The sequence below is a fragment of the Tamandua tetradactyla genome, chromosome 1 (assembly GCF_023851605.1).
Source record: "Tamandua tetradactyla isolate mTamTet1 chromosome 1, mTamTet1.pri, whole genome shotgun sequence".
Taxonomy (NCBI): Eukaryota; Metazoa; Chordata; class Mammalia; order Pilosa; family Myrmecophagidae; genus Tamandua; species Tamandua tetradactyla.
Window position 1 is genome coordinate 21,794,448 of NC_135327.1, and position 72,089 is coordinate 21,866,536.

Here is a 72,089-nt window from a genome sequence, read left to right on the forward strand (position 1 = left end):
GATGCCAGTGGTTTCCTTTCTAAGTATCCATGGGCCTTCACTTAGCTCCTCCAGGACACAGCTCTGAGTTCTGGCTTTCTTAGCATCTCATGGCAATGTCTGCTGCGCTCTGCCCCTGTCTAGGCATCTGCTCTCTCTGTTGGCACTCCAAGCATCCCCAAACATCTGTGGCTCTGTCAGCTCCGAAGCAACTGTTCTCCACATGTCTGCATGTGAGGTTTCTCCAAAATGTTTCCCCCTTTAAAGGATTCTAGTAAACTAATCAAGATCCACTTTGAATGGGTGGAGTCGTATCTCCATCTAATTGAAAGGGCACACCTACAATTGGGCATGCCACACCCCCGTGGAGACTTTCATTAAATGAGATGAAAATATATTAACATTGTAAGATAATAATTGTTAATTAAATAGGCAGATTACAAAACAGTGTGCATAGTAGAATCTCATTCATAAAATCTATGTATAGAAAAAGATCCAGAACAATATACAAGAAGATGGTAACTGTGGCAATCTCTGGGTGCTACTAATATGGTGTTTTTATTGTATCGTTCCTTTGTACTTGTATTTTAATTATGCAATGTAATAAACTGTTTTTCCAGTAATAATATTAGTTTAAAAATGATTAAGCAATAAAATTTTAGATGTTAGAAAACGAGAGCAGGGGAAACCCAGAGAAATAAGGAACAAAGACGTAAGTTTAGGGGCCCAAATAAATAGAACAGAAATAATCTACATTAACAACAAATACCCTAGATAAAATTAACAAAACTGGAAGCCTAATTCTTGCTAAAGATAAATAGATAAACATATTTCTGGTAATTTTATAAAGAAAAAATGAAGATGGAAATAATTAACAACAGAGTGAAAAGGCTGGAAATTATATATACATAACAGAGATTAAGGAAAAAAACTCTATGAGGAGCAAATCTGCAAAACAAATTTGAAAAATACTCCAAAGAAAGCTAATCCATGAAGAGTAGCACTGGAAGAAATAGAGACCTGAATAGATCAACCAAGCCTGAAATCATTGAAGTGGTGCTAGGAGACGTCTCCTCCCATGAACTCCCAGGACCAGAAAATATTGGCATTGAGTTCTAGGTTGATTTGCTTAAATAGTTCTTGTTCATGCTCTCCTGTCTTGGCATAATAGTTGTGCCACTCTTATTTTCAAGTGTGTCCCGATCACATAAATTATAGATAAATTATTTGGTCACTTTAGATCTAGCACACTTTGAAGGAGCAGTTAATTCCTGTCTAACGCAAGTAGTTCCAGAAAATAGAGGGAGCATAAAAGCAGCCCCAGGTGATTATAGGAGGTTAGTGTTTTCTTGATTTCAAAAACAGAAAAGAACAATCAAGAACAGGAAAAAAACAGATCTCTTCTTTATTAAATGCAAAAATCCCCAATAAAAGGATGGGTAACTGAATCAAACAATGTAAAAAGAATATGCTACAATCTAGTGAGGTGTATTTGAAAAATGTGAGGATGGTATGACATCGGAAACTCTTAACAATGTGATTCTCCACATTGATAGACAACAGAAGAATCTAATTGTCTCAAATTACACAGAAAAAAATTTTATACAATTCAAAAACCGCATATAGTAGAATATCTTAGCAAATTAGGAAGAGAACAGAATTTACTGAACGTGCTAAAGATTATATGCCAAAATCTTGGGGCAAATGTTATATTTATTCAAGGAACTTTAGATACATTCTCTTTGAAATTGGAAAGAAAACAAGGATTTCCAGTAATACTGCAAATGTTTATTATGAGAATGGAGGGCTTGGCCCAGGCTACTAGAAAAGAAAAACATAAAATAAAATAAGTGCAAGGACTGAAAAGCTGTCTTTACTCACAGACCATATGATCATTTACCTGGAAAACTAATACAAGAATCAGTCGAACTTATCCGTATTACCAATAACCAAGTTGAAAATATAAAGAAAAATAATATATTAATTAGCTGCAAAATCTAGAAAGTCCCTAGGCTTTATTTAATCATATATATGCCTTCTTTGGAGAAAGCTTTAGATACTAAAAAGGGACATAGATGTTGAAATATTCGTGTTTTTGGATAAGATGACTTAAAACCTCAATATCTCTAAAATAATCTATGAATTCAAAACAATCCTAATGAAAGTTCCAGTTAGTTTGTCCTGAAGAACTCAATAAACTTTCCCTAGGAGGTATAGGGAAGACTAAAGATAAGGTATATGGAGTAGTAAGTCAAGTTTGATAGAGAAAGGAAAGACTCCTTGCTTTATGAGTATTGTAGGTATAATCACAAATCAACAATTTAGTGGACAGAATATAGATCTTAGAAACTTAATATTTCATAAACTAAATGTTTAACAAAACAATAAGGAAATAGCAGTTTATTTAGTAGGTGGTATTGGGACATCTGGATTATTCCAGGATAAAAGTTAAACTGTATTTTTAAGTCAAATCATATACCAAAGTTGATTGCAGTAGATTAAAAAACCTAAATGTAAAAGATAAAACACAAAGTAAAAAGGAAAAAATGTCAAAAATGCTCTTTTGTGATCCAAGGGTAGATAGCACTTTTAAGCCACTCTTCCAAAGGAAAAGCATCAAATTTACATTTTTGAATTTCATTTGAATTACATCAAAATGAAGGATTTCTATTCAATGGAGGACATCATGGAAAAAGTTAATAGAGAAATGACAGATTTAGAGATGGCATTTGCAATATTTAAACAGGGAATAATCTCTAGATGATCTAAGAGACTTGTATAAATAACAAATAAAAAGTATAAATTCACAACCTTAATAGAATTATGCATACAGACAAAAACCAAAACCCATATACCTACAATTAATAAATAATATATATGAAATCATACACACCAACAAACCATGTACATGCATGGTTGGTGCAACTATTATTGCATAAAAGTGCAACTATTATAAGCTATAATGGAAGGAAGGTAGATTTTCCATCAGCAGCCAAAATGCCTAGAAATAAATTTAGCAAGAACTGTGTGAATGAAGAAAATTTTAAAAGACTACATAATAGCACAAAAGAACATGTAAAGAAATGGAGAGATAACCCGTGTTCTTGTTTAGAAAGTTTCAAATAATAAAGATATCAATTTTCCTGACGTTAATATTTAAATTTAAGGCACTTCTAATAAAAACAAAAATAAAATTCAGTTTTGGAGGTTGGGAAAGGGAAATTAGACAAACTGATTCTAAAGTTCAAATGAAAAAATAATTTCCAGGAAACCTGTGAAAAATAAGACTGATGAACGGGCATTGGTGTTACCTGGTATTAAAGCATGTCATAAAACTTCAATAATTAAAGCAGACTAGATGGACAGGCTAATATAACATAGCTGAAAGTATAAGTATCCTAAATACATACGGCCATTTAGTAAATGATAAAAATGGCGTCTAAAACTAGTGAGTAATGATAAAACACTTAATAAACATTCTTACACATCATCTGGGAAAAATTAAATTAGGTTTACATTTGACAGCATTTCCCAGGATAAACTGCAAATGGATCAAAGATTTAAATGAAAATGATGAAACTCTAAATCTATTGGAAGAAAACTGGAGAAGTTATTCTATATATTTGGAGTAGAATAGAAAATAGGGGCTCAAGCAGATATTTGTACTCCAATGTTCATAGCAACATTATTCACAGAAGCCAAACGATGGAAACAGCCCAAGTGCCAAGTGTGATGTGGAAGCGAGTCAGAGTCACACAACCGCTGGCTGTGAAGGTGAAGGAAGTGGAGTGTGAGCCAAGGAGTGCAGGCAACCTCTAGAAGTGAGAAGAGTCAAGGAAACGGGTTCTCCCCTAGGACCTCAGAAAAGAAGGCAGCCTTCCCCCTACTTTGATTTGAGTTTAGTGAGACCCATTCTGGACTTCTGAACTACAAAATTATTAGGCAATTTGTGTTGCTTTAAACCGCCAAGTTTGTGACAATTTTTTGCAGCAGTGATAGGGCACTAACAAGGGTCCCGATTCTGGATCAGCTGGGTAATGTTAATCAAATTACTTCACTCTTACACGTTCTCCGTTTCTTCATTTGAAACAATCCTCACATGAATAAGAGGATCAAAATAGCACCTAACAGGTAGTAGATTCTTTTGTTCTTCCAGTCTTTGACTTTTAGTTGGTGAGTTGAATCCATTTGCATTCTAAGTGATTGTTCTATTTGTCTAGCTGCTGGAATACGATATACCAGAAACAGAACGGCCTTTAAAAAGGGGAACTTATTAAGTTGCAAGCTTACAGTTCTAGGCTATGAAATTGTCCAGATTAAAGCAAATCTATAGAAATGTCCATATTAAGGCACCAACAAGAGGTTACCTTCACTCAAGAAAGGCCGATGAAATTCAGGGTTTCTCTCTCAACTGAAAAGTCACATGACAAACATGGTGATGTTTGTAGCTTTTTCTCTCCAGGCTTCTTACTTCATGAAGCTCCCCCAGAGGTGTATTCTTTCATCTCCAAAGGTCTCTGGCTGCCTGGGTTCTTCTGGTTCTTGTGGCTTTCTCGTGGCTGTCCTGCTCTTCAAAATGCTTCTTCTTTTAAAAGACTCCAGTAAACGAATCAAGAATGGGTGGAGTCACATTTCCCTCTAACCCAAGGTTAGTACCCACAATAGGTTGAGTCACATCTCCGTGGAGATCATCTGATCCAAGAATTCCAACTTACACTGTTGAGAAACGGTTACTCCCACAAGATTGAATCAGGATGAAAGCATGGCCTTTCTAGGGAACATGATCCTCTCAAACCAGCACATTCACCAGCAAAGATAATCCAATCTTTTAAGAGAATCCAGTCTTCTAAGGAGGAAGGGAGACTTTTTCACTGCTTCTACAGCCAGAACTGGACTCTACAGATGAACTATCAGGACCGCCAGTTTCACAGCCTGCCCTGTGGATTTTTGAATCTTCCATTCCCGTGGTGACCTGAGAAAACCTTTATAAATCTCATATTTACAGATATTTCCTGTTGGTTCTTTTTTTTCTAGAGAACCCTGACTAATACAGCTTTGGTACTGGGAATGGTTCTTGAGAAACAGAATCTTAAAAATGGGTTTTTATAATTGGTTTTCTACTTTGATTAGACTCAGAGGCACTAATGACTCTTTCCAATAATCAAGATAGCACTGGCAGTCCACGGGGTGAGTTGGTAAGATAAATTCTCAAAATACCAGCGTTAAATTCTATTAATTGTACGCCTATATGAGGCAAGGCTCTGGGTGAGGGTGTTGATTTTTTGTTTTTCCTTTTTACAAATGTTTTTTATTGTGAAATATAGCATATATACAAAGAAAAGAAAGACAAAAAAGCAATAATTTTCAAAGTACACTTCAACAAGTAGTTACAGAATGGATTTCAGAATTTCTTATGGATTACCATTCCACTATTTCAGATTTTTCCTTCTAGTTGCTCCAAAATACTGGAGGCTGGAAGGAATATTAATATAGTGATTTAGCAATCATACTCGCTAAATCTTTTCTCTGTTATACTTTCTCCTTCTCCCAATCTATAGGGATCTTTGGACAATTCCCATCTGACTCTTTCATGTTGAGAAGGGGTGTTGACACTAAAGGATAGGGGAATGTAACTAAGTGATAAACTTGGAGAGGCTGATCCCTCTGGTTTTCAAGATTTATCTGAGCTAGGAGCCCTCTGGAAATTATAGGTTCCAGGAAAGCAAACTTAGTGCATGAAACTTTTATAGAGTCTCAGTTCAAACACTAGGCGTTCTTAAGAGTTAACAGGAGTGATGATTGGAGTTTAGCAAACCATGACAATTAGCACTGTCTAACTGAAGCTTGCATAAGAATAGCTTCCAGAGTAGCCTCTTGACTGTATTTGATCTCTCTTGGCCACAGATGCCTTGTTTTATAACACCTCATGTCCCCCTTTTGTTGATCCCATGATGCCAGGGCCAGACTTGTCCTTGGGAATCATGCCCCACATTGTCAGAAGACTTTCACTTTCAATGTCATGTCCCACATAGGGGGAAGTGTAATGATTCTTCTTACAGTATTGGGCTTAGAGAGAGAAAGAGGCCAAATCTGAGCAACAAAAGAGGTTTCCTAGAAGCAACTTTAGGTCTTCTTATAGGTAGTCTTAGCTTCTCCCCTACAGAAATAAGTTTCATAAGGGCAAGCCTCAAAATCAAGGGCTTGGCCTACTTTTTTAGGAGACCCCAATGGTTGTGAGGGTACCTAGTTTCCAAGATGGGAAAGTTTAATAGTCCCAAATATATATGCATATATTTGTGAGAGTGTTTTTGACACCTTTATGGAGTTTTCTGGAATTAAGAGTATAGTGATGTTGGCTGGTTGTTGTTAGATATGCTGAATATGATGATGAGGGAAAGGGATGAGCTGAAGGCCTGAAATGTGCAACTTAATGCCGTATGAACAATGTAAAACTTTCCATGTGTGCCCTGAAAGAAAATCTTATTTCCTGTGGTCATAGACTTGGGAACTCTTAAAGCCAGATACAGAGCCTCATTGTGCAAGTAGCAGATTTACAATTATAGACTAAATTCTCAACCTTGCAAGGTGTCTGCTGTTAAAGTAAGAGCTTTGATTGGAAAAGAATGGGATCCAGAAACATGGAATGGGGATATACGGCTTTATAATGATGGTGATGGTGAGATGAATCCCTGGAATCTACTGAGCCTTTGCTAGATAGACCTGCAATGGACTGCCCTGAGGAAAGAGCTTCCCAAACTCCAGCCTGCCTTGAGGAAACAGCTTCCAGGCCTCCAGTCTTCCCAGAGGAATCTGCCATCCAACCTCCACCTAACAACATTAACCTTTCAGTGCCTGCTAACCCTGTTACCACCTCCCCAGGGGAAACAGCCCTAAATCATCTGTCTGGAGCAACTAATCCTGTTTCACCAGATGAAGCTGCAATGGAATACCCTGAGGTAATTGGCTTGAAAGACACCTCTGTTTCTTTTCATGACCCACTCCACCACCCTTTTATTCTGCAAGACCTATAACTAGATTAAAACCCCAACAGGCCCCGAAAGGTGAGGTACAAAATGTGGCCCATGAGGAGGTAAGCTACACTCCAAAAGAACTGTGTAATTTTCCAATCTATATAAAGAGAAATCAAGGGAATATGTGTAGGAATGGATATTAAGGGTGTGGGATAATGGTGGAAGGAATATAAAGTTGGACCAAGCTGAATTTATTGATATGGACCCATTAAGCAGAGATTCTGCATTCAATGTTGTAGCACAAGGGGTTAGAAAGGGCATTAACTGTTTGGATGATTGGCTAAAACATGGATCAAAAGGTAGCCAACATTACCTGAGGTTGAAATGTCAGAACTTCCCTACTATAACGTAGATGAGGGGATCAAGAGGCTTAGAGAGACTGGAATTTTAGAGTGGGTTTATCGTGGAAGACTTGCTCACACATCCCAGGAATGTCCAGAGGACACATCTTTTGCCAGGACCTTGAGAAATAAATTCCCAAGACTAGTTCCATTATCCCTGAAGAGCTCTGTAGCTGCCCTTCCCTGTAGGTCAGATATTACTCTGAGAATTGCTGTCACTGACCTGGAATCCTCAAACACAATGGGGATGGTTGGATCCCAAGTTGGCAGAAGCAAAGTGGTGACAGTTAATCACCATAGACAAGGTGGGTATGGCCACTATAATGGACAACAGACTCAAAGCAGCAGTCAAAATAATCTGACTTGCAGAGACTTGTGGCATTGGCTAGTAGGTCATGGGGTATCTAGAAGTAAAATTGATGGGCAGTCTACTAAATTCTTGTTTGAGCTGTATAAGCAGAAGGATTCTAGGTCAAGTGGACAGAAGTCTAATTTGAATTACAAAAACGGAGAGTTATGGTTCCTTAGACAATTCTCAGACTTGAGACAGTTTACAGACCCAGAGCCCCCTGAATGAGGGGAGGGCCAGGTACCCTTGGGGAAGGATCCTGTTACAGTGCCCCAAATTTACACTGTTTATTTTTTTTCCACCTTCCCCCAAGGAGACCTATGGCCTTTTACCAAGGCGACTGTGCTTTGGGAAAAAGAAAATGATCAGATATTTGGGGATTATTAGACATTGGCTCAGAAATGACACTAATTCCAGGAAACCCAAAGCATCACTGTGGTCTACCAGTCAGAGTAGGGGTTTATGGAGGTCAGGTGATTGATGGAGTTTTAGCTCAGGTCCATCTCACAGTGGGTCCAGTGGGTCCCCAGACCCTTTCTTGGGTAATTTTCCCAGTTCCAGAATGCATAATTGGAATCAACATACTCAGCTAACAGAATTCCCACAATGGTTCTCTGACTTGTGGAGTGAGGGCTATTATGGTAGGAAAAGCCAAGTGGAAGCCACTAGAACTGCCCCTACCTAGAAAAATAGTGAATGAGAAGCGGTATTGGAATCCTGGAGGGATTGCCACTCTTAAGTACTTGAAGGATACAAGACTGCCCAACACATCTCCATTTACTACCTGTACAGAAAACAGATGGGTCTTGAAGGATGACAATGGATTATTTAAATTTAACCAGATGGTGACTCCATTTGCAGCTGTTGTTCCAGAGGTGGTATCATTACTTGAGCAAATCAACACATCATCTGTACCTGCATGCAGCTATTGATTTGGCAAGTACTTTTTTCTCAATAGCTGTTAGTAAAAACCACCAGAAACATTTTGCATTCAGCTGGCAAGACCAGCAGTATACCTTCACTGTCCTGTCTCAGGGGTATATCAACTCTCCAGCCCTGTGTCACAATCTTGTCTGCAGGGACCTTGATAGTTTATCCCTCCCACTGATCCATTATATTGATGATATCATGTTGATTGGACCTAGTGAGAAAGAAGTAGCAACTACTCTAGACTTATTGGTAAGGTATTTGTGTGTCAGGGGATGGGATATAAATCCAACAAAAATAGAGAAGACTTCCACTCAGTGAAATTTCTAGGTGTCCAGCGGGGTTGGGCATGTTGAGATATCCCTTCAAAGGTGAAGGATAAACTGTTGCATCTGCCCCCTCTTATGACCAAAAAAGAGGCACAATACCTAGTTGGCTGCTTTGGATTTTGAAGACAATGTTGTCCTCATTTGAGTGTGCTACTTCAGCCCATTTACCGAGTGACCAGAGAAATTGCTAGTTTTGAGTGGGGACAAGAACAAGAGGAGGCCCTGTGACATGTCCAGGTTGCTTTGCAAGCTGCTCTGCCACTTAGACCACATGATCTTAGCAGATCCAATGATAATGGAAGTGTCAGTGGCATATAAGAATGCTGTCTATAAGAGAATCACAATGCAGAACCTTAGGATTTTGGAGCAAAGTCTTACCATATGATGTAGATAACCACTCTCCTTTTGAAAACAGCTTTTAGTCTGCTACTGGGCCTTAATAGGGACTGGATACTTAACCATAGGTGTTCTAGCTTGCTAGCTGCTGGAAAGCAACACATCAGAGATTCATTGGCTTTCAATAAGAGGGGATTTATTTAGTTGACATATAGTTCTTTAGAAAAAAGGCAGCTAACTTTCAAATGAGGTTCTTTCTTGTGTGGGAAGGCACAGGTTGATCTCTGCTGGCCTTCTCTCCAGGCCTCTGGGTTCCAACAACTTCCCCCAGGGTGATTCCTTCCCACATCTCCAAAGGCCTGGGCTGAGCTATGAGTGCTGAGATAAGGTATGCTGAGCTGCTTGAGCTGTGCTACATTGAGCTCTCTCATTTAAGCACCAGCCAATTAATTCAAACATCATTCATTGCAGCAGGCATGCCTCCTAGTCAGCTGCAGATGTAATCAAAGACAGATGAGGTTCACATGACACTGGCTCATGTCCACAGCAAGAACTAAGCAACTTCACCTAACCAAGTTGACACCTGAATCTAACTACCACAATGGATGACCAATTACCCTGAGAGCTGAGTTGCCTGTCATGAGCTGGGTGTTGTCTGACCCATCAAGCCATAAAAGTTGGGTGTGCATGGCAGCAGTCCATCATAAAATGGAAATGGTATATATGAGATAGGGCTTGAGCAGATCTTGAGGAAATGGCCCAAATGCCCATGGCCCCCACTCTTGCCACATTATCTTCTTTTTCCTAGACCAGGGGTATGACCTCTTGGGGAGTTCCTTAAAGTCAGTTGACCAAAGGAAAGAAAATTCAGGAGTATTTGCAGATGGTTCTGCAATGTATGCAGGACCACCAGAAAGTGGACAGCTGCAGCAATACAACCCCTTTCTGTGATGTCCTTAAAGGACAGTGGTGAGGGAAAATCCTCCTGGTGGGTGGAACTTTGAGCAGTGCAGTTGGATGTTCATTTTGTTTGGAAGGAGAACTAGCCAGAGGTGCATTAGCTGACTCACGGGCTGTTGCTAACGGTTTGGCTGGATGGTCAGGGTCTTGGAAAGAACATGATTGGAAAATTGGTGACAAAGTGGCCTGGGGAAGAGGTATGTGGATAGACCTTTCTGAGTTGGCAAAGAACATGAAGATATTTGTGTCTCATCTGAGTGCTCACTATAGGGTGACTTCAGCAGAAGAAGATTTTAATAAACAAGTGGATAAGATGACCTGTCCTGTGGATACAAATCATCCTCTTTCTTCAGTCACTCCTGCCATTTGTTGCCCAATGGGCTCATGAACAAAGTGGACAGGGTGATAGGCATGGAGGTTATGCACAGGCTTAACAACATGCCCATACTCAGTTCCAGATATGGCACCATTCCCTGAGGTGATCAGTCTGCTGCCTGGTGGCAGGTTGATTACATTGGACCACTTCTATCATGGAATAGACACATACTCTGGATTTGGGTTTTTTCCTTGCATGCAATACTTCTGCAAAAACTACCATCCATGTACTTACATCAGAATGCCTTAGCCACCCTCACAGTATTCCACACAGCATTGCTTCTGACCAAGGAACCCACTTCACAGCAAATGAAGTGCAGGAATGGGAACATGCTCATGGAAGAACCATGTTCTTCATCATCCAAAGGCAAGTGGGTTGATAGAATGGTGGAATGGCCTTTCAAAGACCCAGTTACGGTGCCAACTAGGTGGCAATACTTGCAGGGCTGGGGCAATGTTTTCTAGGTGGCTGTGTATGCTCTGAATCAGCACCCACTGTATGGTGCTGTTTCTTTCATAACCAGGATTCCCCCCAGTCCAGGAATCAAGGGGTGGAAATGGGAGTGGTACCATTCACCATCACCCCTAGTGATCCACTAGGAAAATTTTTGCTTTCCATTTCTGAAACCTTAAGCTCTTCAGGTCTATAGTTCTTAGTTCAAAAGGAGGAGTGTTCCTACCAGAAGACACAACAATGATTCCATTGAACTGGAAGTTAAGACAGTTACTTGGCCACTTTGGGCTTCTCATGCCTCTGAATCAACAGGCATGAAAGGAGATTCCTGTTCTCTCTGGGGTGATTGATCCTGACTATCAAGAGGAAATAGAATTGCAGTTACACAATGGAGGTAAAAAGAGTTTTTCTGGAATACAAGAGATTCCCTAGGGCGTCTCTTAGTACGACCATGCCCTATGATTAAAGTCAATGGAAAAGTGCAAAAACCCAATCCAGGCAGGGCTGTGAATAGCCCAGAAACTTCAGGAAGGAAGGCAAAAGAACCATGGCCAGCTGAAGTTCTTGCTGAGGGTAAAGGGAACATGGAATGGGTAGTGGAAGAAGGCAGTGATAAAGATGAACTATGGCCACATGATCAGTTAGAGAAATGAGAACATTGATTTATGACTATTTCTTCTCTGTTTTGTCATGAGTATGTTTCCATATGTACATAAGAAAATATCTTCTTTTCCTCTTATCATATGACATAAGTTGTACTGTTCATGTTATAGCATTTATAAGTTATGAAGTTTGAGAGTGAATGTTACCTAAGGACTTGCACCCTATTCTGGAGAGATGTAGCACATTTCCCATTGTGTGCAGGACAGTTGAATACTGTTAGGTAAAATGTATCTCTTATTGTGTTCTATTTGGAAATTAATCATGTTTCAAGGTGATGTGCATGGCTGTCAAGTTGACAAGGGGTGGGCTGTGATGGTTAGGTTCTGGTATCAACTTGACCAAGTGATTATGCCCAGTTGTCTGGTTAGGCAGACACTGACCTGAACCATTGCTGCAAGGATATCTCATGGCTGGTTAACAAACCAGAAGGCTGGTGTATGAAATCATCAGTCAGCTGATTGCATCTGTGGCTGATTACATCTGTGATCAACTAAGATGTGTTTCCCACCAACAAGATTATCCAATCAGTTCTTCAGCCAGTGAGCTTCTCCTGTGGAGTTCATCCAGACTCTTCAACAGAGCTGCCAGCTTCAGAGACTGCCCTGCATATTTTGGACTCTTCCATCCCCACGGTTGCATGAGACACCTTTATAAATCTCATATTTACAGATCTCTCCTGTTGGCTCTATTTCTCTCTCTAGAGAAAGCGTTCTCTAACTCTGGCTAATATATAACATACATACCAAAAAAAAGCAATAAATTTCAAAACACACCAGGATGATTTGTTGTAGAATAGATTTCAGAGTTTGATATAGGTTACAATTCCACAATTTAAAGTTTTTCCTTATACCTGCTCCAAGACACTGGGGACTAAAAGAAATATCAATGTAATAATTCAGCAGCCATACTTATTAAACCCCATCTTCTCTGTAATAACCCCACCTTCTTCTTTGATTTTTCTCCCAACCTTTAGAGATATCATCTTTGATGACCTCTCCTAACTCATCTGCACTTGTATCAGAATGGCCAGTAAATCAGGTAAGGAAGCTCTCTGGTTCTTCCTGCTGCCTCTACCTGCTGGCTTTATTCTGTGTTTGACTTGAATGTTTCATCAGATCCTTTCCAGATTTGCATTTGATTCCAGCTGACTTTGAGGATGGATCAGCCTCTCATTCAAATGAAATTCTTCGGAGAGAACTTTATTTTTGAAGTAAGGATTTTCATCAAAATAAAACTCTATTCTGTAACTTGATTTAATATCTTCAAATTCTGTCACTTCATCGCTTGTCAAATAATGCAATGCCCCTTCATCCTCCTCCTCAAGCAATGCAGACACCTGTGGATGGTTGACAAATGTTGTTACCCCTAAATTTTGGATTTTGGCAATCAATTTTGACCTCTTCTGAAAGAATACTTGATGGAGTTTATTGTATTTCTGTTCTACTTTCAAAATCTCCTCACTGGCTTGTTCATCAAGTTTGTCTATTTCATTTTGTACTTCATCAATATGTTCAATTGCTTTCTGCTGTTCCTTTTCTCCTTCAGGCAAGTCGAGAGCAGCCAATGTTTCTTCTGGCCTTGGGGCAGGAGGCAGTTTTACTTTCTTCATTTGAGGCAGGAGTGAAAACTGATGTTTGGTGCTGTTCTAATTTGCAAACTGCCAGAATGCAATATAACAGAAACAGAATGGCTTTTAAAGAGGGGGAATTTATTAAGTTGCAAGTTTACAGTTCTAAGGCCATGAAAATGTCCAGATTAAGGCAAGGCTATGGAAATGTTCAAATTAAGGCACAGTGAAGAGGTTACCTTCACTCAAAAAAGGCCAATGAAGTTCAGGGTTTCTCTCTCAGTTGGAAGGGCATATGACAAACATGGTAACATCTGTTAGCTTTCCCTCCAGGCTTCCTGTTTCATGAAGCTCCCCCAGGGGCATTTTCCTTCTCCATTTCCAAAGGTCTCTGGCTGTGTGGGCTCTATGGATTCTAAAGCTTTTTCCAAAATGGCTCCCTCTTAAAGGACTCTAGTTAGCAACCATCCCCCCCCCCTTGAATGGGTGGAGACACATCTCCATGGAAACTATCTAATCAAAAGTTACCACCAATATTGGGTGAGTCATATCTCCATGGATAATAAAAAAGCTCCCACCCAGCAATATTGAATGAAGATTAAAGACATGGCTTTTCTGAGGTACACAACAGATTCAAACCAGCATGGACCATTCTGTTAAGTCCAATAGCCAGAGCCAAAGAAAATAGTTTGCTTGGAAGGGGTTCAGAGAACTCTCTCTTTCACTTTTCTTTGGGGGGGGGTGAGGGGGTGCATAGTCTGAGAATCAAAACCAGGTCTCCTGCATGGAAGCTGCACATTCTACCGTTGAACCACTCATGCACCCTCTCCTTCATTTTTAATTAAAAAAAATTTTTTTTTACATGGGCAGGCACTGGGAATCAAACTCACCAGCATGGTAGGCGAGAACTCTGTTACTGAGCCACCATTGTCCGCCCCCCTCTCCTTCATTTTTGATTGATAGTTTTATCAGATATAGAATTTTTGGTTGACAGTATTTTTCTTTCTGCAGTTTGAATATGCCATACTACCACCTTTTGGCCCCCATGGTTTGTGATGTGAAATCAGTCGTTAATCTGTTTGAACATTCTTCATATGTGTATAGTCACTTTTCTCTTGCTGTTTTGAAGATTTTCTCTTTGTTTTTGCCTTTTGATAGTTTGATTATAATGTGTCTCAGTGTGGATTTCTTTGAATTTATCCAATTTGGAGTTTGTTGAGCTTTTTGGATGTATAGATTCCTGTCTTTCATCATATTTGGAAGGTTTGGGGACATCATTTTTTCAAATTTTCTTTCTGCTCCTTTCTTTCCTGGTGGGACTCCCATAATGTATATTTTGGAGTCACTTGATGGTGCCCCATAGGTCCCTTAAGTTCTGTTCTTTTTTTTTTTTTTTTGGTACTTTTTCCTTTCTGCTCCTCAGATTTGATAACTCTAATCATCCTATCTTTGAGTTTGATGATTCTTTCTTCCACCTGCTGAAATTTGTTGTTGAATCCTTCTAGTGAATTTTTCATTTCTGCTATTGTGCTTTTCAGCTCCAGAGTTTTTACTTCGTCCCTTTTAATATTTTTCTGTTTCTTTACTGATATTATTTATTTTTGAGATGTTATCTTACTGGCAGAGCTAGGGTAAATGAATTATCATCATAATTATTCATCATATCATTGATGAATGATGAAAACATAGGTATTTCCTTCATCTTTTTCATGCTGTTGGAGACCTCCTGGACCTTGCAGTTGTAATATCTGACATGGCACAAAGGGTCCCAGATAATGCTCCTGGAATTTGACTTCTCACTGCACTCCTGGCTCAGACCCCCACCACACCTGCTAATAAGATATGAAATGCTCCAAGATAAAGATTTCTCCCATCCTCTATGTGTTTAAGTATTATTAATGAGTCCTCTGGACCTCTCAATCCCTGGGCTTTGCACATGTGCTTTCAAGTCCCAGTTTCATTCCTCGAATCTGCTCATAGTCAGCTCTTTCCTCCTTTCTCTCATTTCAATATCATTACAAACCACAAGGCTCAAAGCATCCAGTTTTGGGACAAATTCTTCTTGTTCCTGAAATTCTCACTAGAATGGTCCTCCTCTGACTTAATTTCTCTCCTGACTGAGCCAAGAGTTAAGAAAAATAAGCAGAATTTCCTGTCCAGAAATTCTCTTTTGAGATGGGTGGAGTATGGAGAAGTCATCCACTGGGATCTCTATTGAGTGCACTGGTAGAGGGATAAGCTGTGCTCTTACATTCCCCTTCCTAGTTTCCTATCTTCCTCCAAACCCTCTCAAGAAATGCAGTTGCTGTGTGCTCCCAAAGGGTGAAACAAAAGAATACAATGAGTAGTGCCAGGTGCTTCTGCAGGAGTCCATTAGAAGGTAAAGGTAGAGTATTATGTGTTCAACACCCCCACTTGGTCACCCAGACTTGATGGATAATACCTGCCATCTCACCCCAAATGTCTCTTGAAAACAACGTCTCCAGATTGGTTAACACAGAAAATAAGTTTTCAGATTTTAATGGATGTGGGAACTAACGTGCCAGAAGGGCACATTTATTTTGTGCTGTGAACTTAGTTTTCCATAGGAAAAGGGATTGTCCCATAACTATTCCTGATATAACATTTACACCATGACATGTTTTAGCAATCCTATTTATGAATTTGCAGTGAAGAATCAATGCTATATTCATTTTATTGTAATACCCTATGACATATATAAAAATTATATTCCTATTCATATCCTTGGGACTGAGAACACTTTACAAATTGTTCTATCTAGAAATGTTAAGGTTTGGAAGATAAGGAAGGGTTTCTTTGGTCATCTTAGTTCCAAGATGGCTGCCCCACCCCCTGCAGTTACATCTCCATTCCAGTCAACAGTAGGGGAAGAAGGGAGGAAGTGGAGGCCCTATCCTCTCCTTTTAGGAGCTCAGTCTGGAAGTTGTGCACCTTATTTTGTTTGAATTACACTGATCACAATTTAGGAATATAGACAAAGAAAAAGAAACACTGGACAATGTTGTCTTATTTGTATTCTGGTTGGCCACATACAAGGCAAAAAATTTAGGACCCTAGTATTCAAACAAGCAGTAGAGAATAATGATTAAGTAACAACTTTGTCTCTAAAACATCTAAGACATCAGAAATACTAAAACTTATTTCTTAATAGGATTATTTAACAGTTGAAAGTTAAAGACATGAGGAATGGTTTAATAGAGTGCAACTTAAATCCTACAAGCGTGGACAAAAGCATGAGATTCATTTTGATTGTGATTATTCAGCAAAATTTCTGAATGACTTTGGAAGAGAGCTGGACATTGGACAGAACATGAATAAGTGGATGTAGGGGAAGAGGATGGAGGGAAGAAAACTACAGCTTATTGAATGTCCTGCTGTAGACCGGGTAAACATAATGATGAGTGAAAGAGCCAGAAACAAAAGCGTAGTTAAGAAAAATTCTTAATTATAAAGTTCAAACACAGGCAAAACCAATCAGAATATCTATGTGTCAACTTGACTAGGCATGGTACCCAGTTATTCAATGAAGCACTAATTTAGATTTTGCTGTGAAGGTGTTTTGTAGATGTGGTTAACATTTACAGTCAGTTGGATTTTTGTAAAGGGGAGTGTAGGAGCCAAAGGTTTAAAGCAAGACCTACAGAATTTGTTGCAAGCAGCTGGCCTCAGGATGGTGGCAGTAAACTGTGGAGATTGTTATGTAGAGCAGTCTGGGAGGAAGAGAATATTTACCCCAAATGGTTATGTTAAATATGAAGAACACTGTAAGATAAGAACTTTGCTCCCTCAGGAAATGCCTGCATATCTATTGACATCCTGTGGTATATAACTAGGATCTGGTTGAGAATAAAGTTGTCTGATGTCTGATGTAGAGTTAAACTTCAGACCCTCTGAACCCATTTGTGTCTGTCTTTCTTTTCTTCCTTTTTCTCTCTCCTTCTCATCATTCCTTAATATCCTTCGAGCTCTGTTTCAACAGAAAGCAACATTTGGTGCCCAACGGAGGGCTCGAAGAAGACTCCAAATCAATATTAAGGAACCAAGGAAAAGTCTCATTAGAGGCACTATGTCCAGCTGATAGAAGAGGACTCGAGTCGTATTTGTAAGTAAGCATTTTCCTTGGATCATCAGGGTAATGGGTAATCACAATGGGTGGCTGGAGGAGTATGTGTGTGAATTGAAAACACTGTTAGAAGCTAATGGGGTGCTTGTTAAAACATCTGAATTAATAGGCGTATTTGATCTCATTCGAAAACATTGTCAATGGTTTCATCCTGAGAGTCGTAATATTTTAAATTTAAAACAATGGCGTTTAGTTATGAAAGCTCTTCAGAGGGCCTATCGAAAGGGGGAGACTGTCCCATTATCAGCATGGACATTGTGTCATCAAATAGCAGCAGCCTTAGATCCCTTACAGTCAGAAAGTGAAGATGGGGAGACTGAGAATTTTTCCCAAAAAAGCATGACTGCGACAATAGATATAGATGAAAATGGAGTGAAACTTAGAGATAAGGAGGATATAAGTACAGATGAGGAAGATGTTAAATTTATGCGCTCACAGTGTTCTTACACTGTAGCCCATACCATCCCTTTTTCAAAGGCAAGCTTCACTTGCCCTCAAAACTTCCCAGATTCTGATCAAACAAAACCTACTTTATATCAGCAAAATTCCATATTCCCTGCATGAATTTGCAATCCACCTTCTGCCCCTATTCCCAGTCCACAGCCTCCTCAGAATCCATTTTTTTACAGATACTGGCGATTCAGCTAAATATATGAATCGTGTAATAGCACCGAAGCCTACACCCAAAACATCCATAATGAAATGTTTACTACAGGGATCTCAGCAAGGGGACCTGGAGGCAGTACAACTTCTATCAGCTTTTCCTCTAACAGTTAATCACTTGCCTCCCGATCAAAATAATCCTCAGGGCACTGTAGAAATTCGTCATGAGCCCATTCCTTTTAAATTGTTAAAAGAGTTGAAACAGGCTTGTGCCCAGTACGGAGTGAATTCTCCATATACTACAGGTCTAGTCCAGGGCATGGCTCATGTCGATAGATTAATTCCTTGGGATTGGGAGATGTTAGCCAGAACTGTTTTAAGTACAGCTGAATTTTTACAATTTAAAACATGGTGGACTGATGAAGCTAATCAGTTGGCTAGGAGGAATGCTGATGAGCAACCTCCAGTGTTAATAACAGCAGATCAAATCATGGGTACTGGACAATGGGCAGGTATTGAAGGACAGTTACAATATGATGATAGCGTTATCAACCAAGTCAGAATGGCCTGTCTTGCAGCTTGGCAGAGAATTTCTACACCAGGACAGCCTGCTTTAACTTTTGCTAAAGTAATTCAAAGACATAATGAGCCATATGTCGAATTTGTGGCACGTCTAACAGACGTGATTCAAAAAACCGTGCAAGCATCTGAAGCCTGTGATTTAATTTTAATGACATTAGCCTTTGATAATGCTAACAGTGAGTGTAAAAAGGCTATTCGACCCATTAAAACTGCTGGTGGTTCCATACAGGACTATATAAAAGCCTGTCAGGACATTGGGTCTACTTCTCATCAAATGGCAGTATTGGCAGCTACCATGAAATCTAACTTGAATCTAAAGAAAGGAAATTGTTTTAAATGTGGAAAATTTGGGCACTTTCAGATAAACTGTAAATCTTTTCATGATAATAATTCCACCCCAACTAAAAAACAGCCATCCAGATTATGTCCTATTTGCCAGAGGGGCTTTCATTGGGCTAATGAATGTCATTCTAGAACACATAAAAATGGTGCTCTATTGAAAAGGTCGGGAAACTGCCTTGCGGGCTTAGCTCAGGGCCCCAGGACAAACAACATGAGCCAAGCTCCACAGACACAGTATCCTGTCAGCAATGGCAAAAACCATGCATTCCAATCTTAGAGTTAAAAGCTGCAACTCGCGATAGTGCTGCAATAGATCTACCTGCAGCTGAGGATATTTTACTTCAACCTGAAATGGGTATTCAGTTAATTAGCACTGGAGTTTCTGGCCCTCTGCCCAACCATACTGTTGGTTTAATAATTGGAAGAAGTAGTTTGACTAAGCAGGGTCTATTAATACAGGTTTAATTGACAGTGACTATAAAGAGGAATTGAAGATTATGGCTCAATCTTTACAGCCTTTTCAAATTAAAGCTGGGCAACGCATTGTTGAATTACTACTTTTACCTTATCATGTTCCTCCTTCTCTGCCCTTCAACCGTCAAGAAGGTTTTGGTTCAACTGGAAATGAAATTTATTGGCAAACATTTATTGGGGACAACCGCCCAGAAATTACTATTACTATTAAGGATAAAATTTTCTGGGTTTGATTGATACTGGAGCTGATGTAACTATCATAGCTAAAAGATATTGGCCCCAAAATTGGACATTAAAAAGGGTACCTACTGTTTTCATTGGCATAGGTACCATGACTGATATTTATCAAAGTACTGAAATATTTGAAGTAATTGGCCCACAAGGACAAAAATCAACATTACAACCTTTTGTGGCAGATGTCGGTTTGAATCTCTGGGGCAGAGACCTGCTTTCACAGTGGGGAGCATATTTGCATTTCCCTCACTTATCAGATAAGGCAGAACAACTATACTTAAAGATGCAATTTCAAAACACTAGACGAACAAGGGATTATCGAGGTTTAGGATATTCCAAGGAGCAAACAAATTTATAATGGGGGCCATTGAAGTAAAGGGCATCATTACCCCAATAACATGGCTTATTACTACACCAATATGGGTGGATCAATGGCCCCTTCCTCAAGAAAAATTGAATGCCCTTCATAATCTTGTCCAAGAGCAATTGCAATTACAACATATTGAACCTTCCCAAAGCCCATGGAATTCTCCAATTTTTGTTATTAAAAAGAAATCTGGAAAATGATTTAAGAGCAGTAAATAAAGCCATGAGGAAAAAAAAACGAAGCTGGAGGTCTCACGCTGCCGGACTTTAAGGCATATTATGAAGCCACTGTGGTCAAAACAGCATGGTATTGGCATAAAGATAGATATATCGACCAATGGAATCGAATAGAGTGCTCAGATATAGACCCTCTCATCTATGGACATTTGATCTTTGATAAGGCAGTCAAGCCGACTCACCTGGGACAGAACAGTCTCTTCAATAAATGGTGCCTAGAGAACTGGATATCCATATGCAAAAGAATGAAAGAAGACCCGTATCTCACACCCTATACAAAAGTTAACTCAAAATGGATCAAAGATCTAAACATTAGGTCTAAGACCATAAAACAGTTAGAGGAAAATGTTGGGAGATATCTTATGAAACTTATAATTGGAGGTGGTTTTATGGACCTTAAACCTAAAGCAAGAGCACTGAAGAAAGAAAGAAAGAAATGGGAGCCCCTCAAAATTAAACACTTTTGTGTATCAAAGAACTTCATCAAGAAAGTAGAAAGACAGCCTACACAATGGGAGACAATATTTGGAAACGACATATCAGATAAAGGTCTAGTATCCAGAATTTATAAAGAGATTGTTCAACTCAACAACAAAAAGACAGCCAACCCAATTACAAAATGGGAGAAAGACTTGAACAGACGCCTCTCAGAAGAGGAAATACAAATGGCCAAAAGGCACATGAAGAGATGCTCAATGTCCCTGGCCATTAGAGAAATGCAAATCAAAACCACAATGAGATATCATCTCACACCCACCAGAATGGCCATTATCAACAAAACAGAAAATGACAAGTGCTGGAGAGGATGCGGAGAAAGAGGCACACTTATCCACTGTTGGTGGGAATGTCAAATGGTGCAACCACTGTGGAAGACAGTTTGGCGGTTCCTCAAAAAGCTGAATATAGAATTGCCATACGACCTAGCAATACCATTGCTGGGTATCTACTCAAAGGATTTAAGGGCAAAGACACAAACGGACATTTGCACACCAATGTTTATAGCAGCGTTATTTACAATTGCAAAGAGATGGAAACAGCCGAAATCTCCATCAACAGAAGAGTGGCTAAACAAAATGTGGTATATACATACGATGGAATATTATGCAGCTTTAAGACAGAATAAACTTATGAAGCATGTAATAACATGGATGGATCTAGAGAACATTATGCTGAGTGAGTCCAGCCAAAAACTAAAGGACAAATACTGTGTGGTCCCACTGATGTGAACCGACATTCAAGAATAAACTTGGAATATGTCATTGGTAACAGAGTCCAGCAGGAGTTAGAAACAGGGTAAGATAATGGGTAATTGGAGCTGAAGGGATACAGACTGTGCAACAGGACTAGATACAAAAACTCAAAAATGGACAGCACAATAATACCTAATTGTAAAGTAATCATGTTAAAACACTGAATGAAGCTGCATCTGAGCTATAGGTTTTTTTTTGTTTGTTTGTCTGTTTGTTTGTTTGTTTGTGTCTTTTTTTTTACTATTATTATTATTTTTATTTTTTTCTCTATATTAACATTCTATACCTTTTTCTGTTGTTTTGCTAGTTCTTTTCCTAAATCGATGCAAATGTACTAAGAAATGATGATCATGCATCTATGTGATGATGTTAAGAATTACTGATTGCATATGTAGAATGGAATGATTTCTAAATGTTGTGTTAATTTCTTTTTTTCTTTAATTAATAAAAATGAATAAATAAATAAAGCCATGAGCCCTATGGGTGCACTTCAGCTGGGGTTCCTCAACCCTCTATGATTCCTTAGTCTTGGAAATTGGTTATTATTGATTTAAAAGATTGTTTTTTTAATATCCCTCTGCATCCAGCAGATAAAGAAAAGTTTGCATTTTCCGTTCTGGCACTGAATAATCAGGCTCCGATGCAAAGATATCAATGGTGTGTCTTACCCCAAGGGATGATGAACAGTCCCACTATATGTCGACTATTTGTGCATCAACCCTTACAAGAAATAAGAAATAAATTTCCAGAGGCCCTTGTTATTCACTATATGGATGACATTTTAATTGCATGTGACAATGATGACTCTTTGGAAAAAGTTTTCAGTGCTATTATAATAATTTTACCTCAATATGGGCTGCAAATAGCTCCAGAAAAGATTCAAAGGACTGAGCCTTACCTATACTTAGGAATGCAAATAGCTGCAAATAAAATAATTCCTCAAAAAATACAATTAAGACGGGATAATTTACAAACTTTAAATGATTTTCAAAAACTATTAGGAGATATTAATTGGATTAGACCCACTTTAGGGATTCCTAATTATATGTTACAAAACTTGTTTGATATTTTACAAGGAGATTCTGATCTATTAAGCAAAAGGCAGTTAACAGCTGCAGCTGAACAAGAGTTACAATTAATTGAACAACACATCCAAGAAGGACAGCTTGTTCAAATAGATATAGAAAAGCCTGTTGATTTTATTATTTTCTTTACCTTACAATCTCCTACAGGCCTATTTTGGCAAGATGGTGTTTTAAAATGGATTTTTTTACCAAACAATAAACAAAAATGCTGACATACATATCTGCAAAAAATCATTTCTTTAATAGCCAGAGGTCGCCAAAGATATTTTCAATTAAGAGGTTGCGATCCTAATCGCATAGTGTGTGATCTCACAAAGGAAGAAGTTCAAAGTCTATATATTTTCAATACCTCTTGGCAAATAGCATTAAGTGACTTCAAAGGACAAGTTAATAATCATTTGCCTATGTCGAAACGTTTGCAATTTCTAGAAAGAACACAATGGATCTTGCCTAAAATAGTTAGGGCTTCCCCGTTGGAGGGAGCTATTACTGTCTTTACTGATGGTAGTAGCAATGGACAGGCTGCGTATGTCACCCCAGGGGAAAACAAAAGTTGAAAAATGCCTTATACCTCAGCCCAGCGTACTGAATTAGCAGCTGTAATTCAAGTTTTACAAAATTTTCTACAATCTCTTAATATTGTTTCTAATTCTGAATATGTTTGCCAAACAGTTACTCACATTGAGACAGCTTCTTTGTTTGAAAGAGATGACTTGTCCCGAATGTTTTTACATTTACAAACATTAGTCAGAAGTCAAATCAATCCTCTTTTTATCATGCATATAAGAGCTCATACCAATCTTCCGGGTCCTTTGTCATTACAAAATCAGCAAGCAGATATTCTTGTGGGGGTACTGCAAGATCCCACAACACTTCACAAATTAACCCATATCAATAGCAAAGGGCTGCGAAAGAAATTTCCATCTTTATCTAAACAGCAAGCTCAGGACATTGTTAGGACTTGTGCAACCTGTGGACCTTTAAATGCACTCCCATTTGCATCAGGGGTTAATCCTCGAGGTCAAAAAGCAAATGAATTATGGCAAATGGATGTTACTCATATTTCACATTTTGCTAAAATGCAATATGTACATATTATCATAGACACTTGTTCTCATTTCATCTGGGCTACTGCACAATCTGGAGAGCGTTTCTCCCATGTTCGATCACATTTACTTAATGCTTTTGCTGTTATGGGATGCCCTCAATCTATTAAAACGGACAATGGTCCTGCTTATACAGGAAAACAATTTCATAAATTTTGTACTACTTTTAATATTACTCATATTACAGGAATTCCACACAATCCCTCAGGGCAAGGAATTATTAAACGAACAAACCGGACGCTAAAGTCTATGCTTTTAAAACAAAAAGGGGGAGATGATGATCAGGAGGATGATGTTATGAAAATAAGTACACCTAGAGATCAATTAGCAAAGGCATTGTTTACTCTAAATTTTTTAAACATTTATGATAATTCATCACAGACTCCAGCAGAACAACATTTTAGCAATTTGGAAAAGAAAAATGATATATCCCAAACAGAACTGCAGCTGCAGCCAATCTATTGGAAAGATGTTAAAGATGATTTATGGAAATCAGGAATGGTAAAGGTGTGGGGTAAGGGATTTGCTCTTGTCATTGCAGATGACGGAACTTCAGTTTGGATTCCCTCGAAGAGAATAAAACCCAGGCATATCGACCTGGACAAATAATAACTAAATGGGTAATGTATACTATAGGACATACAGTTTTGATTGCTGAAGGACAGGGACATATTTATACTTACTGGGTTTATCTGTGAGCCCAAACTTGGGCCAATCCAACTTTACCAAAATAACCTAAATACAAGTTTAGGATTCCCAGGTCCAGTAAGAAGAAAACTGGTGTCAAATTTAATTCCATTTTTAGAAAGACCTATATGCATAACTCTATGGATACAAAGGATACTTGCCTGTTAGGTGGGAAAGAAAGTTGGAATGGATGGCAGTCATGTCATATTGTAAAGAAGGATTTTATAAAGCTTAACAGTAGCTAATTTTTCCTGCTTAATTTAGCTATTTACATATATTTTAGCTTCTGAATGATAGAAATATCCAGCAAAAGCATTTGTGTCATTTTATATTCGCTGCTATACATTTGGTGTGAGTTAAGAATTGTAAAGAAAAGAGTTATGGGCCCCATCAGGCTAAGAAAAACAACCCGGGACTTCCCAGGGGCGGTTATCTGCTGCCTTTGTTATGCAAGGTTATCTGCTGCCTTGGTTATGCAAGGTTGTAACTGCCGGAGGAAGTTTATCTAAGAATGCAACTGCGAAGTTTGAGTAAGGGAGTTTTGCACAACGAGACAGCTGCTTCTTGCATGAAGCAGCTCCCATGACTCATGTGCGAAAAATGTTTGTTATCTGCTTCTTGCAAAATGTTTGTTATCTACTTCTTGCAAAATGTTCGTTATCTACTTCCTGCATAAAGCAGAACCTGTAACTCATGTTCAACCCTCAAACCCCACCCCCTTATCCTGGCCCTTAAAAGGCTTCCCAAACCCAGGATCGGGGCTCTCTGTTCCTGCATGTTCAGTGAGCCCCACGCATGTGTGGTAAATAAACCCCTTGCGTGTTGCATGAGAGAACGTCTCTTGGAGTCCTCCTTTGCATGGCAAAACTCTCGAATTCTTACAATATGGATTGAGCAGTTATCATAATTAATGATTCCTATGGAATTGTAAGATTCCCCTGTGGGGTTGAAGATAACTGAGACTATATGGATAGGCAAGCTAAACAAGAGTTATTACATAGAGGATGATTTGTGCCATGATTTGGGATGATAAATACATTATTCAGAGAAATTTATGGGGAATTTTCCTAGGACTGGGACCAATTTTTGTAGTGAATTCTAATAACTATAACTTCTCTTTAGCAGCCATAAACACTATATACAAATATGTATTAGAGATCCATATATACTTGTTAAAGTTCATATGCACATAAGAAATCAAACTTCTAATTGTGAAAATTATTCTCTATTCACTTGTCCCCAAGCATTTATGTTGCAGGAAAATGAGACGATTATAGCAGCAAGGAGAAGAGGTATTTGGCTGCTGGTGCAGATGTCAAGATCTTTGCAATCCTCTCCAGAAACATATATACCGATCCATTTGGCAAAAGAATATCTAAAAAGGACTAATAGACTAATTGGACTCATTATTGCATCTGTCATTGGAATCATTGGAAGCATCACAGTGGCTGCAGTCGCTGGAACCGCATTGCAACAAACTATACAGATGCAGCATTGTTAGAAAAACACCAGTGAACTGTGGCATAGACAATCTCATTGATGAGCAAATTAATAATAGACTAAATGATATAGAAATGACATTGGTTCATATTGGAGATCAAATGTATAATTTAAATTTTTTACAAAGTTTAAAGTGTGAAAGGAATGAGAGCAGTTTTTGTATTACCCTCTTTTAACATATGGCCTGTCTGAAATAGAATGGGAAAAGGGAAAAGGCATCTTTTAGGGCTTTCAGATAGTTTAAGTCCTGATATCTTAGAATTACAAAAAAGGGGTATTAGAATTATCTCAGAATAATTTACATGTAGCCTAGGGAGGTGATATTACACAATCACTTACCCAAGAGCTAAATAATCTTAGGTTTGGGGCTGTTTATACTTCTTTGCTTCCTCCTCAGCTGTGTTTAACAATGTGAATCAAAGTCAGAGAGCTTGACTGGCAGCCAATGATGGGTAAGACCCTTCAGAGCCTAAGGGCAACCTAAAACAGGCGCAGTCACCTCTGCTTATAGTCACCCTAAAAAGGTGATTCTTGTTTTCCTCGCTTATAAAATGAAAAGGGGGAAATGTAGGAGCCAAAGGTTTAAAGCAAGACCTACAGAATTTGTTGGGAGCAGCTGGCCTCAGGATGGCGGCAGTGAACTGTGGAGATTGTTATGTAGAGCAGTCTGGGAGGAAGAGAATATTTACCCCAAATGGTTATGTTAAATATGAAGAACACTGTAAGATAAGAACTTTGCTCCCTCAGGAAATGCCTGCATATCTATTGACATCCTGTGGTATATAACTAGGATCTGGTTGAGAACAAAGTTGTCTGATGTCTGATGTAGAGTTAAACTTCAGACCCTCTGAACCCATTTGTGTCTGTCTTTCTTTTCTTCCTTTTTCTCTCTCCTTCTCATCATTCCTTAATATCCTTCGAGCTCTGTTTCAACAGAAAACAACAGGAGAGAATCTTTTATAAACTGCGTGGGCTTCATCCAACCAACTGAAAGGCATTAAGAGGAAAGCTGAGTTTCTTCTGAGAAAAAAAGAAATTCTGCCTCACGATTGTCACGTCACTTTCCTACTGGCTCTGCTTCACTGCAGAACCCTGACTGATGCAGGGAATAAATGCAACAATGAAAATACTCAAGCTAAAATATGGTTTACATTTAGTGAACAGTCACCGATATTTATTTTACATTAGTTGTACTGAGCTTACTCTGAGTCATGTCTTCCATAATCCTTTATTAGGCTTACTCTGATGCTCTGTTCTTCATAATTCTGCATCAGTACTTTCCATGGTGGCCCTGGACAATGTTGGACTCCTGTAGAATGTAATTTCAGAATAAGTGCATTCAACGTGATTGGTTAACAATTCCTTCAGTCAGTGTATTCAGTAATACAATGACTGGTAATATTTAAGATTGCTGTAATTTAGTATTTGGGTAATATTGACTTTGGTCTGTGGGAATTTTGAAAATTATCTATTTCCTCTAAATTTCCTCTAAACCAATTAGTAGGTTTGAAGTATTATAAGCAAAAAGAGGTGAAAAAGGAGCAAACTTTTGTTGTATTAATCTACTAGAACTTGGAGAATATTTGTTACTGCAACATAAGCCTGTCTTCCTCAAAACAGTCAAGATTTAGACTCCATTTTAGTAAGGAGGTCGCTTCTTTTATTTTTTTGCTCACCAAGTTGTTTATTTGCATAAAAGTTTTGGAGGAATTTTCATAAGGTTTCTCTAGCTTTTATCCCCATCAGGACAAACTATCATGAAGCTGAGATACTCATTTTATTAATAGAAGGAGGCATAATACTATAAGCTCCATGTTTAAGTGGTATGAAATAAAATAAATATTAAAATTATAATAATGTCAGTGTGCTAGTTTGAAAGGATGTATGGGCCCTAGGAAAGCCATGTTTTAATCAAAATCCCATTTTGTAAAATGGAAGAATAATCCCTATTCAATACTATATGTTTGAATCTGTAATTAGATCTTCTCCCTGGGGATGTGATTTGATCAAGAGTGGTTGTTAAGCTGGATTAGCTGGCGACATGTCTCCACCCATTTGGGTGGGTCTTGACTGGTTTACTGGAGTCCTATAAAAGAGGAAACATTTTGGAGAACGAGAGATTCAGAGAGAGTAGAATATGCTGCAGTGCTACAAAGCAGAGAGTCCATCAGTCAGCACTTTGGAGATGAAGAAGGAAAACACCTCCTGGGATGCTTCAAGAAACAGGAAGCCAGGAGAAGCAGTTAGCAGATGATGCTGTGTTTGCCATGTGCCCTTCTAGGTGAGAGAGAAGCCCTGACTGTGTTTACCATGTGCGTTCTCACTTGAGAGAGAAACCCTGTACTTCATCGGCCTTCTTGAACCAAGGTATCTTTCCCTGGATGTCTTTGATTGGGCATTTCTATAGGCTTGTTTTGATTGGGACATTTTCTTGGCCTTAGAACTGTAAACTAGCAACCTATTAAATTCCCCTTTTTTAAAAAAAATTATTTATTTAAAAAATTAACAAACAAAATATAACATTAACATAGATAATCAGTAATTCACAATATCATCACTTAGTTTCATATTCATCATTTCTTAGAACATTTGCATCCATTCATAAAAAGAAATAAAAAGACAATAGCAAAAAAAATAAAATGAAGATAGAAAGCAAAAAAGATTATACCTACCATATCCCTTACCCCTCGCTTTCACTGATCACTAGCATTTCAAACTAAATTTATTTTAACATTTGTTCCCCCTATTATTTATTTTTATTCCATATGTTCTACTCGTTTGTTGACAAGGTAGATAAAGGAGCATCAGACACAAGGTTTTCACAATCACACAGTCACATTGCGAAAGCTATATCATTATTCAATCATCCTCAAGAAACATGGCTACTAGAACACAGCTCTACATTTTCAGGCAGTTCCCTCCAGCCTCTCCACTACATCTTGAATAACAAGGTGATATATAGATAATGTGTAAGAATAACCTCCAGGATAACCTCTCTAGTCTGTTTGGAATCCCTCAGCCATTGGCACTTTGTCTCATTTCACTCTTCCTCCTTTTGGTCGAGAGGATTTTCTCAATCCCTTGATGCTGGGTCTCAGCTCATTCTAGGGTTTTTCTGAATCCCTTGATGCTGAGTCCGAGTTCATTCTCGGATTTCTGTCCCATGTTGCCAGGAAGGTCCACACCCCTGGGAGTCATGTCCCACATAGACTGGGGGAGGGTGGTGAGATTGCTTGTTGTGTTGGCTGGAGAGAGAGGCCACATCTGAGCAACAAAAGAGGCTCTCTTGGGGGTGACTCTTAGGCCTAAATTTTAAGTAGACTTGACCTATCCTTTGTAGGGTTAAGTTTCATATGAACAAACCCAAGACTGGGGGCTCAGCCTATAGCTTTGGTTGTCCACACTGCTTGTGAGAATATCAAGAATTCAACTTGGGGAAGTTGAATTTTCCCCCATTCTCCCCATTCCCCGAAGGGGGCTTTGCAAATACTTTTCCACTCACTGATTGAATCACTGGGATTCATCAGGGCATCACTCTGGACAAACCAACAAAATCTCATGTCCTACCTGAGATTCCAAGTACTTATGGTGTTCAATCAAACTATATACATAAGTTATATTAGGAAATGCACTGGTCAAAATATAAATTTTGTACCAAATAAACATTTTTTGCTTTAGTCTCACACATAAGGTGAAATTTTAAAATATTAATTACCATCTATTTTCAGCACCCTGCAGTAATGACATTCCTTTGTTCTTCCTCATGCAAAAACATTTTTAAAATTTGTACATTTAGTCTCTATTATTATACATTCTAGGCATTCCTAGATTATACCATCTCAATCTTTATCATCTATCTTTCTTTCTGATTTCATTTATGTCCCCAGCCCTCCTCCCTCTATCATTCTCACATGCAGCTTCCTTCAGTGTTTTAACATAATTGTATTACAGTTAGGTAGTATTGTGCTGTCCATTTCTGAGTTTTTGTATACAGTCCTGTTGCACAGTCTGTATTCCTTCAGCTCCAATTGCCCAATATCTTACCCTATTTCTATCTCTTGATGGTCTCTGTTACCAACGAAATGTTCCAAGTTTACTCAATAATGTCAGTTCATATCAGTGAGACCATACAGTATTTGTCCTTTTGTTTTTGGCTAATCTCACTCAGCATAATGTTCTCAAGGTCCATCCATGTTGTTACATACTTCATAACTTTATTCTGTCTTAAAGCTCCATAAATATTCCATTGTATGTATATACCACAGTTTGTTTAGCCACTTGTCTGTTGATGGACATTTTGGCTGTTCCTGTCTCTTTGCATTAAATTCCCCTTTTTAAAGCCATTGCATTTCTGGTATATTGCATTCTGGCAGCTAGTAAACTAGGACAGTCTGGATAACTAAAAAGAAAGTAACAATGGTCTGTTTCTCTTGCCATCAGTCCGACTGATAATCTTTTGCTTGCATATTATTGTAAATAATTTAGATATGGGTTCTAATCTAGGCTCTCATTCTCATTAAATATGCAACCTAGAGACGTCACTTTCAACCTCTTGGTCCTCTGTAGAGTGGTGAGTATGCTACCTAATTTTACAGGGGATATAGTATGCGTTCATGTATGTACCATAGCAAGCAGTACAGAGACTGACACCTGGTGGATTTATGGAAAACATTAGTTGCCTTTATTTTTGTCCTCTTTCATTTCCAAACTTTCTCCATTTCTCCATCCCTTTCAATTTTTCTTCACCATCTTTATGTGAATCCACAGTAACAAGTACAGCGTTGGCTGTATAGTAGGTGCTACTGATTAACAGGGACATTCTACCAGCAGGAGGGTAAAGCCAGATATTTTTTAAGTGATTATTTCTTATAATTACATATTATTTCCCCATTGCTTGATTGATCAAATAATTGATTCATTAATTCAAATTTATGTCACAAAATAAACACCAACTGGCTCTGTTTTGCCTTTGATACTGGGAATGAAGGCACACCTTACCACACCTTAGGGTAGGTGCTCCTGGAAAATCTCTCACACTTATGCAGAGTGCCCAGCTGAAATATGTAATCCTTGTCATTCTCTTGCATGGCTGACTTCAGATACGTCCCATCCATTTCAGTTCACTGTCCACAGCCCTGGCCTATTTCCAAAGCCAATAAAGCCAGGGTACTGCCCTGATGTAATGATCTCTCTTCTGAACCCTGCAACACAATCGTCCATTCTCTTGGGATATGTCAGTCATGAAGCCCTATTTAGTGACCATTACCATCCTTCTGATTCTGGTTCATAAGACTCCAGGTAACTCAGGCTTCTCTCAAAGGTTCTGGGGTCCCGCATGTGATATTGACACATTGGTGTCCTCTGGGGTGCTTCTACTCACAAATACTAGGCAACATCTGAAGCTTTTTCTGTTTTCAACAGGTTGTGGATGATACCTTCAGGGTTCATCTCATGTCAAGATCTCCCTTGGTTCTTCTCTGCCAAGACAAATTTGATAGGTTGTTGGTTATAGTGGAGGTGTGAACATGAAACATTTTAGATAGTTCTATCACTGGGATGGGAGTTTTTTCATAAGTTAGATGTGAGAAATTGAGTCCAAGTTGGGGAGCTGTAGGAGGATTCAAAGGTTGGTTTGGAGGTTGGAGAGTGAGTTGTGGGGTGGAGCATGTAGGACCTTAGAAATAGACTGATAGTTGGGAAATGAGTGGTGATAAGCCGGGTGTAAGCCATTCTATTTGTAGTATTGGGCTGGCTGAATGTTTTGGAGTAGTCGGGAGAGTATTTTTGTTGAATGGAACTGGATGTGGAATTGAGTGGAACTGGGGGTTGTGGTCGAATTGGATTTGTAATTGGGCTGCACTTGGATTGTTGCCGTGAATTGGGGTTGGATGGCTTGGCTAGTATGTTTGTGTCATGTTTTTTAGAATTCAACCTCAGATGATTATGGTCAAGTCTATCTTCGGCCGAAATCGAAGGGATGGGAGTTGGAATTGGGTGTTTGGTTCAAGAAGGTGTTTTATTCAAGTAAGGCACATATAGGATTTATTTGAACTTGAGTTGGCTTAGGTAAGCTTGAGTGAGACAGTTAAATCCATCATTGCAGGGCTGTGGTTATTAGAATGGGGACATTGGATGAACATGAATACTTGATGAAAAATATTTAATATTATTTTCAATAAAAAAACTTTGAGTGTGATTTTCAGGGGCACTGAAGAGCAATAGCTGTCACTATAGGCAGTAAGGATAAATGAAAACAGAAAGATGGAATTCCTCAAGTGCATCTCTCAAACCTTGGCATTTACAGAGAGACACGGAGCAGTATCAACTCAGCCCCATAGAGAATTAAGATTGTTTTTCCTTTCTTGGGAGTGAGTTCAGAGTCACCTTGTCAGCATCTCCCCTTTCTCTGTCTTTTACCTTTCCTTTCTCCTTCCCTACTTTCCTATTTCTCACCCTTTCTCATCACCTCTACTTAAGGGAGATTTGTTCCCATGCTCAGTAAAGCATGCAGGTGGTTTTGCAAAAAAAAAAAAGAGTTAAAAAAAGACAGAAGGCAGAACTTTATGCTTCGGGAAGTTGTACATAGTGCTGCTTCCTTATTAATCATTTAATACTTTCCCCTGGCATAACTGATGGTCAGGAACTGTTCTGGATAACCTCTTTCACAAAGTATTTTGTCTTTTCATCACCTCAGCCATATACATATGAAATTGAACGGTTTAAAAGTTGAGGCTCTGTCTTTTAAATCCCAAAATTAATGAGCAAACTTGGAGAATTGAAGTTAAGAACACAGGTTATTAGGAGATAGAAATAGGGTAGAGATTGGGCAATTGTTGCAGAAAGAATACAGATCGTGCAACAGGACTGACTGTAAAAATTCAGAAATGGATAGCATAATGCTGCCTGATGGTAGCACAACAATATAAGTACTGAATGAAGCTGAATGTGAGTATGATAGAGGGAGAAGGGCTGGGGGCAGGTATGAAATCAGAAGGAAAGAGAGAGGATAGAGACTGAGATGGTATAATTTAGGAATGCCTAGAGTGGACAATGACGGTGATTAAATGTACAAATAAAAAAGCGTTTTTGCTTGAGGGAGAAGAAATGAATGTCAATTGCAGGGTGTTGGAAATAAATGGTATATGGGAAAAAGTACAATCAATGCAAGCTGGGGTTTATAGTCAACAGTAATATTGTGATATGCTTCCAGTGAACGTAACAAAGGCATTATGCCAAAACTAAATGTCAACAGGCGGGGGGCATGGGGAAGGGATATGGATTCTTCGTAGAAGAAAGGGAAATGTCTCCAGAGAGATTTATGGTGGCGAAGGCATACCTATACACTTAGGTTGGAATGGATGATGTGTGAACAAAACTTGAAAAATGAACAGAGAGAAATAAGTACTAGGGAAAATACGGAGGAAGACATGTACCTATTCATTGTCGGTAGGGAAACTGAGAGGTGTAGCGCTTGAAAGGCTGGGTGGTGGTTCCACTGGAGGCTATGGGTGGGATTGTCATATGATCCAACCCTGTTGCTCAGTGTATACCTGGAGGAGCTGAGTGTGGGGACACAAATGGACATTTGCACACTGGTGTCTTTGGAGGCAGTGTTTGCAATTCACAATGGATGGAGGTGACCTAAGGGTTCAATGACTGAGGGAAGGAAAGGGAAGTGTGGTGTGTACATACAATGGACTTTGTGAGGCATACAACTAGGTGAATGAAGCTTAAGGACTGTATGTTGAATTAAATGTCAGAAACAAAAAGATAAATATTATCATACCTAACTCCTATGGACAAACTATAATATAAAAACATGGTGAACTGAAGTAAGGAGAATGGGTTATCAGGTTGGGGCCTATTGTAAAGGGTCCTAGATTGTAAGCTCCTATAGCAGTCACATATATTCACAAGCTGTAACTATTATTTCTAAATTCTGAGATACTGAGCTCTTTGTATATAACCTGGTCATTCCCAGAAACTTCGGGTATTCATGTGGCACCTGAGACACAGAGTTAGAGCTCTGAAGCTATGGGGTAAGCATTATCCCATATAGGAACTGTTAAAAAAAAAAGTTGGAAAAGGAATCAGACTTTGACTAGAGATATGAATGAAGCTGATCTGGATAGGACTAAGGTAAATCAACAATACAGGGTAAAGGATGATATCATCCATATTTTACAATTTCTGTGTGAGACTAAAGATTTGGTGCAAAATTTCTATTTTGGGTAGTGCATGAACTAATTTAACTTGTACGATCAGTTTAGTTGAACACCGTAATTACATGGAATCTTCAGTAGGGTGTGAGATCTTGTTGGTTTGTCCAGTTTAGTGTGATGTCCCGATATAGCCCAGAGTGATTTGGGCAGTGAATAAAGAAGTATTTACAAAGTCCCCTTGGGTGACTGGGTAGGAAGAAGGAAATATTCAACTTCCCCACTTAAAGAATTTCTGATATTCTCGCAAGCAGTGGAGACAACCAAATCAATAGGCTGAGCCCTCGATCTTGGGGTTTGCCCTTATGAAAATTATTCCTGCCAAAGATAGGCTAAGTCTACTTAAAATTAGGCTTGAGAGTCACCTTCAGAGAACCTCTTTTGTTGCTCTGATATGGCCTCTCTCTCTAAACTGACATGGCAAGTGAACTCACAGCCCTCCCTCCAATGTGGGACATGACTCCCAGGTATGTAAATCACCCTGACAACATGGGTCAGAAATACTGGGATGAGCTGGGACCCAGCATCAAGGGATTGAGAAAAACTTCTTGACTAAAAAGGAGAAGAGAGAAATGAGAAAAAACAAAATGTCAGTGGCTGAGAGATTTCAAACAGAGTTGAAAGGTTATCCCGGAGGTTATTCTTATACATTATATAGATGTCCCCTTTTTAGTTTATGGTGTACTAGAGTGGCTAGAGAGGAGTATCTGAAGCTGTTGAGCTGTGTCCCAGTAGCTTTGCTTCTTGGAGATGATTGTATAATGATAACGCTTTTACAGTGTGACTGTGAGATTGTGAAAATCTTGTGTCTGGTGCTCCTTTTATCCAGGGTATGGACAGATGAGTAAAAAATATGGATAAAAAATAAGCAAATAATAGGGGGGACAAAGGTTAAAATATATTGGGTAGATGGAAATATTAGTGGTCAATGAGAGGGAGGGGCAAGGGGTATGGTTTGTATACGCTCTTTCTTTTTTCTTTCTTTTTCTGGAGTGATGAAAATGTTCTAAAAAACGATCATGTTGATGAATACACAACCATGTGATGATATTGCAAGCCACTGATTGTGCACCATGTATGGAATGTTTGTATGTTAATGATGTTTGTATTTTTGTATGTTAAGATTTATCAATAAAACATTTAAAAGCATCTCTCTGTCCCTGGTGTTAAGCCTACTGCTTTCACAGAGTAGGTTTTAGTAAATAGTTACTGAATTAATGAATCCATATATAATTTATGGAAGATAAGTGCATAAAGGCAGAAAGAACCTTTGTAGTTGGGGTTAAGGTGACTACGCTTTGGGTGCACAGGTTGCAGAGAAGTATGTATTGCATGCATTTTGGCTCTGAATGGAGATGTTAGAGAGAATCAAGAACATATATTTTTTTATTAATGATCTTTTAAAATGTAGTTTTATTGAGATAGATTCACACACCATGCAAATACATACAATCATTGGCTTGCAGTATCCGCACATAGCTGAGCATACAACCTCATGATCAATTTTAGAATATTTTTATTACTCCAGAGAAGAAATAAAAAGAAAACCCATACCCCTTACCCCCCTATTATTGACCCATAGTGTAGTATATTTGTTGCTGTTGATGCAAGAGTTTTAAAATATTACTGTTAATCATAGTCCATAGCTTGCAATAGGTACGTTTTCCCCATACACCCTTCTATTATTAATCCCCTGTGATTGTGTCACACAGTTGTTCTAGTTCATGAGAGAACTTTTTGTATATTTGTGCAGTTAATCATGGACATTGTCTACAACAAGATTCACTGTTATTCATCCCCGTGTTTTAACCCCCACCTGTCCTTCTGGTGACACACGTAACTCTAGTCTTCCCCTTTCCGCCACACTCACACACCATCCAGCACTGTTTATTCTCACAATAACATGCTACTGTTACCTCTGTCTCTTTCCATACATTCAAGTTCAAGTTACTTAAATATTCTGCACACAATGATTAACAATCTTTTAGTTTTCTCTTCGAACATATTCAGTGTGGGGAAATGAGCTGGGCAATGTCTACAGGCGTATGTGAGAAAGTCGGTCAGGAATGCAGCTCTCATGTCAGGTGGGAGCCCACCAGTACTTTCTGGGGAATGCTTGGAAAGCTCCCTTTCTTCTTAGACCTACAGAATCAGATTCTCTAGAGATTGAGACTTGGTGTGAATTTACTTAAAAATCCCTCAGGTTATTATTTAAAGTACGAGAAATAGTTATTAACATCCTCTTTTCACAAACACATTTGAGATTTTCTGATCTGGTGCAGAACAACCTCATTCCCATTTCTCAGATGGGGAGACTAGGTCCGGTGAGTTAAAACATAACTTCATTGAAGGGGTCAGAGGCAATGCTGGGATTCAATAGCAGATCTCCTTTGCCTTTAATTTGAAAACGGAAGAATCGTTGAAGGTAACAATTTGTGGTGTTACACGTTGTGGCGATGATGGGCAAAACAGGGGCAGAGCAAATGCAGGGATGAGAAGCTGTGATTGTCCTTGACAAACCTGTGTTTCCTTTTGGTTTTTGGAGCCCCACAAGCAGCATTCTCTCGGGGCTGCCATGGCCCATTCTCTATGTGGGAAGAGTGAGGAAAAGGCAGCCTGCCTGATCTTCGTTCTTGGTATCTCTGTTCTTACCCACCTCTCTGGTAACTGCAGAGAGGAGGTCTTGGGTGCCCTAACTTCCATCAGAGTTTTTAGGAGTGGGCATGTCCTCCAGGTCAGGTGTTAGCCTGGAGAGTATGGTGAAGCTCTGGGGGTACCTCTTGAAGAGCTTTTCCTTCTCCCTGCAAGCAGGATAGCACCAGTAGAAGAGACAGCAATTTCCTTGAGGACCATGGTACCATCATCCCGGAGCATGGATGATTTGCTCTGTTGATCAGTTGGCTGGCTGATGTAGCAGCAATTCAGTGCCCCCTCTGGGTTTCTGTGGCGGTTTATAATACACCCAAATGCTATGAGATGCCTGCCACTGAGACATTTGCTTTTCTTCTTTTCTTCCCCTCTCATCCTCCCACCTCATCTAAGCTTGGAACATTTTATTTCTCTGATAAAAAAAAATTAACAAAGTGTTCCTTTTGTTCCATGCAGGAAATAACATCAAAGTTTGCTTTTGTCTCGTTTTTATTAATGTGGGCATTGGAGACCTCTGAATCCTTAGCACTGAATGCATGAGCTGGCATGGGGTGTGTGCTGATAAATGGGTGCAGAATGAGGGGATGGCTGAATAGCTGAAAAGGTCTCTAAATGCCAGACTGCAGGGTTTTTTTTTTTTGTATGCTGTATGGCAGAGTCACATTTCATTATTTTTCCATGTGAGTATCCCATTATTGCAGCACCATTTGTTAAATTTTTGATTATTTGGTTTTTATTTATTTGTGTACTTTGTTTGTTTGTTTGTTTTTTGGGAAGTGCATGGACTGGGAATCGAACCCAGGTTTCCCGCGTGGCAAGCAAGAATTCTACCATTGAACTACTCTTGCACCCACCACATCACAGGTTTTGAACTATGTGTTGAAAGCTGTATAAGGCCCTGTGCCTGCAGACATCATGCAGGAAGATGACACCCTTTCCTATAATTCTTACAATATAGAGAAGCAATATGATACAGAGAGGAAAGAGCATGAGCTTGGTATCATGTAGACCCAAAATTGAATCCTGGGTTGGTCAAGTACAAGTTATGGGAACATGGACAGACAGAGTTTCTCTTCGAACCCCTCAGTGTCTTCATCTTAAGAATGGAGAAAATGGCAGATTTTTAATGAAAGTTCAGTAGAATATTGTTTATAAAATGCCTGGCACATAGTAGATGCTAAAAAGCAGCATAGCAATTGTTAGTATTATTTTCTTTCTAATGGCTCCTCTATATTTTGGAAGATCCAATGATTAATAAATACTATCAATGACTAATATTTACAGAACATTGACTATCAGGAACTTTGTCGTTGGGGATTTTCAGGCAAAGAGGCTGTATACATGTGCACACGCCTGGATGACTGATACACAGCTATTGATATTAACAGATGGGCTTTAGCGGTATGTGGGAAGTGTGTGGTAGCGGTTTGTACAATGAGCACATGTGAATACATTCTATTTGTATGTGAATGTAGACCTGTGGAAAAAATGAGTTGCGCATATATGCCCATGTGTGTGCCAGTGTGTAACACATACATGCATAATATCTGTTTTTGTGGGGTCACTATGCAGAGGCACATGTATGGTACATGTGTGCTCCCACGTTTCAAAGCACAAAATCATGCACACACATGGGCTCGAATATGAGTGGGTCCTGTCTTAGAGTCGATTCTGGCTGTTTTTGGTGAGCTGTGTTTGAGGAGCTTGCATCTCTGTAGACACTTAGGAATATGCCCAATATGTACTCACAGTGGCAGCTCTGGACCCTCAAGAAAAGACTTTCATACCAATAACGACACCTGATATTCAATTACTTCTTGTTATGTGCCAGACATTGTTCTGAACATACCATATATGCTCATTTAATCATTACAAAAACCTAAGAAGCTACTTTGTTATTTTGCCCGTTGTGAAGATGAGGCAATGGAGGGTCAGAGAACTTGCTTAAGAATGGAGCGCTAGTAAATGACAGAACCAAGACCTGAATCCAGGTGTATGACTGCAGATCCTGTGCTCTTAATAGTTTTACTAGGGCTTATTCTCTTTAAATCATGCTTCCCGACTCCTACTGCTGCATAGAAACTAACCACAGCTTTGTCTTTCCCAGGTGGCCTGTTCAGATTAAACTATTTCAAGCACCATGAGTACTGGGATCCATGCCAACTTTACAAAGGCACATGTAGAAATATCTGTGAAAAATATGAAATTCAATACTTTGTCTGCAGAGATGATCAGAAGTGTTGCCTGAAATTTCTTTGAATTTAGTCAAGTCCAAACATACGAAGGAGGATTATAGCTCCAATTCCAATTTTTCAGACAGAAGTACTTTAAGCTACTCTGCAATTTGAAGATCACCAATCTTGCTTCCTCCTGGAATAATTTCTTCCCCACCTTGGAATCCTCTCTCCATAAAAATGCATTACTTCTCATGTGTGTGTCTTTATTTTACAGGGGAAGGTTAGGGTGGGGGACGGGGCGTGCCATGGAATATAAAAAGCAAATGGAATACTGGGGAAGCTCAGTAGATGTAGAGGGTGCCAAGGAAGGGAAGAGATTGACTTCCTGCTCTGTTGTGGCAAGCAACAAAATAAAGGGGGCTGGGATTAATCATGGAGACTTTAAAGAGAAGTTGACAACTGGATTGAGCTGAATGATCCAATGAACATGAAAGGGAGGTCGCTGAGTCCTCTGAATTAAAATGGAAGGATTGGGACAGGGACAACAGATGCCGTTGCTATCCAGAGGATTACCCTGGTCTGTTTGGAGAGGAGTAAGTTCTCAGGAAGGACCCGAATCACACGGATGGGTGGGTGGAATTTAGTGTAGGGAAATGTGAAACAAATTAGCACAAAACTTTCTAAGCAGTCAAGTTGTTGGAAAGTAGAACGTACAGCTTTGAGGTTGGAGGCCGTTTATAGGATGTGGGACAGAGGTGATGGGGGTTATGGTGTTAGCGATATTGCACAAAAGCTGGACACTATACTTTTATGGTCCTTTCATTCCTGAGACTCTGGGAGTATTGATCACCTACTCCAAACTTTGTCACAGCTAGTATTTGAAATGCTATGGAATTTTCATCGTGTTTTGCATACCTGCTGCCACAACTAACGTTGAATCTATTCTCCTCTTTGGATCCAGACTTCTAGAACTAGAAGGGTTTTACGGAGTCTCTCCAGGTTACAGATTGCCAATCTTACCTCAACTAAAGTAAATCTGTTTTTGTGCTTATCATTTTACTAAATGGCCCATTTTATACTTTGCTTTTAGTAGTGCTTCCCAGCATTTCTCAGTGCCTCTTTGAAACCTTTGCTTGCCTCGACTTCTGGTTGCCGACTGTTCTTTCTTAGTCATTTTTGGAGTCTATTCTGCCATAGATACTTTACCTGGACTGTTCTTTATTAGAGAAATGACTCAGACAATGTATCAAAGGCAATGCACTAAATGATCAATTTATATGGTTGGATTTTAATTTCATGAGTCTTAGGAACCTGGTGGGAAATTTAAATGATTTTTTTTATCTTAGAGATTCACAAATACTCAGACATGTTTGTCAGACATGGGGATAGTGGATTGACAGCCGCTAGGTTTTCCAGGAGGTACATAGAAATTTTCTGGCATAAGTAGCATGATAAAGAAACAGATTTTTAAAATTTTAAAATTTTTATTTTATTTTTTTACATGAGCAGGCACTGGGAAACGAACCAGGGTCTCCGGGATGGCAGGTGAGAATTCTGCCACTAAGCCACTATTGCCCACCCAAGAAACAAATTTTAATATTTGAAAGAAAGTGCTGGCATATTGCTCAGCTTAGTAGTTGAAATATAATATTTCTAGCCCTTCCACTTTAGAGTATTTGGAGAGGGAAAGTGGTTATGTAATTCCAGATTAAAAACACAGATTCCCATTTCCCTGATTTCCACAACACATATCTTAGAGAAAGAAACAAAAATGGAGTCAGAAGGACTTACCCTCTATTTCCTTCATTAAGCAGCTATGTGATCTCAGGCAAATTCTGTAATTATATATTCAACCCTGACTTCATCTCTTGAAGTCCAGATTCACATATTGAATTTCATGATTTGTTACGTTCTTTTGGATTTCTCAGTAATCTCCAATTCAAAATGTGCAAAACTGAACTCCAAATCTCTTCATCTAGTCTTTCCTTCGTCTCACCTTCCTCAGTAACTGGTATCTACAATTTATCCCGTTGCTCAACTCAGAAACTTGGTAGTCATTCTTGATGTCCCCAATTCATTTCATGTCACCATGAACAAACCATTAAGATGTGTTATTTGTTTCAACTTTCAAATTGATCTCATTTAAGAACACCTGCCCAATCAAAAGTAGAGGATTCACTATTCTTAAAGTAAAAAATCTCCACTAATTAAGAAACCCCTAGTGATTTATTCCTTGAAGATACATTTTGACTCTATCATGGATCGTCAATGTTATATTCCGTTCATTTTTCTCAGCAAGTAATGCAATTCCTTTTGATTTAAAATGTATATTTGTCTTTCTTTTGCTATTTGTATTGCTCTCAAATAGTGTCTTTGATGTTTGCTATTTTATGACCAAGTCTACATTTTCCTCTCCAGAGTGGGATCAGTTTCTCTCATTTTTTCCTTCTTGAGTTTCACTTTCTCCACTGCTTATCAACACAAAATCTTGTAGAGGTCTTGGGTATATTAAGCCATAACAGAAAGTCTATAATTTTGATGTGTTAAATATCTGGGCTGAAGTGGTTTCCAGCCACTGACTGCTGTGCACTCTTCTTTTCCTTCCGATGACATAGACGCAATAAATGGCAAATGCTTGTTTTAAAATTCTAAGCCTGCTCATTCTTGCACAACAATTTTGCATAGTTTGGAAATCCTACGAAAAGTGGAGGTGGAGTACAGGCTGTGGGCTGAGTGCACACATGGCGTGTCTTTCACACTCTCTTCATATCTCCCTCCTGCTTACCAGAGCATGGCTCCACACTGAGCTCAGAAATACTTTGTATTTCACGTAGGATTCTAAACTGACCCTGTTTGTATTCTCTGCCTCTTTGTTATCACTTACCACTTAGACTTCAGAAAAATCAGGTCTATTGTTTTTTAGTTTAGGTCAACACTCTGTAGTGTGTCCACACAAGTCCTGATATCCAGAGTTTTTATCCAGGGTCCATTGCTTAGGTATGGTTGATTGTCCGTGTGTCTGACCTCAGTCTTGAGCTCCTTTGGAGGGCAACTGATACAGTGTGACCCAGAACCCCTACCTTAAATCACATTGTAGGTCTTTCTGGTAAGGCCAGCCCTACCTAAATCACATTGTTAGACTACCCAGTGTGAATCAAGGCATCCATGCTAACAAAGACACACTCCTATCAGGTGTGACATTCCATTGGTTTAGAGATCACCACCCAGACACTGAGGGCAAAGGCCAGACTTCTTCTTCTTCTTCTTCTTCTTATTATTAGAGAAGTTGTAGGTTTATACATGTTTTTCAAGACTCTGTTTCAGCAGTCACAGAGAGTTTTCTAAAACAAGATAGATAACATGCCTCTGCTCACAACCAGTCAATGTCTTCCCACCTCACTACTGTAGAAATCCAAAATTCTTTCCATGGCCTACAAGTTGCTACACGCCATCTCTTCCAGCATTCTTTCTTTCTCTCACTCTTCTCTAGCTGTGCTCGTCTTGCTGTTTCTCAAATTTGCCAGGCTTACTCCTACCTTGTGTCCTTTTCTACTGCTCTTTGGTCTATTCTGAGTTATCTTGCTGCAGATATTTGCAGAGCAAGTTACTTACTTCATTCAGATCTCTGGTCAAATGCCCTTTAATCAGAGAAGCTTTTTATGACCACCCCAAATAAAATGGTACCATCTTCCCACCATAGCAACCATTACTACTTGAGATGAATGGCTTGTTTTCTTCCATTGCAATATGAAGTCCATGAGAAAAAAAGACATTTTCTGTTTTGTTCCCTTTTACATTCCCAGGCCCAAAAGTTGTTCCAGACATACAGTAAGTTATTGTGGCCAACAAGGAGCTATGCCACTTGAATTTCCCTTCAAGAAAGAGCTGGAAGAAAGTACTACAGTTACTTGACAGTCTACCATTATAAGTGGGTTTAGGAGTTACAACTTTTGAGCTGAGACTACATGCTTCATGGGCAGCCCCAAGCCAATGACTGAATGGGCAGGAAATTTCTTTCCAAGGTGGACCCAATGAATAAGCTATCTTTCCTCTAGAGCTCTCAGTTCGGTTGACTGAGACTTTGGCAGATGTGTATGGTGGGTCTGAGGGTCTCCCTGTCCAATTTTGCTTCCTCTCTGCTTTCCTTTCACAAGACTTATATCTGCATTAGGGTCTGAAGGCTTTCCTTGTGCAATCCCTGAGTCTTCCTCTTTTTATCTTTTACGGCATAACTTCCTAATAAACTTCTTGAATTCCTTACTCCACCCTAGTATCTACTTCTTGGAAGATCCAACTGATACAGTGCCCCATTAAGTAATTCATTCAATAAATGAATGAATGTTTCAGATGAAGAGCTGCACATGTGCAATATTATCAGGTTGTTTTAAATTTAATTTAATTTTTTAAGAGAGTGAGAACTTAAGAACTTTCCAGTAGAGTTGCATGCTAGATATTTTTTATTTAATCCAGGCTCAGTGAACATATTTGTGCCTCAATGATGCCTACAGAATCCAGTGTGTGTCTGTGGTGGCCCTCAATTATTCCTCATCCATCTGCTTTCCTGGGTTCTCATAGAGCTGTTCAGAGCCAAAGTCTTGTGTGGTTGCTGTTATGAGTGACAATGTGGGGAGTTTTTAGGGGACACATAAGGGTTGGGACAAGGGTTAAAATTTAGGTGCCTTGGCAGGCTTACTGTATTACCTAGGGTTCTCTAGAGAAACAGAATCAGCAGGAGATATCTGTAAATATAAAATGTAAAAAGTGTTTCATGTAACCATGAGGTTACATGGAGTCCAAGGTCTGTAGGACAGGTCACAAACTGGCAGCTCCAATGAAGGTGCCCAAAGAACTCTCAGGAGAGGCTGACTGGGCAACTGTGGGAATAGAAGAGTCCAAGATCTGTAGGGCAGGCCACAGGCTGGCAGCTCCAATGAAGGTCCTCAACAAACTCTCAAGAGAGGCTGGCTGGCTGAAGCAGGAAGTGTGATTGCCTCTTCTGACTCCTCCATAAAAGCCTCCTGGTAATTAGATTAAGCATCACTCGTTGCAGAAGACACTTCCCTTAGCTGCTTGCAAATGCAATCAGCTGTGGTTGCCACCAATGTGGTCATGATTTACTTCCATGAAATGTCTCATAGCAACAGACAAGCCAGCGTTTGCCTGACAAGACAACTGGGCACAACCAACTGTCCAAGTTGGTACATGAATCTGACCATGATACTTACTGAAGCCAAACGTGGTAGTCATCCACAAAGCATGGGCTCTTTGGAGGCCCAAGGTGAAGTGAATGGCAATACTCTAGAGGTGATACTTTCGGTGGGTTGATCGAACAATCAGAATAAATTCCAGCTTAGGGGATGGGATAGATTCTTGGAGTCTCTTTTCCGTGCTGGCCTTTAACCTTTTAGTTGTATAGCATGGAGCTAGGAAATCCTGGGGAAAGGATAGGATAGGCAGAAGAGAGATGTCACTCAGGGGCTCAGGGCAGCAGCAATTCATCAACCAGTAGGAGGTGTTCCAACATTTTAGCAACAAGTACAACCTGCTCTCCCAGAGTGTTTCATAAATGGTTTTAGGAGACTCTAGTTGATGGACACTTGGGTTATTTCTAATCTTTGCTCTTGCAAATGATGTGGCCAAGAGTAACCTATCCTTTTATAACACGCCATTATAAATTCCCAGAGCAAATTCTCAGAAGTGGGAATGCTGAATTAAAGGGGAAATATATTTGTAATTTTGACAGTCACTACCAAATGGTCCTTAATAAGGGCTGTAACATTTTCCACTTCCAGCGACAACATGGATTCATGTTTGAATCTTGTCAAATTTTTTGTGTCAGTCTGTAGTTGATTTTGTTGTTGCTTTCGATACAATCATATTTGTAAGCAGTAGTAATTTTTTCCTGTTTTAAAATATATTTTTAATGTAAACAAACACACATACAAACATTCTTGACATGATTACAATCAATGGCTCCCAATATCATCACATAGTTCTGTAGTCATCACCATGACCATTTTTTTGAACATTTGCATCTCTCCAGCAAAAGAAATAAAAGAGAAAAAAGAAAAAACTCATACATGCTATATCCCTTACCCCTTTTTCATTAACCACTAGTATTTCAATCTACTCAATTTATTTCAACCTTTGTTATCCCTATTATTTATTTATTTCTTATCCCTATTTTTTACTCACCTGTCCATACCATAGATAAAAGGTGCATCAGACACAAGGTTTTCACAATCACACAGTCATGTTGCACAAGCCATATCATTATACAATCATCTTCAAGAAACATGGCTACTGGAACACAGCTCTGCAGTTTTAGGTACTTCCCTCTAGCCATTCTAACACACCATAAACTAAAAAGGGGATATCTATATAATGCATAAGAATGACTTCCTGGATAATCTATCTACTCTGTTTGAAATCTCACAGCCACTGACAGTTTATTTTGTCTCATTTCTCTCTTTCCCCTTTTGGTCAAGAAGGTTTTCTCAATCCCTTGATGCCAAGTCCCAGCTCATCCCATGATTTCTGTCCCATGTTGCCAGGGAGGTTTACAACCCTAAGAGTCATGTCCCACATAGAGGGGGGATGGCAGTAACTCTGCTTGCCATGTCAGCTTAGAAAGGACAGGTCACGTCTGAGCAACAAAAGAGGCTCTCTGGGGGTGACTCTTAGGCCTAATTTTAGTAGGCTTAGCCTATCCTTTGCCAGAATTAGTTTCATAGGGGCAAACCCCAAGATTGAGGGCTCAGTTTACTGATTTGGTTGTCCCCATTGCTTGTGAGAATATCAGGAATTTTCTAAATGGAGAAGTTGAATTTTTCCCCCTTTCTCCCATTCCCCCAAGGGGACTTTGCAAATACTTATTTATTCACTGTTCAAATTACTCTGGGATTTATCGGGGCAGCACACTAACCTGGACAAACCAACAAAATCTCATGCCCTATTCCAGGTTCCGTGTACTTATAGTGTTCAATTAAACTGTCCATATAAGTTACACTAGTCAAAATATAAATCTTGCACCAAATAAACATTTCTTGCTTTAATCTCACACAGAAGTTGAAGTTTTAAAATATGAATGACAATATATTTTCAACACCCTGCAATACTGACATTCTTTGGTTCTTCCTCATGCAAAAACATTTTAAAATTTGTCCATGTAGTCATTACATTGAACACCCTAGGTATTCCTAAATTGTACCATCTCAGTCTTTATCGTCTATCTTTCCTTCTGGTTTCATATGTGTCCCCAGCCCTCCTCCCTCATTTCTTACATTCAGCTTCATTCAGTGAAGTGAATATACTCTACATCATAGCAGAGGATTTCTTGTTCATGTCAATAGTCTCTTGGTCAAAGTTAAGGTCTTTGTAATGACATAGCCCATCTCCTCCCCACCTGGCTTAACTAGTCTGAACTGCAACCACAAAATAGCCATGCAATGGATTGGTTCAAACAATGGGAATTTATTGGTTCTCAGTTTTGAGGCTAGATATTGGCAAGGTTTGTTTGCTCTGTGAACTCTGTAGCCTTCTAGTACTGGCTGCTGGAAATCCTTGGCATTCCTTGGCTTGTATATCTCCTCCTATCACATGGTGATGTCTTCCCCTTTGTATCTCTCCATAACTTTCGGGTTCTTCCTGTAAGTTTTCCAACAATTCAAATTGATGCCCACCCCAGTTCAGTTCGCCCAACTCAACTAAAAATAATATCTTTTTAAAAAACTTTTAAAAATTGTATAATAAAACGTATATACAAAGCTAAGAAAGAAAAAAAAGCAATAGTTTTCAAAGCACTCTTCAACAAGCAGTTACAGGACAGACCCCAGAGTTTGCCATGGGCTACCATGCCATCATTTCAGATTTTTCCTTCTAGCTTAAAAATAATATATTTAAAAGCTCCATTTATGAGTTCACGCTCATAGGGACAAGGATTAAGATAAAAAATGTGTTTGTTGGGGTACAAGATTCAACTACCACACCACCGTTGAATTTTGCACACATTCTCTATAGTGATTTTTTTTTTGAAGAGGTGTTTTTGGGGGTGTGTGTGGTGGGGTGGGTACTACAGTGATCTTTTTAACCATAAAATCCACTATGGTCCTCCCAGAAAGTTTCAACTAGTTTTATTGCCTATGGGATGAGTCCAAAATCCTCAGACTGGAATTCATTTATTTACATCCACAACCCCCAAACAGTCTATTCCTATAGGTATGAAAAGAATGAATATCCCTGAAATGCGTAAATAGAACATTGTATTTCTTATTTAGGCTCTATGCCTCACTAGCTGGGTGATCATAGAAAAGGGAATTATCTCACTGAGCTTCCTTGTCCTTGTTTGTACAGTGGTGATGCTGCATAACTCAACAGGGCTGAGGTCTGAACTGTGTCTGTTCTGTAGCATTTAGAACAGACTGACCCATGTTCAGACCAGTACCTTTTCTTTTTCCACCCTCCATCTTTCCTCCCCTTTCCCATTCCTTCTCCATCAGTTTCTCTTCACCATCATTTTGTTCTTCCTTTTTTCCATGATGGTCAGTACGGCACTGGATATGCAGTAAATGCTACTGACTAATGGGATTTACTTCTGATGAGAGGGTGTAGGCAATTCTTTTTGTTTCACTATTTCTTATAATTAGTTGATTTATCATTGCTTAATTGATAAGTTTACTCATTTTTTTCAATCTGTTTCACACAAAATATCAACTGGGTTTAACTTGCTTTTGTCTCTTACTAGGAAGGAAGGCTCACCTTGGTATGGGTGCTGGCAAATCTCCCACACTCACATGGGTGCCCAGCTGAGATATGTAATACATGTTATTCTGCGTGGGTGACCTCAGGTATGTTCCAGCCCTTTTATCTCACTGCCCGCAAACTTGGCTTCCTTCTGAAAATAATAAAGGCAGGGCACTGCCCTGTGGCAATGACCTCTATTCCTTCTCCTAAAACACAGCCCTCATCCTCTGGGAAACTGTCAGTCATGAAGTTCTGTTTAATAACCATCGTCATCCTTCTGATCCTGATTCATAAATCTTCAGGTAACTCAGATCTCTTTCAAAGGATTTGGGGTCCTGCATATGGTGTTAGGATCATGGGGATCTGGTGTCAAGCAGCTTATTGATGTTACAGCCAGATTCATATCATGCCAGAATCTCTTACTGGGTTTTGTATTGCCAAGATAGATGTAAGAGACTGGAGCTCCTGATGGAATGGTGGAAAGGATTGGTCAGAGAGTATTTTAAAGTAGTACTGTTACTGGAATGAAAGCTGAAGACATGGCTTGGGGGTGAGGAATGGAATCCAAATTGGGAATTTATAGGTTGTATCAAGGGGCTACATTAGTGGTTAAGGAGTTAATTGTGGTACAGAGCAGATACGATCTTTGGGTTGGGTGATGGTAGGAAAATAAAAACTGATGAGTTGAGGGTGAGGGGTTGTAGTTATGTAATTAGACTAGGCTAATGGTTTGGTATAGACTGTACTAGACTGGAAATGATATTTATGGTTTAATGGCTCTCGTAGTGAAGTCGGGTGGAGCTAGGAGTTGGTAGTTGGGTTGCTTGTTGGGTTGAAGTTGAGTGTTGGTATAGGGTGGCTTGATAGCACATTTGTCTTGGGATTGCAGTTTTGGTGAGCATAGGATGAAGGTAGGACTGGAATTTGAAGTTAGGACTTATCAAGTGTTTGGTTCAAGGGAAAGTGATATGTACAGAATTTAGAGTAGCCTGGAGCAGGGGCTGATGAGGTTTGAATGAGACAGCCAAGTCCATCACAGCAAGGCTGTTATTGTTGGAATTGGTAGTCAATCAGCTCAGGATAAAATAGATCCAGTGTCCTTTCTCATTCTTCAAAAACTTACTTGGGTGTGACTCTCACTGAACATAAATAACCCTACATGTAGGAGAAGACAGTGCAGATAAAAGAAATTAAGAAGCTAACAGTGTTTCCAGATGCATCTCTTCAAACCTTGGTATTTCGGTAAAAAAACAACACAACAGAATAAAACATAACAAAAACATAGGATGATGCTTAATCAGCCCTATGGACAACTAAGGTTGTTTTCTCTCTTGGAAGTAAGTTCAGCGTTACCATGTCCAGTCTTTCCTCTTTTCCCTTCTTCTATTCCTCATGATCCATCATCCCTTCCTCTTAACTCTTCCCGTTTCCTCTTAATCTCCATTTTCCTATCCCCTCTTACTTGCCACATTTGTTTCCACACTCAGTAAAATGTTGGAATAATGATGGTCACTCAAGTGGGCTTAAAAATAAAATGAAGACAAACTTTAAGCTTCAAGGATTATAAAAGTTCTGTTTCTTTGATGATTATTTAGCACTACATCTAGAAGAATTCATGGACAGGAACTATCATGGACAATCTCTTATAATAAGAATATCAAAGCCATTTTCTTCTTTCACCATCTCAAGCTTGCATATTATTTATCGATTTGAAGCCAAGATTGTCTTATAAAGCTCTGTATCTTTGGTGTTAAGCTGGATGTTACGCTCATTTACTTCCTTAACAAATGTTTATTGAATGAATTAATATATAAAAGATTTAGGGCTAATAAACCTAGTAGGCCATAAGTGGCCTACTTTGATGTTAGGGGAAGATATCTTTTTGGGTGTCCAGTTGGTAGAAGATAAATGTATTAGGTATTGATATCTCTGATATAGCAACATATTTGTTCTTGATGGGGCTTTTAGGAAGGGTACATAGCAGCTTCCTGATTACTGTGGCCTTTGATATTCATTTTATAATATGTTGATTTTATCTTATAACATGGATTGCAAAGTGAAGAAAGTGGCTGGGAACTATTTAAAGGTGAGTGTTAGAAGGTCAGGAATAGGACGACTTGTAGAACTCAAGGCAAGCAGGAGCTCATTATAATTTTGGAGGAACTATTGCAAACATCCTTGCCCTGACACCTAGCCAGGTCCACTGAATTTATGGAGATGAAGCTTTGGTGTGAGAATTTTAAAAATTTCTCCAGGTTATTCCAGTATAGTTGTGCCTCTGTAACTTCCCTTTTTGCCCAATACTGGATAGTCTATAATCTGATGCAAATCTCCTAACCTTATTTTCAAGGTAGAAATACTGGGTCCAGAGAATGAAAGCATAAGGGAATTGTCAAAGACCACACTGGGATTTGGAAGCAGGTCTCCTTTCACATCCAGTCAGAAGAGGCAGACTTCAAAGGTTACGGGTTTTTTTTTGTTGTTGGAGATGCAATGCACAGTGACTCAGGGAAATATGGAGTCAAAAATCGCAAAGGCCATTGACAAAATTTTTAGGGTTTATTTTTTAGGAGCCACTGTAAGCAGGATCCTTCTGGGGATGCCTTGGCCCATTCTATATGGGGTGAGAGTGAGGAAAATATAGCCTGTCTGATGCTCTTTCTTGGTGTCTCTCATCTTATCTACCTCTCTGGTGACTGCAGAAGGTAGGTCTTGGGCACCTTAACTTTCATCCAGGTGTTTGGGAGTGGGAAAGTTCTCCAGGTCAGGTGTTAGCTGAAGAGTGTGGGTGTCACTTTGGGGATATCCTCCTGCAGATTTTCTCCTTCTCCTGCAAGCAGGATGGTACCAGGAAAGAGAACAGATCCCTCGGCAAGGGTGAAAATGGTACTGATCATGGTACCACGGGGTGTGAATGACTTGGTGCTGTTTTGGCCCCCTTCCTCTGGTTGACCAGTAGGCTGGATGATGTAGCAGCAATTCAAATGCCTCCTTTGGGTTTCTGTGGCAGTTAATGCATACGCATACATCTAAGTCCTGTTCACTTTTCTTCCTTTCATTTTTTTGTCTCCCCAGCTCATCCATGATGAAACAAATTTACATTCTTTGTTAAGGAAGCAAGGAGGGAAACTCCTTAGAAAAACAACCACAATCAAGAGGGGTGCGCTTTATAGTTTCTTTGGACTTATTTTTATTAGTGAGGGCAGAGACTTGTGTGTGCATAGCAATGAGGACATGGCTTGGCTGTTCATAAATGTGTGTGGAATGAGGGCATGGGTAGATGATGGTAGAAAATGCTGAAGTCCAGGCTAGGGAGTGTGGATTTTATAAGGAAAGCAGTGGGAGCTCCCTATGCCTTGCACATTGTTCAAAGAGAAGCCAACTTCTCCTAGAAAATTCTACCGCATAGGGAGGCTGAATGCACAGACAGGATAGAACATGCATTTTGAATCATGTGGATCAGACATTGAATCCTGACTCTCTCCCTCACAAATTTAGGGACTTTTATGGGAACATGGTCTCCCTTTATGCCTCAGTTTTCTCATCTGAAGAATGGAGATAATGACAGGTTGTTGTAAGTTCTCACCATTTCACCAAGGGAACATAAAAAATTATTGGCACACTGGAGTGGAATGTATAATAGTAGCTATTATTATTTTATTTCAAAGATCTCTTCTTTTTTTGAAAGTCTCCAAATATTATTAATGATTAATGTTTACAGAATGCTACTATATGTCAGAAACTGAAACCCCAAAGTATGTTCAGGCAAAGGGCTTGTGTACAGATGTATATGACTGAGTAACTGGTTGGTTGATGTGTACATTAATACATGGTGATGAATGCACTCTGATGGGTATGTATTGTGAGCACATGGGTGTATGTTCAGTTTTGTGTGATCGTGGACCTGTGAATAATTTGAGCTGTGCCTATGTACTTGTGCCCATGCAAATATGAGGTCCATGGAGGTACAGTACTTGTTTCTATGGGACCAGTACACAGAGGGTTGCATGAAGGCACGAATACACACGAGCATTGAGAATCATGCGTCTCACCTTGTAGTAGACTCTACCTCTGAAGTGTTGAGTATTGGAAGCCTATTTCTATACCGGCACATGGCAACATGCCCAAAGTGTGTTTACAGAGGCAGCCTTGCGGAGCTGGAGTCTCAGGAAAAGACCCTTATCTAATAATAACAGCTCAGAAAAACAACAGCAAAGCCTGACATTTAGTTCCCTCTTACTAAGTGCCAGATATTATTCAAAGCACTTCACATACATTAACTCATTTAATGATGACCACAAATTTAAGAGGTATTCCCCTTTATTATGATTGCCATTTTACAGAAGAGAGCAACAGGGAGAAAGAAAACTGAAATAACTTGCCCAAAGACAAAGATCAGTAAATGACAGAGTCCTTTTTTGAATCTAGATGATTTTTCATTCCCACTCTGTCCCCTTAACGTTCTATGTCCTCTGTTATCTTGGTTGCATAGAGACTCATCATGGCCATATCTTTCCCAGGAAGCTTGAACACGTTACCCAAAAAATTGGCAATTAGAGCCAGTAGAAGTTGAATGTCAAGGCGACAGAAGGATGTGCAGAAAGAAATGCAGAAAATTAGAAACTGAATATCTCTACTGTATAGATGGCAAAAAGTGCTGCCTGAAACCAAATACCAGAATAATTTTGCCAATATCGAAGAACAAAGACTGATCATATGTATACCCTATGACAGAGCAACCCTGATTGTCTGAGATTCCCTCCCCTCCCCTCTTCTGGAAATCTTCCTTTCAATGTCCTTCACCATAAAAACACATTCCAGCTTCCTGTGTCTGTCTTTAATCCATGATGACTCATGGTTGGAGTACCGAAGTTGGGTAGAAGTCACAGACTTTGGAAAAAGGAACTAGTCAAGAAAGCAAATAAAATGTGGGGGTAACTCAGTAGATGTAGATGGTGCAGAGTAAAGAAAGATTATATTTTACCATAGAGAAGAAAAAAATATGAGCCATCCCTTCACAATACTGGGTACCCCAAATGGCCAGTAAACCCATGACAGGGTGTCAATACTCACTAACCATCAAGGAAAAGACAATTAAAGCCTCAGTAAGATATTATTCAAGATATATATACCAGAATGGTATAGAACACATGATGATCCCTTGTGTTGGTGAGGATGTGGAGAAACTAAATTTCATATACTACTGTAGGTGTATAAATGCAAAACTGAATATATGCATTCCATATGCTTCAGTAAATTCACTTTTTTGGGGGGGGGGAGTGCACCGTCTGGGAATCGAACCCAGATCTCCCATATGAAAAGCAAGCATTCTACCACTGAACCACCCGTGTACCCTTTAGCAAATTCACTTTTAGGCACATACATAACAGAAATGAGTAAGTATATGCACCAAAATACATGTATAAAGGTGTTAATGTCAATATAATTCATCTTAGCTCTAAAGCACATTGACAAGAGAATAAGCATACTATCCTGCAATGAAAATGAAGGGGCCGTTGCTCCATGCAATAACAAGAATGAAAGCTCACACAGTGAATTAAAAAGAGCCATGATTCCCTTTTATATAAAATTTAAAAAGAAAAAGAATTATATGGCACTATAATAAGGATAGTGATAGCCTTTGCAGAGGGAAATGAGGGGGTAGTTGTATAATGTTGATAAAGTTCTATTTTTTTTTATTAATTAACGGAAAAAAAGAAATTAACCCAACATTTAGAAATCATACCATTCTACCTATGCAATCATTAATTCTTAACATCATCACATAGATGCATGATCATTGTTTCTTAGTACATTTGCATCGGTTTAGAAGAACTAGCAACACAACCGAAAAAGATATAGAATGTTAATATAGAGAAAAAAATAAAAGTAATAATAGTAAGAACAAAACAAAACAAAACAAAAACCTATAGCTCGGATACAGCTTCATTCAGTGTTTTAACATGATTACTTCACAATTAGGTATTATTGGGCTGTCCATTTTTGAGTTTTTGTATCTAGTCCTGTTGCACAGTCTGTATCCCATCAGCTCCAATTACCCATTATCTTACCCTGTTTCTAACTCCTGCTGAACTCTGTTACCAATGACATGTTCCAAGTTTATTCTCGAATGTCGATTCACACCATTGGGACCATACAGTATTTGTCTTTTAGTTTTTGGCTAGACTCACTCAGCATAATGTTCTCTAGGTCCATCCATGTTATTACATGCTTCATAAGTTTATCCTGTCTTAAAGCTGCATAATATTCCATCGTATGTATATACCACAGATTGTTTAGCCACTCGTCTGTTGATGGACATTTTGGCTGTTTCCATCTCTTTGCAAATGTAAATAACGCTGCTATAAACATTGGTGTGCAAATGTCCGTTTGAGTTTTTGCCCTTAAGTCCTTTGAGTAGATACCTAGCAATGGTATTGCTGGGTCGTATGGCAATTCTATATTCATCTTTTTGAGGAACCGCCAAACTGCCTTCCACAGTGGTTGCACCATTTGACATTCCCACCAACAGTGGATAAGTGTGCCTCTTTCACCGCATCCTCTCCAGCACTTGTCATTTTCTGTTTTGTTGATAATGGCCATTCTGGTGGGTGTGAGATGATATCTCATTGTGGTTTTGATTTGCATTTCTCTGATGGCCAGGGACATTGAGCATCTCTTCATGTGCCTTTTGACCATTTGTATTTCCTCCTCTGAGAGGTGTCTATTCAAGTCTTTTTCCCATTTTGTAATTGGGTTGGCTGTCTTTTCGTTGTTGAGTTGAACAATCTCTTTATAAATTCTGGATACTAGACCTTTATCTGATATGTCATTTCCAAATATTGGTTCCCATTGTGTAGGCTGTCTTTCTACTTTCTTGATGAAGTTCTTTGATGCACAAAAGTGTTTAATTTTGAGGAGTTCCCATTTATTTATTTCCTTCTTCAGTGCTCTTGCTTTAGGTTTAAGGTCCATAAAACTGCCTCCAATTGCAAGTTTCATAAGATATCTCCCTACATTTTCCTCTAACTGTTTTATGGTCTTAGACATAATGTTTAGATCTTTGATCCATTTTGAGTTAACTTTTGTATAGGGTGTGAGATACGGGTCTTCTTTCATTCTTTTGCATATGGATATCCAGTTCTCTAGGCACCATTTATTGAAGAGACTGTTCTGACCCAGGTGAGTTGGCTTGACTGCCTTATCAAAGATCAAATGTCCATAGATGAGAGGGTCTATATCTGACCACTCTATTCGATTCCATTGGTCGATATATCTATCTTTATGCCAATACCATGCTGTTTTGACCACTGTGGCTTCATAATATGCCTTAAAGTCAGGCAGCGCGAGACCTCCAGCTTCGTTTTTTTTCCTCAAGATGTTTTTAGCAATTAGGGGCACCCTGCCCTTCCAGATAAGTTTGCTTATTGGTTTTTCTATTTCTGAAAAATAAATTGTTGGGATTTTGATTGGTATTGCATTGAATTTGTAAATCAATTTAGGTAGGATTGACATCTTAACTATATTTAGTCTTCCAATCCATGAACACGGTATGCCCTTCCATCTATTTAGGTCTTCTGTGATTTCTTTTAGCAGTTTTTTGTAGTTTTCTTTATATAGGTTTTTTGTCTCTTTAGTTAAATTTATTCCTAGGTATTTTATTCTTTTAGTTGCAATTGTAAATGGGATTCGTTTTTTGATTTCCCCCTCTGCTTGTTCATTGCTAGTGTATAGAAATGCTACAGATTTTTGAATGTTGATCTTGTAACCTGCTACTTTGCTGTACTCATTTATTAGCTCTAGTAGTTTTGTTGTGGATTTTTCTGGGTTTTTGACGTATAGTATCATATCGTCTGCAAACAGTGATAGTTTTACTTCTTCCTTTCCAATTTTGATGCCTTGTATTTCTTTTTCTTGTCTAATTGCTCTGGCTAGAACCTCCAACACAATGTTGAATAATAGTGGTGATAGTGGACATCCTTGTCTTGTTCCTGATCTTAGGGGGAAAGTTTTCAATTTTTCCCCATTGAGGATGATATTAGCTGTGGGTTTTTCATATATTCCCTCTATCATTTTAAGGAAGTTCCCTTGTATTCCTATCCTTTGAAGTGTTTTCAACAGGAAAGGATGTTGAATCTTGTCAAATGCCTTCTTTGCATCAATTGAGATGATCATGTGATTTTTCTGCTTTGATTTGTTGATATGGTGTATTACATTAATTGATTTTCTTATGTTGAACCATCCTTGCATACCTGGGATGAATCCTACTTGGTCATGATGTATAATTCTTTTAATGTGTTGTTGGATACGATTTGCTAGAATTTTATTGAGGATTTTTGCATCTATATTCATTAGAGAGATTGGCCTGTAGTTTTCTTTTTTTGTAATATCTTTGCCTGGTTTTGGTATGAGGGTGATGTTGGCTTCATAGAATGAATTAGGTAGTTTTCCCTCCGCTTCAATTTTTTTGAAGAGTTTGAGGAGAGTTGGTACTAATTCTTTCTGGAATGTTTGATAGAATTCAGATGTGAAGCCGTCTGGTCCTGGACTTTTCTTTTTAAGAAGCTTTTGAATGACTAATTCGATTTCTTTACTTGTGATTGGTTTGTTGAGGTCATCTATGTCTTCTTGAGTCAAAGTTGGTTGTTCATGTCTTTCCAGGAACCCGTCCATTTCCTCTATATTGTTGTATTTATTAGCATAAAGTTGTTCATAGTATCCTGTTATTACCTCCTTTATTTCTGTGAGGTCAGTAGTTATGTCTCCTCTTCCATTTCTGATCTTATTTATTTGCATCCTCTCTCTTCTTCTTTTTGTCAATCTTGCTAAGGGCCCATCAATCTTATTGATTTTCTCATAGAACCAACTTCTGGCCTTATTGATTTTCTCTATTCTTTTCATGTTTTCAATTTCATTTATTTCTGCTCTATCTTTGTTATTTCTTTCCTTTTGCTTGCTTTGGGATTAGTTTGCTGTTCTTTCTCCAGTTCTTCCAAGTGGACAGTTGATTCCTGCATTTTTGCCTTTTCTTCTTTTCTGATATAGGCATTTAGGGCAATAAATTTCCCTCTTAGCACTGCCTTTGCTGCATCCCATAAGTTTTGATATGTTGTGTTTTCATTTTCATTTGCCTCGAGGTATTTGCTAATTTCTCTAGCAATTTCTTCTTTGACCCACTCGTTGTTTAGGAGTGTGTTGTTGAGCCTCCATGTATTTGTGAATTTTCTGGCACTCTGCCTATTATTGATTTCCAACTTCATTCCTTTATTATCCGAGAAAGTGTTGTGTATGATTTCAATCTTTTTAAATTTGTTAAGACTTGCTTTGTGACCCAGCATATGGTCTATCTTTGAGAATGATCCATGAGCACTTGAGAAAAAGCTGTATCCTGGTGTTGTGGGATGTAATGTCCTATAAATGTCTGTTAAGTCTAGCTCATTTATAGTAATATTCAGATTCTCTATTTCTTTATTAATCCTCTGTCTAGATGTTCTGTCCATTGATGAGAGTGGTGAATTGAAGTCTCCAACTATTATGGTATATAAGTCTATTTCCCTTTTCAGTGTTTGCAGTGTATTTCTCACGTATTTTGGGGCATTCTGGTTCGGTGCGTAAATATTTATGATTGTTATGTCTTCTTGTTTAATTGTTCCTTTTATTAGTATATAGTGTCCTTCTTTGTCTCTTTTAACTGTTTTACATTTGAAGTCTAATTTGTTAGATATTAGTATAGCCACTCCTGCTCTTTTCTGGTTGTTATTTGCATGCAATATCTTTTCCCAACCTTTCACTTTCAACCTGTGTTTATCTTTGGGTCTAAGATGTGTTTCCCTGTAGACAGCATATAGAGGGATCCTGTTTTTTAATCCATTCTGCCAATCTATGTCTTTTGATTGGGGAATTCAGTCCATTGACATTTAGTGTTATTACTGTTTGGATAATATTTTCCTCTAATATTTTGCCTTTTGTATTATATATATCATATCTGACTTTCCTTCTTTCTACACTCTTCTCCATACCTCTCTCTTCTGTCTTTTTGTATCTGACTCTAGTGCTCCCTTTAGCATTTCTTGCAGAGCTGGTCTCTTGGTCACAAATTCTCTCAGTGACTTTTTGTCTGAGAATGTTTTAATTTCTCCCTCATTTTTGAAGGACAATTTTGCTGGATATAGGAGTCTTGGTTGGCAGTTTTTCTCTTTTAGTAATTTAAATATATCATCCCACTGTCTTCTAGCCTCCATGGTTTCTGCTGAGAAATCTACACATAGTCTTATTGGGTTTCCCTTGTATGTGATGGATTGTTTTTCTCTTGCTGCTTTCAAGATCCTCTCTTTCTCTTTGACCTCTGACATTCTAACTAGTAAGTGTCTTGGAGAATGCCTATTTGGGTCTAATCTCTTTGGGGTGCGCTGCACTTCTTGGATCTGTAATTTTAGGTCTTTCATAAGAGTTGGGAAATTTTCAGTGAAAATTTCTTCCATTAGTTTTTCTCCTCCTTTTCCCTTCTCTTCTCCTTCTGGGACACCCACAACACGTATATTTGTGCGCTTCATATTGTCCTTAAGTTCCCTGATACCCTGTTCAAATTTTTCCATTCTTTTCCCGATAGTTTCTGTTTCTTTTTGGAATTCAGATGTTCCATCCTCCAAATCACTAATTCTATCTTCTGTCTCTTTAAATCTATCATCGTAGGTATCCATTGCTTTTTCCATCTTTTCTACTTTATCCTTCATTTCCATAAGTTCTGTGATTTGTTTTTTCAGTTTTTCTATTTCTTCTTTATGTTCAGCCCATGTCTTCTTCATGTCCTCCCTCAATTTATCGATTTCATATTTGAAGAGGTTTTCCATTTCTGTTCATATATTCAGCATTAGTTGTCTCAGCTCTTGCATCCCATTTGAACTATTGGTTTGTTCCTTTGACTGGGCCATAATCTCAATCTTCTGAGCGTGGACTGTTATCTTCTGCTGCTGGCGTCTGGGCATTTAGTCAGATTTCCCTGGGTGTCGGACCCAACAAGGTTGTAAGATTTTTCTGTGAAATCTCTGGGTTCTGTTTTTCTTATCCTGCCCAGTAGGTGGTGCTCGTGGCACACGTTTGTCTCACGTGTTTGGAAGGGATCCCCCCGGTCACCGATCTCTGTGGCCTGGGGATTTCCGATCCAATTCTCTCAGTTGGTTCAGGGGGCTGCGCGTGGTCGGGGCGTCAGCCACCACAGCTTGAGGGGACCCTGTGGCTCCTTTATTAATTCCCCTATTGGTGTTTGGTTGGACCCAGTCCCTGCCACTGTCGGAAATTCCCTCCTCTCTCTGGAGGGGTGTCAGTTGCCGGCCTCAACGGGCCCGGGGAATTCGCCACCGGACCAGGAAGCTGCCCGCGGGGGAGGGCCACCGTGGTTTGGGTAGCCCTCTGATCCGAGACTCGTAGCCGGACCAGGAAGCCGCCCACAAAAGAGGGGTGCCGGCCGCCGCGGCTTGGGAAACTTGCCTCTCCAAGACTCTCAGCCGGCCTGGGAAGGAGGGAGGGAGGAGCTCCGGCCGCCACAGCTGCCGGTGCTCGGGAAATCGCGCACCACTCGGGGATCTCACCGCAGCCGAGTCTCGCAGTCAGACTAGCCAGTCCAGACTGGGGTATGCAGTGTGTCTATTCCCTGCCGTGGCCCCGGGAGCTGTTCTGCACTGTTTCTGTTCACCTAGTAGTTGCTCTGGAGGAGGAACTAAGACGCACGTACCTTACTAAGCCGCCATCTTGGCCCCTCAAGTTCTATTTTTTGACCTGGGTCATGGCTACACGGTTTAGCTCATTTTGTAATAATTCATCAGACTTTATAACTCATGATTTATGGACTTTCTAAAGACATATTATATGTATTTCTATTTCATTGTTTTAGTTTAACAACTTTATTGAGATATCATTGACATACCATAAAATTTGCCATATTAAATAATTCAATGGTTTTTTGTAAATTTACAAAGTTGAGCAACCATCATCACAGTTCAGTTTTAGAACATTGCCATCACCCTAGAAGGATTCTTTTTTTTAATTATTTTAACATTTGTTCCCCCTATTATTTATTTATTTTTAATCCATATGTTTTACTCATCTGTCCATAAGGTAGATAAAAGGAGCATCAGACACAAGGTTTTCACAATCACACAGTCACATTGTGGATACTATATCCTTATACAGTCATCTTCAAGAAACAGAGACATATTATATTTTAATTGAAGTGATTATTTTAAAAAAAGAGACCTGAGGGGCGGAGCAGCGTGCCCCGACTCTCTGCGAGGCTCTAGACATTAGACATGACTGTCCTGAAAGTTCTCAGTGTGTGGGTCACACATTTCATCCAGGACAGGGAGGTGTCTTCCTGTATCTTTTCAGTTACGTCAGGCTATGCCAAGATAACAAATAAGCTTTGTAATCTTAATGAATTAGCGCATCAAAGATGTATTTATCTTTCAGGAATTGAGGCCCCAAAGTAAGTGTGTAGTATTGCTCAAGTCTTCTATTTCCTTATTGATCTTCTGCCCTAGATTTTCTATCTGTTCCATAATAGATAGAACCATCAAAAACATCTGTTTATGCGGATTGAAGTCTCCTATTATTAATTAGAACCGCCCATTTCTCCATTCACGTCTGTCAATAATTGCTTCTTGTATTTTGGGACTCTGCCATTAAGCGCCTGCATATTTATGTGTTATGGTCTCCTTGTAAATTGGCCCCATTAGCAACGTACTGTGACCTTCTTTGTCCCTCAAAAAATTTTTTGATTTAGCATTCATTTCATCTGATATCTGTATAGCCACCCCAACTCTCCTTTGGTTGCTATTTGCATGGTATATTTTTCTATCCTTTCACTTGCAACCTGATTGTGTTTTTGAATTTAAGTTTAGTCTCTTGTCAACCGCACGTAGCGGGGTCTATTAGGTTGAACATTTGCAATTCCTGGGACTTAACAGGTATTCATTGATGCATATGACCAACATGATAAAAAGCCATGCACGAGACTGTTCACAGCAGTGCTATAGCCAAAACCTGTAAAAAACTCAAATGTCCATCCACAATAGAATATATAAATTGTGTTAGACTCATTTAAATAAGCACTATACAGCAATGAGAATAACTACTGTTATTTGACATTGCACTGGAAGTTCTAGCCAGAATAATCAGGAATAAATAAATAAATAGCATGCAAAATGGAAAGGAGGAAGGAAAATTTTCAGATGACCTGATCCTATACATAAAAAACCCTGAAAAATCTACCACAAAGATTCTAGAGCTAATAATGAAAGTGGCTAGGTACAAGATTAATACACAAAAATCAGTAGTGCTTCCACACACTAATAATGAACAATCTGAAGAGGAAATCAAGAAAGAAATTCCATTTACAAGAGCAACTAAAAGAATAAAATATCAAGGAATGAATTTAATGAAGGTATAAAGGACTTGTACATGAAAAACTAAAAAACATTGCTAAAAGAAATCAAAGACCTAATATAAATGGAAGGACATTTTGTGTTCATGTATTGTTAAGATGTCAGTTCTGCAAAAGTGATTTACAGATTCAATGCAACCCTGATCAAAATCCCAACAGCCTTCTTTTTGCAGAAATGGAAAAGCCAATCATCAAATTTGTATAGAATGGAAAAGAGCTTAGAATAGCAAAAAAAATATCTTGAAAAAAAATAAGAAAGAAGTTAGAGGAACAGTTGCCAATTTTAAAATTTATTACAAAGATATGGTAATTAAAACAACATGGTACTAACACAAGGACAGACATATAGACTAATGAAATAGAGTTGAATGTATAGAAATAAACACATCTTTTTTTTTTTTTTTGGCATGGGTAGGCTCCGGGAATCAAACCTGGTTCTCCAGCTCCACAGGCAAGAATTCTTGCAACTGAACCACTGTTGGACTGCCCTAAACTCTCACATCTTTGGCCAACTGATCTTTGACAAGTCCACTCAGTTTGGAAAGAACAGTCTCTTCAACAAACTGTTCTGGGAAATCTGGACATCCATATACAAATGAATGAAGGTAGACTCCTATCTCATATCATATGCAAAAACTAACTCAAAGTGAATCAAAGGCATATTTAAGAACCAAAATTATAAAACTCCCAGAAGAAAGCATAGGGAAGTATCTTCAGGACCTTGTGTTAGGCAAAGGTTCCTCAGACTTTGCACCAAAAACATGAGCAACAAAAGAAAAGTAGATAAACAGGACTTCATCAAAATGAAAAATTTTGTGCATCAAAAGGACTTCATCATGAGAGTGAAAAGAAAATTCACAGAATGGGAGAAAATATTTGTTAAACCACACATCTGATAAGGTTTTAATAGCCAGAATATATAAGAGAATCCTACAACTCAATAGCGAAATGACAAACAACTCAATAAAAAACTGGGCAAATGACTTGAATAGACATTTCTAAAAAAGAGAAATACAAATGGCCAAAAGCACATGAAAAGAACTCAACAACATTAGTCATTAGGGAAATGCAAATCTAAACCATTTCAAGCACATTAGAATGGCTACTATTAACAATGGAAAAAAGCGTCAGAGAGAATGTGGAGAAATTAGAAAACGAGTTCATTGTTGGTGGTAAAGTCAAATCATGCAGCTGCTGTGGAAAACCCTTTGGCATTTCCTCAGAAAGTTACGTATAAAAATTATCATATGACCTGGTAATCCCACTTCTACATATATACCCCTGTTTTAGTTTGCTGATACTGACAGAATGCAATATGCCAGAAATGAGTTGGCTTTTATAAAGGGGATTTATTAAGTGACATCCAGAGAAAGATACCTTGACTGAAGAAAGGCAGATGTCCATCATATGGGAAGGCACGTGGCTGGTGTCTGCTGGTCCTTGTTTCTGGTTCCGTTGCTTCCAGGTTCTGATTCCAGTGGCTTCCTCTTAAGATGTCTGTAGGTCCTGACTTAGCTGCTCTGGGACAAAACTCTGGATTTCATCTCTTAGTTTAGCGTCCCATGGAAAGGCATGTGGCTTTGTCTGCTGGGCTTTGGTTTCCATCTAGCTTCTGTCAGCTCTCTTACCTCCCGGTGTCTCCTTGTGCGTCTGCTTTTCTGAACACGTGTGTCTAAGCTTTCTCAGTTGGCACTCCTAACATCTCCAAATGTCTCTCCAAATGTCTGTGTCTGCTTGCTCCACATGTTTCCCCTTTTAAAGGACTACAGTAAACTAGTCAAGACCCACCTTGAATGGGTGGAGTCACATCTCCATCTAATCAAAGGGTCACACCCACAACTGAGTGTGTCACATCTCCATGGAAACAACCTAATCAAAAGACCTCACCCTATCATATTGAATTAGGAATAAAGAAGACGGCTGCCCCCACAAGTTTGAATCAGTCTTTAAGAGAACATGGCTTTTCTGAAATACGTAACAATTTCTAACCAGCACAGCCCCCAAATAATCGAAAGCAGGAACTCATGCAGGTATTTGCCTACTGAGGTTCATAGTGGCATTATCACAATTGCCGAAAGTTGGAGCAACCCAGTGTTCATCAACGGATGAACGGATTAACAATGTGGTATATACCTATGATGGAATATCATTCAGTTGTAAAAAAAGGAATGAATTGCTGATAAATGCAACAACATGGATGAAACTTGAAGACACCCTGGTTAGAGACATAAGCCAGACACAACAGGAAAAATATTATATGATATAATTTATATGAAATAATTACAAATTCATGTAGTAAAAAAACCTAGAACAGAGGTTAACAGTGGTGGGGATTGTGGTAGGGAATGGGGAATTGGTGCTTATTTGGTAAAGAGTTTCTGTTGGGTGATGAAAAATTTTGGTAATGGATAGGAGTTATGATAACACTACATGTGAATGTAATTAACACTACGATAATTTATATTTCAATGTGGTTAAAAATGGAAAATTTTTAGTTGTTTACATGTTACAAGAACAAATATTTTTAAAAAATCTTGACTATTCAACTCAAATGGTATGAACTATACTTAATAGTATTTAATTATAACAATATTGTTTCTTCAGTTGTAACAAATTTACCACGCTATTGCAAACTGTTAATAATAGGGATAATTGTGAGTGTGAAAGGGGATATACAGGAACTTGTACGTTCTGGATGATTTTTCTGTGAATCCTACAACTTCTCTTATAAAAAAATCAATCTGAAACACATAAGATACCATTTTCTCCATTTAATAAACAAAATTTGAAAAGTCTAACAATATAAAATGTTGGGGAAAGCAGGAATCCACACAATTTTGCTTTTGTGTGAATTATAAGATTTTTTTAATTATTACTTTATTTATTAAATTTTATTTTTATTTTATTATTAATTTATTTATTAAAATAAATTTATAAGATTTATTTTATTATTCCAAAGTTATTACTTTGGAAAATTCAACACTTTCATTCTCTACTCCTAGTGCTATTTGCTAGAAAACTAACATTTGCCAGGTGACACATGAAAAGAGTGTTCATGGCAGAGTGTTTGAAAAAGCAAAAACGTCTAAAATCCCAAATATCTGTTGATAAGAGAATGGATAAATAGTGATATATCCAGACTATGTAATATTTTACAGGAGTGAAATGAATGAACTACAAATACATGCAGTGTTTGAATGAATGAAATCCTATTCATTTCAGCATTGCCGATTGTCTAAAGTCTTGAAAATCATTGTTTCACCTATTTTTTTTTTCTGCTTTTTTTTCGTTGTTTCAGGTGGAAAGTAAATCCGGTGGATACTTCATCATGGCTGGAAATGGAAGTGTTATACATTTGTGTGTGTGTGTGTGCATGTGTGTGTCTACACACATTATGATTGTAATTAAGGAAATGACAGATATGACTTGGAATATGAGCCAAGGTATATGATTAATGTTATTCTATACACTTGAGTCCATTAAACAATCAACAGCTTGCCCAGTAAGTATCATAATTCATCTATGTGAGGGTACAGAGCAACTCTTTTGTCTTCCGCCATTTTTTGAATCTCAGATCTAAATCTCCTGCAAACAACTGCTTTTACAATAACACACACATAAAATGCGTGCGCACATACAGGCACCTCTCAGAGGTGGCTTTCCAGAAAAAGAGACATTCTTCCTCAAAGCTAAATTCAGGACACTATTTAAGGAAACTGGAGCATTCTGGCAACAATGAAACATTTGTCTTGTCTTCTCAGTGAGAGCTCAAAATGAACCCTAGGAGGCAAGTCTTTCCTGGGTCACCTTGTTACAATGCATGGTGTGGGTTTTCAGTGCAGAACCCAGGAGCAGTCTCTCTGGACAAAATTTATTTCTATCATAAATTCCTGAAGTAAGGACTCCAGTGATGTTAGGTTCAGCTCAAAGACGTCTCTGTCTGAGACGCCAGGGTTGCTTTCTCTGGCATCCTCACTGCGAGTGAGTCCACACTGGATTTTGCACAGACATGGAGAGTTGGCTCCTCTCTTACCCTCTGAGTCACACATGCTCACCCCGGAGGAGGCTTCTCCTACAGCTTCTGCTTGTGGAGGTCTTTTTCCATTTTTTTTTTTCCAAGACATATCTCTCACATTCCAAGACATATCTGTCATTTCCTTAATTACAATCATAATGTGTGTAGACACACACACATGCACACACACACACACAAATGTATAACACTTCCATTTCCAGCGATGATGAAGTATCCACCGGATTTACTTTCCACCTGAAACAACTGAAAAAAAAGCAGAAAAAAAAATAGGTGAAACAATGATTTTCAAGACTTTAGGCAATCGGCAATGCTGAAATGAATAGGATTTCATTCATTCAAATACTGCATGTATTTGTAGTTCATTCATTTCACTCTTGTAGGTGAAAAGTAAGGACCAATATTTGAAATCTTCACAGCCTCAGAATCCCTTGAATGGATGTAAAACTTTCTTCCTCTTCAACTAAAACAATAAATAATGTGCGTGAGTATAAACATCTGGGTTATCAGACATGGCTAGATACTTCTGAAATTTAGCCTGTTCTTAGATCAAGACTCACCCTACCTATTGATAATTTTTGTCGAAGGGATACATCCCTGCTATTAGATGAGCTGTTTTGGTGTTTGGAGACAGCAACCCTCCTCCGCCCCGCCCCCCCCCCCCTCCGGCCCCCCAGGCTCCTTCCTACCTCATGGTTTCACACGCACGAGTCCATTTGTCTGATCACTCTTCTTCCAGGTATTTGCAGGCCGGCTTCTTCTCTTCTTTGATCAGCTGTTACCTCCTTGGAGAGGCTTCCCTGACCACATCAATTTAAGTAGTTCTCCAAAAGTGTCACAGAGGGAGCTTGCACAATCACAGAAGGAAGTCCTGATGTCCTCCCTTCCATACACACAGGCATTCCATTATTTTTACTTCTTCCATTGACCACTATTTGAAATAATTTTGAATTTTCATATTAAAAAAATCTGGCTCCCAATTACACTGTAAACTCCAAGGGAAAAGGGACTTGCTCTATCTTGTTCACCATTGCACGGTGCCTAGAATCCACTAAGGGTTTAATAAATATTGATTGAATGAATAAATAAATGCTTTCTTTTTTGCATGGGCAGGCACCAGGAATCGAATCCGGGTCTCTGGCACAGCAGGCAAGAACTCTGCCACTGAGCCACCATGGCCCACCCTATAAATAAATGTTTTCTTAACAGGGCTGATAATTGTCTGGGCATGCTAGATTTCTGCTATTGAAGAGTTGGGTAAAGTGATCCCTGTTGGCACAAAAAAATGAATGAATACATGTATGCTTAGGGCAGGAGGATTTTTCTAGGCGTGGCTTCCTAGAGGAGTCTGATTTGCAAGAAAACCCCTCCAGGCAGCAAATTAAAAAGAAGAGCAAGAGACAGATTTATTAATCCCCAAGATGCCAAGTTGCTTGTGAGGTCCATGATGGGAACCAAAAGGAAGTAGGGGCCACAGATGGGACTACACGGTGGGCAGGGCATTATTGTAAAGGAGGTAGAGAATTGATTCTTGCAGGGGTGGTGCAGTGTTTGAAGGGTTTGAGAAGAGTAATAAAACTGTTCTATTTGGGTTTTAGAAATGTTCCTGTAACAACTGAGTGGAGAGACTACCACGCCCAAGAGTTAAAGGGAGACAAAGAGACTAATAGGATGCAAACATTGTTAGAGGATGGGCAAGGAAAGTTGATGGTGGAACTGGAATAGCAGAGGCAGGGATGGACAGCAGGACCAAACTTGGAAGGTCCTTGTGACTGACATGATGTCGGGGGATGAGGAATAAGATGCCTAAGATGTATCTTAGGTTTGTGGCTGGAGTATTTAAGTGAAAGGCCACTTTCCCTTCTGGTGTCTCCCGTCGTCCTTCATTTCTGTGCTCTCTAATTTGGCTTCTTCTGAAGTCATAGGTAAGGGGTGTGTTTTCACCCTTATTTAAGGAATGCAGAAGGTTGTCAGAATGCATTCCAGCACTCCCACTTTGGAGATGGGCAAACTGAGGCCCACTGGAGAAGGGTGACAGTCATACCCTATTGGTGCATTTCAAGTTCCTCTGCACCTTTGTCACTTGGGTCTTTGGGCCGGGAGTCATGTTCAGATGACTTCCCAAGACTCCTGAGTCCACCTATGGACATAATTTTTCAAGCCCAAAATAGGAACAAACTCTTGTACAGGCTTCTAAGGGTTTTCTCCAACCCTCAGTATCTGCTGGGTTGAAGTATTGATTGGAATCACTGTCCCTAGGTAATGAGAGACTTTGCCTCTGAGCCATTCTCCAGGTATGCCAAGGGCATCCTTTGAGGTTTGGAACACGAATGCCTCAACATTTACAGTGGGGGGAAATGAGAGAACAGATGGAAAAGTACTTTGAGAAGTGGATTAAAGGGTTCAGGGTTGCCATTATTGTGATGATTGTCCTTGTCTTTAGACTGTGTTCTCCACTTAATTATGTCAACAGAAGCTAGAGATGATTCTCAGTTATAGACTTGACCAGCAGCTACCTCTTAAATGAGACTACCAAGTGAGAGCCGCTGCCCTGTTAAGATGTAACCCCGATTTACGGTGTTAGAGGGCATTACACATTATAACCACAAGGGGGCGCGCAAAGCTCTTTTTTTTTCTCCCCATTCTCCACGCTACGGAGGTTCTTGTGGGAAGAACGAAGGGAAACTTTTCCTACTGCAGCCATCTTTTCCCACTTTTCTGAAAGCACGGTGTCTGAACTGAGGCATCAAGTATTCAAAGTCCTGTTACTGAACTAGCTAGCTGTGCTATTAGGGGCAAGTCATGTAACCTCTCTGTGACTTAGTCTTCTCAGGAGCAGGGAGATAATACTAGTTCCTACTTCATGGAGCTGTTGCTAGCACAAAATGAGGTCCTATATGTAAACTGCTTAGGACACGTCCTTGCACATAATTAGTTCTCAATAAATGTTGAAGCTTTTTTCTTCTCTTTTCTTAAAAAAAAAAAAAAAAAAAAACAAAAAAAAAAAAAAAAAACTTCCAGCCTTCTATTTGGTTGTGGCAGGAGCAATTGCTTCCTGGTCATCAACACTTAGCCCAGTTGATACTGACCCTAAAGAAAAACCCGTGGCGAACGATTGGGTTCATGCCAGGTCTCTTGAAGCTGAATCTTGGCTTCAGCAAGTGTGGTAGCTTTTAAAAATTCCCCAGTATGTGTGACTGTTTCCTCTTCAAAAAAAAGGAGTTTCCTATCTGCCACCCCCCACCCCCCCCCCCCACCCCCCGCTTTTCTCCCAGGGCCCTTTTCTTTTAGCCCCAGCAGCTGTGGTCAGCGCTGCTCCACTACTGCGCTCCAGCCTGCCTTCTTCCTTCTGCTTTCAGCACGTGCTCTATCCGCGGCTCCACTCCCCATTTTTCTGCTCTAGAAAACTTCCAGGCTAGGGGACCAGCCACGTGCTCCGAGCTGGCCTTCCGTGCCCCCAATTGGAGCTGATGTACAAAGACGCCCAAGATTTCTGTTCAGATGCACTGAGCGCCAGGGACCCACACTTGAATGGGGCTGGGCCGCCAAGCTGCCACCAGCAGCCACACAAAGTGCCACACGAATCCAGGGGAAGGAGAGGCCTGGTTTACTTGTCCTGTGGCTCCACTACCATTTTTAGTTTATTTTTTTCCCCCTAGCCTTGATCATCTTGCAGAGTTTTGGAAAAGTTGATTCTTAACAGATTTGGACTGATTTTCACTGTTCTAAGGGAGGGTCATTTGCCACAGGTGGTCAACTTAGTCTACTGTTTTGTTGACGTCACCTCCTGCAATAATTTTATAAGTTTATTTATTGATAGACATTTGGATTGTTTAAAATTTGGGCTATTATGACTATAGCCTCTAATACATTAGTATCAGTCCTTGTGTGGGTGCACATTTTAATTTCTTTTGGGTAAATACAGAGGGTGGGATTACCGGGTCTTTCGGAAATTGTATGTTTAACTTTCAAAGAAACTGCCCCCCCCTCCTGAAGAGTATTTGTGCCATTTTATATTCCCACTATCAGTTTCGGTTGCTGCATATCCTTTTGCCTCACACAGGGTTTAATTTACCTCTTTTAAAAGGTATGCGTTGTTGTTTTAATAATTGCTTAAAATATTACTAATTTATTACTAATTATTACTTTCTACTAATGGGATTGAGTTCTTTTTAAAGGATTTATTGGGCATTCATATATCTTCACTTTGTGAAATGCATGTTGATGTTTTTTGCCCGTTTTGTATTGGGTTGTTTGGATTTTTAAGGTAGATTTAAGAAAGTATTTATACACACACGCATGTATACATTTAAATACTTATATCGGATGTATGTTCTGCAAACATTTTCTCCTAATTTATGGCTTGCTTATTCATTTGCTTAAAGGTGTTTCTTACTGATAGAAGATTTTAATTTGGTTGAAAACTAATTTATCAGTTTATTTCTTTTATGATTATTGCTTTTATTATTCTGTCTATCCTGCTTAGAAAGTCACATCCATAAATGTTCTCCTATGTTTTCTTCTATAAGCTTGTTAATTTTAGCCTTGATGCTTATGATCCATTTCAAATTAATTCTCGCGGATGGTAGGGGTTTAGGTTCACTTTTTTCTCCATTTGAATATACCATTTGTTGAAAAGAGATACTTCTGTCACTGAATCCAGTCACACTTCTTCAGAAAATTAATTGGCCATATTAGTGGAAGTCTCTTTCTGGACTCTCCATTCTAGTCTATAGAATCTAATCTATAGATAAATTAATGTCTATCTTAAACCAGTCACTATTTTTTAATAACTCAAACTTTTAGTAGCCAATGAAATCATGTAGTGTGAGTCTTTGGATTTTCCTCTTGTTTTACATGATTGTTTGGTTATTCTTGGTCGTTGGAAATTTCTACATTAATTTTGAATCATCTTGTCAAATTCAATTTTTAAAACAAACTTCTAGGATTATGATTGAAATTTCATTAAACCTATAGATCACTTTGTGGAAAATTGATGTCTTAATAATATTGAGTCTTCCAATTCATGATCACGATATATATCCTCATTTCTTTAGGTATTTTAATTCTCAACAACGTTTTAGAGTTTCTAGCATAGGGATCTTACACATATGTTGTTAACTGTGTTCCTGAGTATTATTTGTTTCTAAATATTTATTAATTTATAAAAGGATAATTTATGACTATGTTTTTTGTTGAAGTAACATTTTTGTCATCATGGAATGCCCCTCTCAATTTCTTACAGTCCATTTTGTCTGATATTAGTATAGCCAGAGCAGTCTTCTTAGGCTTCCAGTTTGCATAATACGCTGGTTTGAAAATATTATGTATTCCAGAAAAGCCATGTTTTAATCCTGATTCATTCTTGTGGAAACAGTCATTTCTTTTAATCCTGATTCCATACAGTAGGTTAGAATCTTATGATTAGATTATCTCCACAGAGTTGTGACATTTCCAGTTGTGGGTATGACCTTTGATTAAAGGGAGATGTGACTCCACCCATTCCAGGTGGGGCTTGATCAGTTTACTGGTATCCTGTAAAAGAGGAAACATTCTGGAGAGAGTCAGAAATGACGGAAACAACAGAAACCTCAAAGCAGAGCTGACACAGATACCAACACTTGGAGGACAGAGACACAGATGCTTTGAAGATGGTTGGAGCCCAGCAGATGTCGCTATGAGATGTTAAATAAGCCAGAAACTAGAGAGAGCCAAGAGAAGCCAAGAGATAAAAGCCAGTCTTGGGGGAGCAAAGTGAGAACCCCCCACGGGAATAGAGTCTGAATGCTCGGGGCCCCTGGAGCAAGGGACCAGCAGATGCCAGCACTTGACTACCCAGCTGACAGAGTGTCCTTGACCCGTCAACCATCCTTGAATTAAGGTAACCTCTTGTTGGTACCTTAATTTGGATGTATTCATTGCCTTAGAACTGTAAACTTGTAATTTATTAAATTTCCCTTTTTAAAAGTCATTCCAGTTTTGGTATATCACATTCTGGCAGCTTCTAAGCTAGAACACATATTATACATATTTTCCCATCATTTTTCTTTCAGCCTATCTGTGTCTTTATATTCAAAATGTATGTAATACATATGCACATACATATATATGTATATGTACATGCATGTACATACTATTTAAAATGTGTATACATAAGCACATACATATGTGTATATATGTACATGTATGTACATACATGTGTTTAAGGCTTACATTTTTATCCAATGTGATAATCTGTGTTTTTTAATTGGAATGTTCAGTTAATCTATGTTTAAAATAATTATTGCTGTGTTTGGATTTAAAACTTACGTGGTGCCTTTTGTTTTCTGTTAGTCCCATCTGATTTTTCTTTCTCTGTTCCTCCTTTTCTGCCTTTTGTTTGCTCAAGTAATTATTTTTTTAGTATTCCATTTATTTCCCTATTGTTTGTTCAGAGTGGGTCCTCTTTGGATTACAGTATGCATCTTTAACTGGTTGCTGTCTACGTAGAGTTTATATAATACCATTTCACGTAAAATGTAAGAACTAAATGTTTTGCGATTTTTTTTCTATTTTTGGCATGAGCAGGCCCCGGTAATAGAAGCATGATTTTTAAAATATATTATATCAAAGTGTGTCAAAAACTCCAGGATGCCAGGGTTATAAGTTTTGTTTTAGACAGTTTTATGACTTTTTAAGAAATTAAGTGAAGAAAAATGATTACTCCTTTATATTTGCCCACGTATTTACTGTTTACAATGTTTCCATGTAATTTTATTTCCCTTTTGACGTAAAATTTCCTTTATCATTTTTCATAGTTCACTATGTTGAAAAAAACCTCTCGATTTGTGTGTGTGTGTGTGAGTGTGAGAAAGTCTGTATTTTGCCTTTATTTTTGAAGGAGTGTTTCATGGATATAGAACTCTGGATT

General features: G+C 38.9%; 1 protein-coding gene and 1 pseudogene across 1 annotated transcript; one reads left to right on the forward strand and one right to left on the reverse strand.

Moving 5' to 3' along the window:
- Positions 1-12,655: 12,655 nt before the first annotated feature.
- On the reverse strand, positions 12,656-15,022 carry LOC143680239 (protein SET-like; annotated as a pseudogene).
- Positions 15,023-31,152: 16,130 nt separating this feature from the next.
- DEFB116 (defensin beta 116) lies at positions 31,153-39,137 on the forward strand. The gene is given in 3 exon segments (XM_077160056.1): positions 31,153-31,219; positions 38,897-39,037; positions 39,040-39,137. Coding segments are annotated over 3 exon segments (306 nt in total).
- Positions 39,138-72,089: the final 32,952 nt, after the last annotated feature.